General features: G+C 34.8%; 3 protein-coding genes across 4 annotated transcripts; 2 read left to right on the forward strand and 1 right to left on the reverse strand.

The window, feature by feature from the left end:
- Positions 1 to 7923: 7923 nt before the first annotated feature.
- On the reverse strand, positions 7924 to 11221 carry LOC140176824 (uncharacterized). Its single transcript, XM_072208377.1, has 4 exons — positions 10635 to 11221; positions 10325 to 10439; positions 10000 to 10062; positions 7924 to 9282 (listed from the first exon to the last, which is right to left on the reverse strand). The coding sequence occupies exons 1-4, from the start codon at positions 11219 to 11221 to the stop codon at positions 7924 to 7926; spliced, it is 2124 nt and encodes a 707-aa protein (XP_072064478.1).
- Positions 11222 to 22609: 11388 nt separating this feature from the next.
- On the forward strand, positions 22610 to 35869 carry LOC112730381 (disease resistance protein RPP2A-like). Its single transcript, XM_072209584.1, is given in 14 exon segments — positions 22610 to 23277; positions 26398 to 26783; positions 26786 to 27289; positions 27292 to 27431; positions 27720 to 28174; positions 29519 to 30617; positions 30917 to 31102; positions 31104 to 31193; positions 32168 to 32347; positions 32350 to 32370; positions 32860 to 33633; positions 34266 to 34907; positions 35004 to 35373; positions 35376 to 35869. Coding segments are annotated over 14 exon segments (5697 nt in total). The 5' UTR covers positions 22610 to 22789; the 3' UTR covers positions 35738 to 35869.
- Positions 35870 to 38435: 2566 nt separating this feature from the next.
- On the forward strand, positions 38436 to 48957 carry LOC112727938 (disease resistance protein RPV1). Of its 2 annotated transcripts, none has more exons than XM_025777889.3 (7): positions 38436 to 39098; positions 44479 to 45577; positions 45701 to 45976; positions 46158 to 46931; positions 47712 to 48173; positions 48392 to 48517; positions 48635 to 48957. In XM_025777889.3, the coding sequence occupies exons 1-6, from the start codon at positions 38629 to 38631 to the stop codon at positions 48503 to 48505; spliced, it is 3195 nt and encodes a 1064-aa protein (XP_025633674.1). In that variant the 5' UTR covers positions 38436 to 38628; the 3' UTR covers positions 48506 to 48517; positions 48635 to 48957. The 2 variants fall into 2 exon arrangements, with proteins under 2 accessions (XP_025633674.1, XP_025633676.1); XM_025777891.3 differs by having other exon boundaries at positions 48697 to 48957.
- Positions 48958 to 72089: the final 23132 nt, after the last annotated feature.

Genomic DNA, 72089 nt, shown 5'->3' on the forward strand with positions numbered 1-72089 from the left:
GTTTTCTTCGAAATTGGTGTCAAAATTCTCGTTTTGATGAGCTCTATCCTAATTTGATATAATATTTGTGTTTCTAATCTTCTTTATTAAAAACTAATTTATTGACTAATTATCTACTAATTTATCGGGGTTTACATCCTACCCACCTAACAAAGAATTTTGCCCTCAAAATTCAAATTCAGTCACCTAAAAAGAGATGTGGGTAGTCCTTTCGCATATCTGATTCGAGTTTCCAAGTGTGTTCCTCGATACTAGCTTGACTCGAAGCTGTTTTAACCAATGATACTTCCTTCCCGCGTAATCGTTTAACACTGGTGTCATTAATTCTCACCGGAATTATTAGAAGTATTAGATCTTCTCTCACTTGGTTCGGTTCCGGTTCCAGAATATGACTTGCGCCAGGAGTATATCTCCGAAGTTGTGATACATGAAACACGTCATGCAAATTCGAAAGATATGACAATAAGGCAATCCTATAAGCTATTGGCCTAATTCTTTTCAGGATCTCAAGCGGTCCAATATAATGGGGATTCAGTTTCTTAGTCTTAATAGCTCTTCTCACTCCAGTGGTTGGTGTAACTTTCAGAAAGACATGTTCCCTTTCTTCAAATCCCAAAGGCTTTCGCCTTTAGTCAGCATAGCTCTTTTGATGGCTTTGGGCTATGAGCATTCGACTACGAATCTTCTTTATCTGTTCAGTAGTTTCAGGTATCATCTCAGGCCCTAACAAACTTCTTTCTCCAGTTTCTTATCAATATAGCGGAGATTGACATTTTCTGCAATACAAAGCCATTCCGATGCTCGCATGGTAGCTATTGTTATAAGCAAACTCCACTAATGGCATATACCGATCCCAGCTCGTCGGCTGGCCCAAAACACAAGCCCTTAGCATATCCTCCAAGGTCTGAATAGTTCTCTCTGATTGACCATTTGTCTGAAGGTGATACGCAGTACCCAAAATTAACTGAGTCCCAAATGCCCGCTGAAAGGTTCCCTAGAATCTTGATGTAAAACAAGGATCTCTGTCAGATATAATGGTAGAAGGCACGCCATGCAATCTAACAATCTCTTTGATATACATTCGGGCTAATTCCTCCATTGTGCAACTTATTCGAATGGGAAGGAAGTGAGCCGATTTTGTCAGTCAGTCCGCAACTATCCAAATACCGTCACAACCAGATTGGGTTCTAGGCAACCCTATCACAAAATCCATTGCGATACTCTCCTATTTCCATTGTGGAATCTCTAAAGGCTGAAGGGTCCCTGATGGTATCTGATGCTCAATCTTAACCTTCTGACACGTTAAACATTTAGAAACATGCATTGCCACATCATTCTTCATCCATGGCCACCAGAACTTCGCCTTCAGATCCTTATACATTTTAGTGCTTCCTGGGCGAATTGAGAATTCGCTCTTATGAGCTTCCTTCAAGATATTTTGTCGCAGGTCTCTGACATCTGGCACAACAATCCGGTTCTTGAACCTCCACAGACCATCTTGACCTTCTGACACTTTCCAATGTTTTCCTTGTTCAACTGCTGGTAATACCTTACGTAATGCTTCACTATCTTGATGAGCCTTCAGAAGTTCTGATTTAAAATCACTTGAAATCTGCAGCTGACTCAAACACATAATTCCAGATTCTTCTTTAACTCCCAAATTCAAACCTTGAAATGTCTTTAGTAACTCTTATTTTCGCAACATCATCCAAGCTGCATATAAAGACTTCTAACTCAAGGCGTCCGCCATAACGTTCGCTTTTCCTGGATGGTAATTCAATTCAAAATCATAATCCTTCAGAAGTTCCATCCACCTCCTCTAATGCATATTCAACTCTTTCTGCTCAAAAAGATACTTCAAACTCTTATGGTATGAGAAAACATGAAACTTAATGCCATAGAGATAGTGGCTCCAGATCTTTAAAGCAAACACAACCACAGCAAGTTCCAAATCATGTGTCGGGTAGATCATCTCATGCGGCCTTAAATGCCGTGAAGCATATGCTACAACATTCTGGTGCTGCATCAGAACGCACCCTAAACCCTTCAGTAATGCATCACAATATACTTCAAACAGTTCATTTGGTTCAGGTAATACCAACACGGGTGCTGTAGTCAACCTGTGCTTCAATACTTGAAAGCTCTCTTCACATTCCGGAGACCAGACAAAAGGCGTATCCTTCCTAGTCAACTTAGTTAAAGGCAAGGCAAGCTGTGAAAATCCCTTAATGAATCTGCGATAATACCCTGCCAGACCTAGGAAACTCCTGATCTCGGTCACCGAAGTTGGTAGCTCCCAGTTCATCATTGCTTCCACTTTAGCAGGATCCACATCTATTCCCTGCTTACTCACCACGTGACCAAGAAACTTCACCTCACTCTTCCAGAAATTGCATTTAGACAACTTAGCGTACAACTTCCTGTCTCTCAGAATTTGCGGCATAGTTCGCCAGTGATTAGCATGCTCCTTTCCAGGTTTAGAGTAAATAAGAATATCATCAATGAAGACAATAACATACTTGTCTAGGTACGGCCGGAAAATTCTGTTCATATAATCCATGAATACTGCTGGAGCATTAGTTAATCCGAAAGACATCTCTGTATACTCATATTGTCCATAACGTATCCTGAAAATAGTTTTCGGAATATCTTTATCTCTAACCCTTATCTATTTTAAACCTAACATCACTCCAAACCGATCCACCCTTCTATGTTAACTAAATATTACTCCGTCTTAACAACTAATAGCCTTCGACCAATCATCGACTTGGGCTTTACAATTATCATTGTGCATCATATATTAATAATGAATATCACATATTAATGATATGCAAGGAAGTTTGAAATTCAACTACCAATTTATGATTACCTTGGGTCTGAGAATTGGATTCGGCTGCATCCTGGCGTTCCCTGCGTGGACAATCCCGAGCTATATGCCCTGGCTTCCCACACTTGTAGCATACACCTAGCCTGGCTCTGCATGGTCTATTCGGATGGTACTTCTTGCATCTTGGGCATCTTAAGTCTTCCGGGCGAGTACTAGTTTGCCCTTCTGAATTTAGATCTGGACGGTTGTCGTTCCTTCGGTCATTGTTCTGGCATTGAGAGCGTGAAGTAACAGAACGACCCCTCTTGAAATTTTGGCTCCTAAGTGTAATCTTTGTCTCCTTTTCCTTTTTCTCTGTAAAATATTCCCGGCGATTATTCCTTGCCAACACAGTTCTGCTTGAGCTTTCTCCCATTGCTTGACCAATGTTAGTTAACTCTGGATAACCCGTTATCTCCATTGGTATCATTGCACTTGGGGTATTATTCCTGCCTTCACATTCACTTCCACCATCATTGCCAATTCTAGCTTGTGGCTCCATCCAATCTATCGCTCGACTGGTCGCAACAGCAACAGCACCAATGACAGCAGCAACATTCGTCAGTGCGGTCACAAAAGTGGTCAAACTATCCGTCGGTATAGTTATCTCATTACCTCTCCGTCTTCGACCTCGATTACACCCACGACCACGCCCACGAGATGCCATTTGGTTTCGGTTCACACCAAACAAGTGATATTAAGGTGATCAGTCTCAATATCTCAAGTTTAATGCTTTAAAGTCCCAAATGCATGCTCACGAACACGTATGCTACACATACCAGTCTGATATTCTAAGTAGCACATAATCACACACAGAGTATGCTTAGAAGCATAATTATTTCGTCTCTCAGGCTCTACAGGAACGAACTACTCTGATACCATAATGTAACACCCTACCACCCAGAGCTTTACACCTAGGATGTAAAACAAGGTGGCGAGGTATTACGACCTTTAAAATTAAAATTCATACATATAATAGCAGAAAGAATATAATAGACTAGGAGCCTTGAAAAATGGGTAAAACAAAATCGCGAAATGAAAAGCGCCTCGCTCCGGAAATGGAACAACTTGCGTGTGAAGGAAACTATAACTATCAAACGTATGATAACAAAAGTATGAATAGAAAACCAAAGGTACAAAATAACAAGCTCCTAACTCAGCCCGGGAAGTCAAGGCTGGCCAGAGAATATATATATATCCAAAACCCAAATGTACATAAACAAAATCCTGCCTCTCCATAAACCTCTAAGAGGGTCAAAAAGAATAAGTTATGTAGAGAGAAAGCTAAGTACATACATATACATCACTGTGTAACAAAATAACCCAGTAACCATTTTGCTTCAGGAGCTCAAACGCCTAACAAGACGCCTCTCGACCTGCATATGAAAAACAACAACATAGTATGGAATGAAAACCGGAGGTTCTCAGTAAGGTAAAGGTGCTACACACATAATAGATAAGGTCCTGGGAATGCCAGAGGCAATTTTAGAATGCCGACACTCAGATTAGAGAGCTTAAAGTATTAAACAGAAGCCATAAAAGGTGGTTTTCTAGGAGTATCTAAACCTAACTTAACTTAATCTTAAATCTAAGTCTCATACTGACATTCCTCCATACCTCCAACTCCATCATGCATTTCACAGAAATAAACAGATAGGGGCAAGCACAAGAAGGTTACAAATACTGCAGGTAACACATATACATTTAACATGGCAAGTACATTTAGGCACACCCAATTAAAGCATAAGCAAGTAATTCAAGTAATATGCATATGATGCATGCCTGTCCTATGGCTGATGAGGCTCATCTGTCAGTTATCCAGCCAATCCGACAAGTTCGAAAACCTTAGACTGTCCCCCGACGTGCATCCCCAAGAGTCTATGCATAGCTTTTTCTCAAATAATCAATATTGCTCAATGGGGGATTACATTCCCGGGAATTTGTAGTGCCCGGTCACACTTTCGTCGTAGGGTCAACAGAGTATCGAGCTTTCAACCTGGTACACGTGGTGGCAAGTCACGGTACTTTACCAAGGGAATCTCGTATCTTAGATCATTTAATCATCCAAGCCAAGTATCATACATAATCATTCATTTGAATATCCAGCCATGTATCATTTACGATTACTGGTAACATGCCATAATCAACTCATTGTTTCTCAACTCTACTTCACCTTCAAGTTATTTCCACCTCCAAACTTCATCTGACTTATCAGGTTTAATATTGTTATTTGTGACTATAGGAATGAAAATAGAGGTTTAGAGGTTTGAAATGTAGTTTAAAACATTAAAAATCATGTTTGCTAAAAAAGGGTCCACGCATGTGCGTGGCTCACATGTACGCGTGGAAATGCACAAATGCAGCTCGCACACGCGCGTCCCCTTGTCACGCGTATGCGTAGATTGATACCTCATGTCATGCATACGTTTGGGTCATGCATACGCGTGGGCATGCTTGCTGGTCCATCATGCGTACGCGTGGACATACGTCTTTTTTAAAAACAGCATCAGATCACTAGAGAGCTGCAAACCTTGCAAATTTTCAGCAGCATAACCACATATTTTTCATCCAAACTTTCGACGGACATAACTCAATCATTTTAAATCGTTTTCCTTCCATTCTTCGAACGGCATAAACATCACGAATCCTATTTTCATTTTTAAACAAATTAGGAACAAATTGAAGGTCCGGAAGCCAAATTATGCCTCGCCAAAATTCGGCCAAAACCAACCTTTACAAAAATATTCAAACCTCAATTTTCAATTAAAACTCCATTTCATTCCTTGTTACATATGCCAAATCTAACACCACATACCAATAACAAAACTCAACACAACTTTACACCATTTATCAACCGTCAACCATCAATATATATATATATATATACTCATCTCTCATTGGAATGTCCACATAATAATAATCTCTACTATACAATCAAACCACATCATAGACATCAAGTATACTAAGCATTGTACCATTCCATGCAATCCAATTTATCCTATGGTCATCTAACCTAAGTTTTTACGGAATATTATATATTAAATGCAAGAAACTAAACCATACCTTGGCCGATTTTCCATGTAACGACCAAAGCAATTTATTCAAAATCAAGGCAGCCCCTCAAAATTCAACAAACTCTAAGCTCAGCTTCCTCCAAGTTCTAATATTCATGATTTCAAGCTCCAATTATTTATTTTCAACCTAATACACATTTATAACACTTATATATCCAATTTAATACTCAAAGCTCAAATTAAATGAAATTAAAATAGAATTATCGAATCCACACCTTACCCAAGCTTCACATAAGCAAGAGTGAACATTTTCCTCAAGCTAATTGGATCCTAAAACATCAAAAATCAAAGAAATTCAACTTCCTACTCAATAGTTCAAGAATTGGGGGAAGAGGAGGCTGAGGGTGAAATAACAAGTTACCTATAAAATTGTTTCGATAGAAACGTAGAGCTCGACGCGGTGAACGTGTGACCGCGAGCGGTGCGGCGATTGGAGCTCGGACGGAGGAGCTACGGCGAATTGAAATTTTCCGCAAGGGTTTCGACGTTTTTCTTCTCCCTGTACGCAGCCTTCAGCGCTTTGCTGAAAATGAAGAAGAAGAGGACGTGGGTTCATTTTAAAAGGCTGGCCCGGTTGAGCCCACAGCCCAGTTTGGACCCAGTTTAACTGGTTCGGCCCGTTCGGTCCAATCTTAGACCGTTTTCTTCGAAATTGGTGTCAAAATTCTCGTTTCGATGAGCTCTATCCTAATTTGATATAATATTTGCGTTTCTTATCTTCTTTATTAAAAATTAATTTATTGACTAATTATCTACTAATTTATCGGGGTTTACAGAATACACAGACTATTTGATTGTCATAGCAAAGCATAGTGATTTGGATATTGCCTCCTTTTTAAGACAAATGGCCATTTAGATTCTGAAGGAGACAATGTAATTCTTAGAATTAGGACTTTTTCTCCCACACTTGAACCAGTCAAAATTTCTCCTTCAATAAACCATTTTCCAAGCTAAGTGATTTTTAGTCTCGTGCCATTGCATAATCCAGAGCCTTGGTTTAGATTTTTAAGAAGCCTTATTGCAGCGCCTTTTTTCAACCTTAGTGTGTGTGGTGGAAATCCTGGAAATTTAAGTGTGTTAAGAAACTCTGTTGGATAAAGTAGGTCTTGATCTTCAACATGAAAATCCGCTTTACAAATTGAATCAGAAGAGAAATAGATGCTTTCTTCAGTTGGTATCCTTTCCAATATATGGTCATTTATTAGATCAACCGTCTCATTTGTTGGAGTTAAGATTGCTCTAGGCACTAAGAAATTTGATTCTCCAACATGACCCTCCAAATCTTGATATATGTTGTCGACAATAGAGCGAACACCACTATCTGGGCAATGTTTTCCATTTCCAATGTCAAGAATCCAATTCGCAAAGTGTCTCATCTGTTCTTTTGATGCAGAATCTAAATTATCTGCCTTTAACCTCATATTTTGTTGTAGTGAATGAACCTCACAAACTTGCCAAAGATAAGAAGTCTTAATACATGCTTGAATGATGTCTTGTCTATCACCCTTGGGAATAACTGGCAAAATTTTCCAGAAATCACCTCCTAACACAGTAGTTATCCCTCCAAAAGGCTTTGCTGACAATTCTTCTCGGACACTTTTCATAATATCACGAAGGCTTCTGTCTACAGCTTCAAAGTAATATTTATTTGTCATTGGCGCCTCATCCCAAATGATTAAAGATGTTTGCATGATCAACTCAGCAAGTTGTCTACCTTTTTTATGTCACATGTTGCTTCTTCTGTTGGGTTCAAAGGTATTTTAAATCTTGAATGCGCAGTTCGACCACCCGGTAAAAGTAAAGCCACAATACCAGAAGTAGCAACAGCAATTGCTATTTTTCCTTTGGACCTGACTTTTGCTAGGAGTGTTCTCCAGAGATCTGTTTTCCCTGTTCCTCCTGAACCACTTACAAAGAACAACATGCCCAAACTGAAATCAATAGATTTAAGTACAATATCATGAATTCCTTTTTGGTCTGAGTTTAAACCACATAATAGTTGAACATATTCATGGTGCATATCTTGTCGTAGTTTAACTCTTGAAAAATAAGACGGCTGTTCATTTGGCTCATTAATGTGTCATTAGGAATTGGCATTCCTGAAAAATCTTCTAATGATTTTTCCATCTTTCTCAGAATTTGCTCAATCTCTAGGAGAGAATAGTTTTGCAATTGTTCATCTGTCAACTGTAAGTTTGGGAGATCTAATAAGCGACGCTGCTTGTATAAAATATCCTCTGAAAGTAACTTCCAATTTGATTCCCAAAGGTGACATGGATCAACCACTTCACAGTGCACTAATATGGTGGAAAATAATTGGCAAAGCTGGTTTTCTGTACCCCACATCGAAGCTTCTTTAAGGCAATCATCCCATTCTTTATCATCCTCTAATAATCCAAGTGCATAGCATGTATCTTTGAAAGTGTCGTATACAATACCATCTATTGTTCTTATTTGTTCATAAGAGCAACTTCCTCGAACCATGTTGAGCAGCATACGCAAATAGTATTTTTCTCCAGCAGTAGGAGGCATATAGTACATTCTGCCAATACATCTGCATCTACGTCTTCTTGTCCACAACTTTTCTTTCTTATTCCAGACATACTTCGTAGGGAATTCAGAGTATGTTAGTTGTCTGGCCTCAATGTCCTCAGAATTTACTTTCATCAACTCAGTAAACATTGTTGTCTCAATTCTTGAACGACTCATAATGTTGTCAAGTGTCATATGCCCTTGAAAATAAATTGGTTGTTGATCAGGAAGGTGGAATGATAAATGCTCTACAATTGGTTCTCGATAGAACATATCAAATTGGTAAATTCTCCAAGCAGCTTCAGCTGTAGAAATATATCTACAATCCAAGTATGCCTTTATCTCATCATGTTCCTGAATTCTAGTTTCAGATGTGGAGGCAAAATTCTGTTCATCTAAGATAAGTGCAGTAGCACAATCAGGTCCTTTATTGATATATTTGAATAAATATTTAACCGATCTAGATCGATTACAAAGCTCAACATTAAGATGGGCATCGTACTTGACCAAAAGATTCCTATTATATGGAACGACATGACGATTGTCAAGTTGGAGACCATTCTTTAATATATATCTGCCATTACCCCTCCTCATGTATATAGGGAATCCATCATTATCAAATGATGTGCTATCATGAAATTTTTTTGGATATTGCTTTGAGCATTTGCCATTAATCATGCATGGAGAATTATGGTTTAAAATCCCACAAGGTCCATGAACCATGAATCTATCAACTACACTATAATCAACAGGATCATTTTCTTTATCTGGTATTTTAGCAGAAATAATTTCATCAACCTGAGTTGCTAGCTGTATCTTGTCATCCGGATGTTAGAAAACTAATATATGGGCATGTGGTAGTCCTCTCTTTTGAAATTTTATCGTGTATACAACTATTTAAATAAAAAAAAGTTAGAACATCTAATTGCTGATTTTGATGAAATGAATTATACAGAATAAGTAAAAAAATGACTTAAACAGAAAAAATAAATAGCAAAGGGATTTAATGTAAATCCCGTAAGAAAGGATTTTTAATCCAATAAGAATTGTGTTATAAGATTTAAATATTCTCAATTTTATAAATGATTGTAAAACTGAAAGAATTTATCAAATAGATAAGAATTGTGAAAGGCAATTATTGAAAGAAAAAATGTATTTGTATAAAGAAGCTCAATATTTGCCGATTAAAGAAGTTAGAGAATGTTGCGTAACATTTAATTATGGATTTTTGAAATAAAATTTAAATTTTATTTATGGAAAAAAGCCTTTATAAATATTTGCTCCTAAATTGCACATTCAATACATTTATGGAGGATTAAAATTTTGTTTATGTGGTAACAAATTCATTTGCAAGAATGGGTAAATATTATATCCGGGTATTGTATTCCAAAAAGTAGATGTAAATAACATGAGTAAAATATTAGAGTAGTAAATAGATACATTACCGGCAGTGACTCTCTCAAATATATGTCAGCGTTTAATATCATTGATGAGCTCCATTAACTTTATAGAAAAAACACGACTGACAATGTCAAGTCTATCATCGCTTTTTTGCCCTTCAATATCTTCCAGCATATAATCATTTTCAGACTACTTTGGATTACAAGTAAAAGTTAGAAATAAGTCTGGATATCCAACATAGCGACATATTGCCATTGCATCCTGTACATAAATGAAATATTTTTTTAATTAACCATAATATTAGCAACCAATATCTTTAAAATGGGGAAAATGCAATAATTGTACACTATCAATATTTGATTTTGAAAGTATTGCTCAAAGAATAATTATTTAATTTTTAAATTGCTTTAAAACTTCTCAAAAATAATTATGGCATAAGTCAATTATTTACCTGATAGTTTTGTACTCGATATCGAGGTCCACCCGTGTAACTTGAAGCTAGTATTATCATTTTGCCTACATTATCTGCCATTACATCTCCTTGATTGATTGCATCGCTTAATCCACTATACAATTCAACTCGCAATTGTTTTTGATTATTTCTAATCCAATGAGGTCTCCCTTGTTCAATACAAGCATAAGCATCAACCATGAATTGTTATAATAAATGTCCACCTCGCAACAAAGTTTGGCATTCTCCAATTCTTTGATGAAGACGAAAAGCATAGTATTGTCTCATAGTGATTGTTTGTTGTTTGTACCTTCTACCTATTCGTCTATTAAAATGACTTATCCCTGTCCTGAAGCCATCTTCTCCATACGAAAACAGCAAAGGATATTGTAGGGCCATAAAGCTTGGATGTATTTCAGTTATTCTTTGAAGACCAGTTTTTTTATGTTCAATAACTATATCACGGTGGCATTCCTCCTCATTAGTGTACTGATCAACTAAAAGTGTTGCAACTTCTGAAGAAGAAGGTAGGTTATATTGTCTTCCATCAGTTACCTTTTTACTTATCAATCGAAGTTTGAAATCACGAATTCCATCTTCTTGATGTTTGTCTCTAGCCATTCTAAAAGATTGAACCAAGACATTATGTTCATCAAACATACGAATTAGATCTCTGACAACTTCCTCTTCAAGGGGGCTACTTCCATCATCATTGTTGAACATTCCTAATATATTTGATATCTCATTAGGTGTGTCATGGATATAAAGTTGTGCAAATTTAGCTTTTCTCCCATCTAAAGGAACCAAAGATCCAAGGAAATGGTAATTTTGACCATTAATGCGAAAAGTATATGGGCCACCATATTTATTAATTTCATGATCAATTTTTCCACCCATAGACGTAAAAGCAAAGGTAGCATTATAGATGCGAATATGATTCCTAAAATTTTTTGCAATGTTGCTTTCATGGTAATCCAATAAATTATGTAGCAAAGGAAGAGGGGGTTTTAACAATGGCAATTGGACTCTTCCTTCCAAGCAGAAAATGAAGAATTTCGGATGAGCTGTATTTATAATTTTGTGGGTCCTTTCTTCGTACCAAAGTATTACGCCACAATACTCACAGACGCATGTTGGTCTTCCAAAATTCCATACTTCATTTGTGAAATCTGTAAAAATTGAAATAAAGAACATAATTTAAATGATATATTTGCAATCAAATTAAATTAGTACCTAAAGAATCAGTTTAATAAAACATTATTTGTAATAAAAGAGTTCACTCAAACATTTAGTTGCCTTAATTTTGAACTATAATGTTAAGGGAAAATAAATAAAAACTTGGCCACTTACTTGGGTGTTGATTTGCTCGATTAGAAACAGCCCTCGTTGAGGAAGTAGTTGGTTGAATTTTTAGATTGCGTGCTACAGTGTTTAAAAAAGGAAAAGAATTAATTATGAGTAATGAAATTTAAAATTTACTTTTGGAGAAAAAGGGGAGAAACTATTGTTGAAAGTAAGTATACTTGAATTTTGAGTAGATCGAACACATCTCTTTTGATTTAATAATTGCCTTCTTTTGCGTCTTGCCTCTCGAAACACATCATATATTTCCATCTCATTATTTGTATTATCTGCGGTGTGAAGATATACAATAAAGCCTTAGTAAATAAATAAATATTATTATGTTTTGCAAGATTTACATTATACTTTAATCTCACCAATATAATTATGCACCATGGCAACCACAATACGTCTTGAAAGTGAGCTATGAATATACGATGATTGTCCACCTGTAAACAAAAAACTTAGATGAAATGCAGTTTTAAGCAAAAAATATACAATGAAGAAGTATTAAAAATACAAATAGGCTTCTCAAATTTCTTTCTCAATAATTGGATTTAACTAATGAATTGGACAATCTTATTACACAACAAACACTATTAATTAGCTATGAGCAACAACAATTAGAACGAAACATGTTACAAAATAATTTGTACTCACCTAAAGTGAAAGCTTACTTAGCAATACTACTTAACTTAAACATTGCTTTCTCTTCAAGGGTTGCAAAATAATTATTGAAGTAATTTTTTTAAAAAAATTATCCTTTTTTCATGCATCGTTAAAAGTAATGTGGGTAAACTTATTTACGGATTGCAAAATTAATATTGATGTGATTTTATTTTTAAAAAATTATCCCTTTTTTCACAGATTTTTATGATTTTAAATATAATGCAAAAGATTTTATTTTCATCCTACATAGCAAACAACTACAACAAACCATACGGATTTTTTCCTATTAATTAGCTATGAGTAGAAACAATTAGAATAAAATATGTTATAAAATAATTTGTACTCACCTAAAGTGAAAGCTGAATTGGCAATACTTTTTAACTTAAGACATAGCTTTCTCTTCAAGGGTTGCAAAATTATTATTGAAATAATTTTTTTTAAAAAAAATTATCCTTTTTTCACGCATCAATAGAAGTAATGTGGGTAAATTTATTTACAGATTACAAAATTAATATTGATGTGATTTTATTTTTAAAAAATGATCCTTTTTTTCACATATTTTTATGATTTTAAATATAATGCAAAACATTTCTTTTTCATCCTACATAGGAAACAATTACAACAATCTATACTGATTTTTCCTATTAATTAGCTATGAGTAGCAACAATTAGAACAAAAAACATGTTATAAAATAATTTGTACTCACCTAAAGTGAAAGCTGAATTGGCAATACTTCTTAACTTAAGACATAGTTTTTTCTTCAAAGATTGCGAAATTATTATTGAAGTATTTTTTTTTTAAAATTATCCCTTTTTCACACATCGATAGAATTTTAAATATAATACAAAATATTTTATTTAAATCCTACGTAATGATTCGTAAACAATTACAAAAGTATTTTTTTTCTATCCGTACCAAAAATCAATACAAAAAATAGAACAGAGTATGTTATAAGACTCTTTTGTACTAACTTGAAGTGGAAGCTAAATTGACACTCCTCTTTGACCGAAGATATTGTTTTCTCCTCATCCTTGCTTGTCTAAATTGGATAGATATAAGTGTTTCAAATAATTGTGTTTCTACATTTTTAAAATAGGCATCAAAATCACCTTATGAATCAATTTACAATAAAATAAGGAAGGTGCAATAAAAATTATGTTAAACAAACTAAGCTGCATAATCATATGTTGGAGGCACATATCTTCTTGTCTTCCTTTGTTTTGAAAGGATTGATCAACATAACAAAATATGTTATAAGACTCTTTTTGTACTAACCTGAAGTGGAAACTAAATTGGCACTCCTCTTTGACCGAAGATATTGCTTTCTCCTCATCCTTGCTTGTCTAAATTGGATAGATCTAAGTGTTTCAAATAATTGTGTTTCTACATTTTCAAAATAGGCATCAAAATCACCTTATAAATCAATTTACAATCAAATAAGGAAGGTGCAATAAAAATTATGTTAAACAAACCAAGTTGCATAATCATATGTTGGAGGCACATATCTTGTTGTCTTCCTTTTTTTGAAATGATTGCTCTCTGCCTCTTTAATCTAGCAATCTTGGGTATTAACTCTTCCACTCTGTCATTATCACTGCAAATCCTTTTACAACAAAGAGAATAAGACATGGTCAAAGAATGATAATCCATTCCAAGAAAATTGTGGAAGCAATACTGCACATGTGGAATAACAATTTGAAAATGAGGAATACATAAACGTAAATTGTGGAAGCAGTACTCCACATGTAAAATAACAATTTATAATTTGATGTTGAAATAATTTTAAATGCACATTAATTTTGGTTCTGACTGTTGGACAGAACCCGTTTAAAAAAGAGGAATACATAAACTTGTGCTACTTACAATGATTTCACAATTAAAATGTTATTATTTATAACAAATAAATCGGGCTAGTGAAAATGATATTGAACAACAGAATGAAAAAAGTAAATGGCAAAGTTTAAAATCTTTAGGAAAATACCTGGGACGAAGTTTCTACGTTGGCGGCGCCGAATGGTGACGTTGGCCTGAGATCCAGAATCGAGCTCCAGCAGGAAAACCGCATCAGGAGGAATGGAGTTCGGCCTGGGTTCTTCAATTTATGCAATGCGACTCCGCCAGAGATGGACATCGCGATGGTCAATTTGTTTCGAGGAAAATACAATGACTCATGGGACTGGAAGAGGATGCAGGAAATAGGATCTTGGTACGGAGAGGTGCCAAGAGGAAGAGGGTTTCGAGAAGTATGAGAAAGGTAATAGGCTCTTTGGTTTTCAGGGGTTTTTATGGATAAATGTTAATTTGTGTTTTTGTTGTTTTAGAAATAAGGATTGATTTGGAAAAAGTGTTGGTGGCGCCGAATGGTGACGTTGGCCTGAGATCCAGAATCGAGCTCCGGCAGGAAAATCGCAACAGGAGGAATGGAGTTCGGCCTGGTTTCTGCAATTTATGCAATGCGACTCTGCCAGAGATGGACATCGCGATGGACAATTTGTTTCGAGGAAAACACAATGACTCATGGGACCGAAAGAGGATGCAGGAAATAGGATCTTAGTACGGAGAAGTGCCAAGAGGAAGAGAGTTTCGAGAAGTATGAGAAAGGTAATAAGCTCTTTGGTTTTCAGGGGTTTTTTTGGGTAAATGTTAATTTATGTTTTTGTTGTTTTAGAAATAAGTATTGATTTGGAAAAAGTTAAGTTGTTGGTTTTTATTGTGTCTTTTAGTGTTTTTTTTTGTATTTTTTTATTTGAAAATAAAAGTTGACTTGGCAAGATTTGAGTGGTTGATTCTAAAATTTTTCCAAGTAAGCAATGTTGCTGACATGGCGTTAGTAGAAGAAGAGAAATAGCTTAAAAGTAATGTGGATAAACTTATGTATCTACTTTTATATATTAAGAATAGATAGATAGATAAATTCAACTAAATAAGATTCTAATATAGTACAAACATGTTCATTGAGGGATGAACGCGGATCGGATCGGATCTGGTATGGCCAAAATTTTGATCCAATCCGCACTAAAATCATCGGATCGGATCCAATATTCGCAGTTTTTAAGCTTGGATCCGATCCGCACATTTGCAGATCGGATAGCGGATATATCCGCAAAACACAAAAATATTTTTAAAAACTTATTTTTATTAAAAAATCAATAAAATTTATTTTTTTCTATTCTTTTAAGTATTTTTACTCGTAAAATAATATTAAACATATTTTTCTTAAATAATACAACATATATGATAATTATTAATTGAAATAAAATATAAAAAGAATATTTACTTATTTATTTTTTTATTTTTGTGGATACGAGGATATGCGGATACCTATACAAAATCCGCGATTCGATCCTATTAGTGTGCGCATCTGATCCGATCCGATCCGATAGCCTTGCAGATCGGATCCATATCAGCAATTTTCATATCGGATTCGGATAAATACCGCGGATATGCGGATTGGATCCGATCCATGAACACCCCTCCTTCATTCGAGTAATTTGAGTGTTATCTTGTGATCTTTTAGTATGTAATTTACCTTTTACATTCATTCAATTAAATAAGATTGTAATATATGTTCATTCAAGTCTAATATGAGAAGCAATACTCCTAAAAAAATGTAAGAATAACAATTCAAAACTACTACTTCTCCTGCTCCTCCTTATCTTATTTTTCGTTATCTTGATTATCATAATTACTTAGCAAGATTAGAACATCAAATTAGAATATTCATTCTCATTGTCTTTAGGTAGTAAGTAGAAAAAGAAAAGAAGCTCTCATTGAAACATAAGAAGACATTTATGTCTTTGTAGTAAAATTTTGGTGTCAAAATTAAGAAGTTTTTATATTTTTGTAGTAACATTTCGATGTCAAAATTAAAAAATTTCAGTATTTTTTTTGTTTCTGGTAAGAATTCAATCCAACAAGTGTAAACCTATCTCTATTTAACTAAATAAAATTGTAATATAGTACAAACATGTTCACCAAGTAATTTTGGTACTATCTTGTGATATTTTAGTATGTAATTTACTTTTTACATTTATTCAATTAAATAAGATTGTAATACATGTTTATTCAAGTCTAATATGAGAAGTAATACTCTTTTTTTAAGAATAACACTTTAAAATTCATCCTCCTCCACTTTTCCATCATCATCATCATAAAAAGCAAAAAAAAAAATTGCAGCATTAAAGAAGTTGTGTTTTGTAGTTAAATTTCAGTGTCAAAATTAAAAAGTTTTGGTGTTATTGTTAAGAAATTTCAGTGTTAGTTTCTAATAAATTTTGCATAATTCAAAATTCTTCATCTTTTTCTTCGTTGTCATCATCATTATCTTTTTTTTTTGTCTCACATTGTCATAATAAAGAAAAAAAACATACATAATGCTACAAAAAATCACCAGAAAGATAAAAGGGAAAAAAAATGCAGCAACTGCATGTAGAGTGTAAAAAAGAAAAAAGAATGGGAAGAAAAAAATGCGTGATATCATTGGGAGTTGAAATTAAAATGTGTCTACACGCTCTCACTAATAAAACTGATTTTTGTTATGACTATTATTTCTTTTCCAATTGTTCATTTGTTACTTTGTTATTGTTGTAAATCCTAATAACAATAATTCCCTACATTTTGTTTAACATATATGTATATAATGTTTTCGAGCCTATTATTTGATCGTTTTCTTTGGTTTGTGAGCTTAGAGATTTTTTTTTGGACGGTTACTCTTGCTTCCTTTCTGATTTCGGCGCCATTCTGCTTGGTCTTGCCATGCTGTTTTGTTGCTGCCATAAACAAAAAGTGAAAAACATCTTTTGTTTTTATGTTTTGATATGTTTTTTTCTGCTGTGAGTTTTTACTTTTACAAATATTCAGATATTTAATTAATGAAGTTTGCTGTGACGCCAAAAGGAAAAAAAGAATTTGTTACGACTTATCCAGACTTGTAGAAGACTAGAAGTGTTGATGTGTCTTGCATTCTTCAATAAATTCAAGTGTCCATAAGAAGGTATGGATACTTAGATAGCAATAAAACCCAACATTTGATTTGAGATGTAAGACTCTTGGTATAGTATAACACTTTACCCTTTAAAACCTTATGCTTAAGTCATAATTCAATGAGAATTTGGTGTTAGACATAAAGTTGAGATATAAATACTTATGTATAGAAGGAGATATTAAACTAAAAACTTGTAAAGGAATTTAAACTCGGGATATAAAAATAATTCGTCAATCGTTGATACTCAATAACATACATAAGCGCATCAGAAAAGTAGATAATTAAGAGTTTGAAGAAAGAATAAGGATAAAGAGACATATATAAGTATATATAAATATCTATTAGTCTTGGCCTCCGAAAATTAGGCTGACTAGAGTTACAACAGTAAAACAATTTGATATACATAACCTATCTTTCCACATATACATCAAAAGCCTCTAAAAGCAAGTTTTCAAAATGAATACATCATATGATATTTTCCAAAAGAAATAGAAAATCTAAATTAAAACAAAAACAAAAGTCTTCTTCGCCATCTTCCAAATAAAACTCCTACTCACTGAGGAGCGTTGGGACCTGCATCTAAAAATAGAAATAATATATGGGTGAGAACCCAAACCATCAGGTTCCCAATAGGGTAAAAGTGCCGAATTGATACAATATAAGGTAGTAGGAACTCTCTAAGCAATCTTAATCTTCAAAGTTTCATTGATCCAAGTCTAGAGTTCTCACTAAACCAGAAAATGGCAACTTACCTATGGGATTCTAATCTATCTATTTATTCTCAGTTTTCTACAAACCTCTAATCACCACATCAGGAACAACCCTGAACGTCATCATTGCCAGCATAAAGGATCTCTCAGCTATTCAAACACATACAAAGTAATACAAGGAATACATAAATAGAAAGAACAGATAAAACAATTAGATCAAATAGCATATAGATACAATTATTCAACAAGACAAATTTTATTGGCTGTTGGACATGATGTTAACCACCATATATATGTCATTGCATGGGCAATTGTAAAAGTGGAGAACAAAGACAACTAGAAGTGGTTCCTAGAGTTGCTACATGAAGATCTTGGTGACTATAAGACACTGATAGAGTTTCATTTTCGATATGTAGAAGGTACTCCTCTAACTTCACTTCACTTCACTTTAATCTAGACATGATTGGTATAAACTGTTATATTGTTTGATGTACTTTATTCTAGACATGATTGGTATAAACTTTTACATTGTTTGATGTTGGGACTAATTTAGATACACGATGGTGAATGAGAAAGACCATTGTGGTAATGAGTAGTATACTTAGGGACTGTTATAGTGAATGAGTATTAAACTTAGAGACTGTTATAGTGAATAAGTAGTAAACTGGTGCACTGTTATGGTGAATAATTATTAAACTATTTAGACTTAGATACTGATCTGTGTTGTTTTTAGGGCTTAATACCTACCATGAAAGAGATGCTGTCTCACGTGCATCACTGTTGTTGTGTGTGGCATTTATGGTAAAATTTTAACAAGCAGTAAAAAGACTTAGAGTTAAGGGGTTTACTATGGGATTGCGCATGAGCCACTACTTTTCAAGAGTTCAAGGAATACATGGATAAGATAAAGAGGCTGAATGAGGATGCATGGGCGTATCTGGACAAGTGACCTAGAGAGGCATGGACAAGGTCACAGTTCAGTCACAAACCGAAGCTGGACTCTATTTACGATAATGCTTGTGAGGTGTTCAGTTCAAAAATAAAGGAAGTAAGGAAGAAGCCAATAATTACTCTTCTAGAAGATGCGAGGATGTTCGTCATGAGGACTATGGCTAAGAACAAGGTCAAATTAAAAAATTATTTGAGATTATTACCATCGGTAATTAATTAAAAGTAGACTTGAGAAGATAAGAAAGGGGTTCAGAAACTAGCATGCTATTTAGGCTGGAGATACAGGCTATGAGAAGTTTGATAGTTGTTTATTTGCTTGGTAGTTCGTTTATTTGTTTGGGTTTTCTTTCTTTGTATGTGTTTGGTGTAGTTAACTGAAGCAAGTACTAAACCAGCCACAAGACCTGCAAAATTAACACCTAGAAGAAGATCACTACCTCCAACACCCTCAACAACATGTATCCAATGAAAGAGCGAGTTTGGCCACTGCCTCACGCTTAGCAAATTTTTTGAAATTTGTACCCACTCCTAGATTCGAGCACTAACGGAAGAAGTAAATTTTAAGACTAAGATGTTAGTTTTGCGAGCTAGTACTGTTGATTTTTTGTTTAAAAATTGTGACATTGCTCACTTTAAGCTACTTTGTTCATGTTGTTAAGTTTAGTTAAATATGTTATGTTATTTGGTTTTGTCAAACACCTATGATTGCATTGTGCAAAACTATAAATGCTCTCTGGTATTTTGATTAAGTAATGCTATGTATAGTTTAAATCAATCTTGCTATTAATTATTAACATGTATTGTGTGTTCATTTTATATTACATTACATTATATAAATATACCATCAATAGCAGAACCAAGGAGCCCAAGAAGCCACAAGAAATAAAATAGACCTAAAACCCTCTCATTCACTGTTATGCATATTACATTGACATGTTTTTAACTCTTTCACAGCATTATTCCTACAAAAACAACCATTACCAAGAACCCAAAACCCAGAACTTGAATCATGAATTTCAGATTTTTAAAGTCTGTTTTCAATTTGGCAAGCCGTCATGCAAAGTTCATTTTCATTTCACCATCATCATCTCTTGGAACAGCTTTTCCAATCATCTCTTCTTGCACAGAATCTGCTCAAACGAATAACCTACACTATTTTTTTTACTTGTCTACAAATGAACTTCGAGATTACAAATTATCAATCAATCATAAAAAATTTAAAATAAATCTTGTTATTGTGACTCACATTATCGTTGAGACAACTAAAGAAAAATTTATTAGGATGTGTCTCTGTTCCTGACCACCTATGTACAGGGTGATAACTACAGCCGCACCACTCTGGAACTCACCAATGCCTACTTCACGTCGTGCTTCTTGTCCAATTTTTTATTGATGATGACCGGTTCGAGCTTCTTACAATGTGGTTTCCAGTCTCTATCATGGGCGATGATTATTTTTGTAGATAGAAAAGGAAGACAGGACGTTGACAGAAAGAATCAAAATAAAAGGGAAAAAAAAGGAAATTTTAGGGTTGGAAATGTGTCACTACAAGATAAATTTTCAAGACTATTTGTGGTTTCAAATCAGAAGAAGAACACTATATATGATTGTGGGCGTGGATCGGTTCATCATGGGTGTGGAGTCTCCAATGGCGAAAGAATTTGTTTGAGAGGGAGAGAGCACAAATAGAAGAGTTAAATAACATTTTAGATAGTGTATTCTTATTTGCAGGTAACAGGGACAATGTCACATGGAGATTTAGCTCGGATGGAAGATACAATGTGAAATCATTCACCAATGTAGCCGAAGAAAAGATATATGGAGAGACAACTATGAAGCATATTTTTTATGATTTATGGAGAGGGCTGGTACGACTTAGAATTGAAATGCTCGTGTGGTTTATAATAACAGATGGGTTGAATACAAAGGACAAACTAATAAAGAAGGAAATCATAAGCCAAGGTGAAGGGACATGTGTTTTGTGTAAGAAGAAGCAGGAGTCGGTAAGCCACCTTTTCCTTCATTGCTCTTTCTGCTCCAAATTGTGGTTTATGGCCTTGAATGCGGGTCGTGTGTGTTGGATAGAAATAAATGATATTAGAACTTGGTTTGAGGGTTGGATCAATTGTGATGTGTGCAATATGCCAAAAAAAAGGATTATGTTATTTTTTGCTATTTTGTGGACGGTTTGGAATTGTAAGAATAGTAAAATTTTTTTAAATAAAGCTGTCTTATGGAGAAGTGAGTGGGAAAACTTAAAAATAATAGTAAACCAATGGTATGAGAAAAAAAAGTGAGAAGTTGTGTATACATGAGAGAGGTGCAATTTGAAGAAGACAGAAAATGGATATCGTGGGATTGTAGTTTGTATAAACTGGATAGAAATGTATTTTGTGTTGTAGTCAATGGGAGAAGCATTACTGAGTGTGTTGCAAATGTCCTTGCAATTTGGCCTGAAAGAGGTAGGAGTAAAAGAAGAAGATGTAAAAATGATGGCTAATAATAAATATACTGTAAAGTGGCTACATGAAATATGAACACAAATTAGGAGTTGAAATTTTTAAAAAACAAGAGAAGCAGCATAAAACATGTATTTTAGAACACGAATGCGGAGTTTAAATGAGAAAGTGAATACAAGTCAAGAAAAGAGTAGAAATTAAGGACAATAATTGAAACTATAGATGGATAAAGTGGGAGAAGTGAATATATTGGCTTCTTATGGAGTACAGGTGATGAAAGAACACAACAAAAAAGATTCAATTTAACGTATTGCATTTGAAGAATGATTTGGTTCTCTGTGTATTGTGTACTTGTTTATTAGTTTTACGCTTATAGTTTGATCTGTTCGTTGTAGTTGATTTGGTCCTTTGATGACAATGTAGAGAGAGATTAAATTTAATTACTTGACATTAGAACTCTGTATTCCCTAAAAAGGTAGAATTTTTTATTACTAATCTAAAAAAAATTTTAAGGTTTATAAAAAAGACAGGAATTCATTGAAAAATTGTAAAATTCTATTCACATCATCTAGCCGTTATACTCATCTTAGGTAGCAGTGATTATGCCACATCAGCAACCAAACTTACTCACGTTAGAATTGACGTGAAGGACTAGTACGTAGTTGAAAGCACAATTTTAGGGGTCAAAATGTACGATTAAAATCTCACTATCAAATTAATGTCCAGTCAACGAGATGTTATTTGTAAGACGGATTGTGTGAAAGAATTTAATTTTATTATTAATTACTAAAAAAATTTTGGATTTATTATTCGTTGGCGTTTAAAATAAAAAATATCATGTATTAGAATTGACATGTTGACTTTTATTTAATTATAAAAGGTGTAAATAGGATGATACCATAGCAAAAATGACAATAAGTGAAGCTTTTTTTGTTTGAAAAAAATTTAAAAATAATTTTAAATGAAACTGTCCTTTTATTTGATAGTTTCTTTATTTTTCTTATTTTTTTATTTAATTTATTTAAATAAAAAAAATAATGCACGGTCCAAATCTGGAGACCACGTTGAGAATTTAGTCGGAATATTCACCATCAAATCGTCATCAGTATCACTCATCACTGTGTACTCTTCCATGCTGAGCGACAATAATGTCAATTTCACAGGAATAGTCTCACAAGAGAACAAGTCAAAGAACGTCTCCTCCTTCTTCTTACTTATTTGCGCTTCCCACTTGGGTGAAGATGGCATGCAGTTGCAAGGGAAAGGTTGTCTTTTGTCTTACCATCATCCCAGCTTGTTCTACCCGAATTCCTTTTCAAGTTTCAACTTCCTAACAAATCCACGGACGCGATGTTCAAACCGGGGCCTGAAAAGCCACCAAACCGATACGATGTTCAAAACCCCAACTTGGTTTACGATATTTTCTTAAGCTCCGGAAACGGAACTGCCGAGTCAATAATCGCATACACTTCATGCCTCTATGCCTCTCTTCAAAGGGCAGGGTTCTCTGTTTTCTTGGATTATGGTCACAGCATCTTCTCCTCACCACTGCAAGCCATGCAAAGGGCGAGAGTTTCTGTTGTTGCTCTTTCGACTGGCTATGCTGGTTCCCCGAGGAATCTGGAGCTGCTGGAGCTGATGCTTGAATGTCGCAGAAACTCTGGTCAGTTCATTCTGCCGGTGTTTTTGGGAGTGACTCCGAGAGATATGCGAAAAGCTTTTGCTGATTTCACAAAGAGCGTATCGGAGAAAGATAAGGTAGAGTGTTGGAAGGTAGCTTTGGAACGAATCTGTCAAATCCAATCCTACCAGTGGGTTTACCTAAACAATTATAAATGGTATTTTTATTTATAATTTTAATAACAATTTTTTTTTTTTGCCTTGCCTTGCCTTTCAATCTTCCCATGGATGAGTGTCTTTCATTTTTTGTGGTTTTCTTAGACTATATGACTTTGGTTTTCAAAAGATTTATCTCCCTATTGGTTAGTTGTTAGAGAAGACATTCGATTAGGAAATACTGTTTCAGCAGGTATTTTTTTCAAAAATACTATTAGTACACCAAAATCAATCACTAATGTATTTATGTATAAATATATGTGGTTTAATTTATTTTTAATGTGTATTTGTATTCCAATATGTATTTTATAATGATAGCCGACTTTGATGGTTGATTTGCATAGTCGATTTTTTCTTTTGAAAGTTGAACGGCAACTTTGCATACTTAAAAGTGACAGGCAGATAAAAAATCAGTAGATTATGACCTTAACTGTTCTTGTTGTTGTTGATGCTTTTTTTTTTTAAATATTCCGTGACATTAATTTAACTTTTAATGGAATGTTTTATTTTTTTCATTTTAATTTTAGTCTAAAATGTAAATTGAAAAAGTATATGGAACCAAAAAGTTATCAACAAAAAATTAAACAAAATCATATTAATTTATATTAATAATTAATTTTAAATTTTTTAAATTCAAAATTAAAAAAATTTAAAATTGATTAAGTAAACCTAATTAAAACCTATAAAAATCTTTTTCTTCTTCCTCACATTAACCTACCCACTTTCAACAATCACACACACCTCTTCCATTCTCCCCTCCTACCTCGGATCTCGCTTCCGCAAGCTTAAGTCTTTTCCGGCCACCACCCACCGCGCTGCTGCCGGAAAATCAACAGGGGTGTGTCTCTTCACCTTTCGATTCTTCGTATGGGAGAAATGGGTTGAAGTCAAAATCCAAATTTGGCTCCCTTTCATCTGGTTCTGGTTCTTCCAATGGGTTTGAAGAGAGTTTATTGTCTTCAATGTTCAAACCAGCGAAAAAGGGTAACAATAATAATAACAAGAACAAAGTAAAAGTGAAGAATTCTGGTTCGGCGTCTTCACCTTCTCCTTTGCCACCTCGAAGAGCGGGGTGTTTTGGTGCTCTCCGAATAAGGATTCGAGGAAGAAGAGCAAGGAGATTGATTGGAGTGTTCTTGGTTGGGACAAGGATGATGAGTTGCTTTCGGATTTGGGAAGCTTCTCGAGCAAGAAGCAGCAGAAGATTCTTAAGAAGGCATTGAAGGAGGAATAGAAGATTAGCGGCATCATCATTACATATTAGGTGCCGTTTTAATGATTAAAAAGACCGCAAATTACACAATTACAGAAATATAAAAAAAACATTCATTTAGTATGAAAAAAAACATTCTAATACTTAACAAAATCAAAATCCAGTTATATTTTCGTAAAGATAATTAAATATTTATAAAATTTAAAAAAAAAAGTATAAAATTCTTAAAGAAATAGAGACATTCATATTTGCAATACAAAAAATTCGAAAAATATATAAAAGAACATTCATTTAGTATGAAAAAGAAACATTCTGATATTTAGCAGAAGAAACATCTATATATATTAATTCGTAGAGATTTATGATTCACCCAAAGGTATTTGGTTGGTTTTTGGCTAATACCTTTTGGTTCCTAGCATTGTTCATGTAAATTTAGTTTTCATATGGAAAGACAAACCAATATTTTGTTACAATGGATTAAAAGGAACATGAAGGGTTCCGATTATTTATTTCACTCTGGATTATGGTGGGTATGGCGTGACAGAAATAATGATATTTTCAAACCGTTTTGAGGATATTTTTGACATCTACCTTGATTATAAATTGGGTATCCGTCCCCCAAATTCAGTTACAGTAAATTGTGTTGCCAGTGTTTATTAAAGGAAAGAGCTCTCTAGTTTTGGTTGTGTACTGAGAGATGCATGTGGAGCTTGGGGTGAAGGGATGTTCATGATCTCTTCGTTTTTCAAATGTACTATGTTTTGAACTCTTTGCTTTATGGAGAGGTATTATTCTAGCGTGGGAGTGTGGCTTCAAGATAGTGATATGCTAAACAGACAGCATTGACTCCTGTTTCACTTAGCACAGGTGGGACATTTATCAACACAAGTAGCAAATAGAGTTTTATTAAATAAGATTCATGAAGTGCTTCAAAGGAATTGAGATGTGGAAATCAAGTTGATACAACACACAGCAAACACTGGGTAGGGGATTCATCTTTTAAGTTTCGTTTCTCGTCTTTATCACCTATCTACCTACCTGACATAACTGCCTCACTCAAAACTTCTTCTCTATTGGGGAAGAGTCAAAACTACCAATGCTTGGAACTTTCACTTTTCTAGAAACCCAAATGAGAGGCATCGGAATTAGCAGTCCTTGTGAGTAGGATACAATTATGGTGTCCTCTAATCTAGGTAAAAGAGTGTGGTCTATTGATCCTTTGATTCCTTTCAGGTTCATTCACTTGTAAATCTTATTTTCATTTTTTTTAACTCACTCCTTTGCTACATCATTTACCTAAACAAGCCTATTTGGAAATCCAAAGCTCCCTATAAATAACTCCTTTTTTTGAACAGCTGTGCTCAACATAGTTGATACTGATGATGTTTTTGCTAGTCTAGAGGGATAACAAGGGTATTTATCCTGTGTATTACCTGCAAATCTAATTGAAATCAGTATCACATTTGTTTTCACATTGTCCAAAGACGGCCTTCTAGGGACAAATTCATTTCGCATCATTGGTGATTGTTGCTTGTGTCCGATAAAATTTGATAAGTTCCTGTTGATAGACTTTGTTGGTTGAAAGGAGGAAGGAGACTAAAACTTGGTGGCAATGTGCTTTATATGCCATTATAAGGTTTATTTTATTGGAGCATAACTCTGGCATTTTTAATGATAGACAATCCACTAATCCAGTGGGTATTCTCTCTTAGATATGCAGAGAGATTTTCAGTCTTTGCTTATTTTATGTAATTATTTTGCCTTTCTTTCTCTTTTGTATCAAGGATCTGTTATACTCACCATTTTTTGTATTTTATCCCCTTTATTAATAATATCTCTTCTTTTATTAAAGAAAAAAATGCTTATGTAATTTATTATGCAGCTCAGTCTTAGTATATATGTTTTGTAGGAGTGACAATGATATGCATATCAAGAATGTTGTCGGATACGTTGGAGGCTTGTTGGGCACAAGAAAATTGTTTATTGCTGAGTATGAAGTGGAAGTAGGATACCGAATACAAGATGCCACTAAACTGTTGGTCCACTCAAAATCAAAGGAGGTTCTTCTCCTTGGGATATGGGGAATGGTGGGTATTGGAAAAACAGCAATTGCCAAAGCCATTTATAATGAAAATTGTGGTAAATTTGAGGGTAGAAGCTTCTTGGCAAATATTAGGGAAGTATGGGAGCAAAACACAAGTCATGTTTATTTACAAGAACGTATTCTTTTAGATATCCTCAACTTACCAAAAATAAGAATAGATAACATCGAAATTGGAAAAAAGATGTTAAAGAAAAACTTTCTAATAAAAAAGTTCTTCTTGTACTTGATAATGTGAATAAAAAGGAGCAGTTGAATGCTTTGTGTGGAAGTACGGAATGGTTTGGTCCTGGGAGTATAATAATAATCACGACAAGAGATAGAAGTCTACTTCAGGATCATAGAGTTGACCATGTGTATAGAATGAAAGAAATGAATGAAAATAAATCTCTTGAGCTTTTTAATCGGTATGCATTCAAAAAAGCATCTAATAGGCAATATCTTGATGAACTTTCTAAAAATGTAGTTGCTTATGCTGGAGGATTGCCACTAGCTTTGGAAGTCCTTGGCTCCAATCTTCTTGGAAGCTTGGAGAGTATCCCTGATGGACTCATAGACTCTCCTCATCCTGTGCTACAGAAGGTTCTGAAAAAATGCGTGGAAGATTTAAATGATACGGAGAAAGCCATATTCCTTGATATAGCTTGTTTCTTAATTGGGATGGATCAAGAAGAGGTGATCCAAGCATTAAATGCCTTTGGAACTTGGCCAAAGATGGAATAAAAGCCCTTGAGGATCGATGCTTTATAACATTTGATGAGATGAACAAACTTAGAATGCATGTTTTGCTACGAGATATGGGAAGAGAAATCATTTATGAGCAAAGGGGAGGAGATCCTGCGGTGAGTAAATTTTGGCTTCTTTAGGATACATGTTTGATGTATTATCAATTAATTATGATGTGAATTTATTTACTGAAACATCTTATTACATTAAGGAGCAAACTTAACACCCATTTTGCTTCTTAGTAATTTCATAACTTTGTAAAGTTTGGTCGTGCTTCCTGCATCCTGATTGGTAACAAATTAACAAGTTTCAAATGTGATAGTTTTTATTTGTAACATTACTAGAAATAAAAATTGATAGTCTCTTGTATCTAAGCTATGCATTTTTATTGTTTCTCGTTTCAGTCATGGATCTATGATGTGTTCTTGAGTTTTAGAGGAGAAGAAACTCGTGCAACATTCACCTCACATCTCTACACTTCTCTTGCAAATGCTGGAATTTATGTCTTTAGGGATGATGACGAGATCCGGAGGGGAGATCGAATCTCCATTTCACTACTGCAAGCAATCAGAGCATCTAGAATTTCTGTAGTTGTGTTGTCAAGGCATTATGCAAATTCAAGGTGGTGTCTGCAAGAGCTGGAGAACATAATGGAGTGTCGCAGGGCCATAGGTCAGGTGGTTGTGCCTGTTTTTTATGGTGTAGATCCCTCTAATGTAAGGAATCAAACAGGTCTATTTGGAGAAGCTTTTCAAGATCTTTTAAAAAGATTTTCAGTGGATAGAGACAAGGAGAAGAGGTGGAGAAAAGCGCTTCATCAAATTGGTTCCATTGCAGGAATTGTGATCATAGATTCCAGGTAATTTGATCTCTTCTTAAAATTAAATATTCATTGATATTTGTGCTTGATAGTCTAATATTTGAACTAATGATGTTACTTTCTTTAGGTATATTTTTTTAGTATAATCTCTTAACTCATTTTTATTAAAAACTGTGTAAATGAAATCTGCTGAGAATAAATTTTTAACAGTGATGTCACGTAACCAAGAGGTGTGCAATATATTTCATATTTTGATGTTTTCATCATATAGTGAAAATAGAGGAAAAATTTTGCTGCTTCCTTGCAAATTTTGAAATTAAGAAACTTAAAGGAAACAAAATAACATTTCTTTTCTAATTAAAATTGTAATATGAAATAACATATTTTTCTTACAGTGAACCTTTTTCACACATGTTGTGTAATAAGACCCCCCCCCCCTTTTTTTTTCTCTCTTGTTCTCCTCCCTTTTTTTCACCTTTGGACCATATATCGTCAAGCCAGAGGATTGCTACAAAAAATTGAAGAATGGAGATAACATTTAGAAAGGTATGGCTGTCGTCATTCTCAAGGAACATGATGGTGTCATTAGCAAATTCTGAGTGATAAACCACAATCCTTCTGGATGTCCCACTTTCAGACCTGTAACTAATTCATTCTCCACTATCTTAGAGGTCAAGTATCTAAGAACGTCTACCACTAAAGTGAATAGCAGAGAGGAGCAAAAGTCTCCCTCCCTAACACTCCTTTTACCTCAAAACCATGATTTTGGCTATTCATTCACCATCACCTAAAAGCTAAGGTACTCATTCTTAGATACCCTGAGATTGAACTTCTCCACATATATAGACCAAAACCTTTTTTTCTAAAGCACTTTGTCCATAAAGCTCAAGCTAACCCTTTCATAGACTTTCCCAAAATCTAAGTGTAAGAAAAAACATTTTTTGATTTTCAGTAGCATCCACCACTTGATTGGCTACAAGGCAGCATTGAAGATTTGCCTACTAGCCAAGGAAGGGCACTTTGGTTCTCCAATATAGAGTTCCCTAAATAACGTTTGGCATATTCAATTAATTAGTTACATGTACATGATTTTAAAAGGAGCTATAAAGAAAGTCATAATTAATTATAGTTTGGTTGAAAGGGTTTTATAGTTTTCTATTCACACATCCAAGAGGGCTGTGTGACTTTAGGCTTTGTTTAACTAACATTTCTCTTGCCTAGACTCTTACATGAATGAATGCAAGAACAAGATTTATTTCTTTTTCCTTTATTCCACATACATGCTCAATTACTCAAATATTGGGTGAATATCAGTTTTTTCCTGTACAAAATTTTTCTTCTTTTGATAACCTCTTGTACATTATTGATTCGTCGTTTTTGTAGGAATGAAAGTGAGGATATCAGTTTGATTGTTGAAGATATCTCTGCTTTGCTAGATGATACACTCTTATTTGTTGCACAACATCCCGTGGGTGTAAAATCTCGTGTGCAGCATGTGATTAAACTACTAAACCACCAATATGCAAAAGATGTTCAACTGTTTGGAATATTGGGAATTGGAGGAATCGGAAAAACAACCATTGCCAAAGCCATTTACAATCAAATTCATCGTGATTTTGAGGGTTCTTCCTTCCTCGAGAATATTAGGGAATTCTGGGAACTAATAACTGCTCGAGTTAATTTACAAGAACACCTTCTTTCTGACATCTACAAAACAACGAAAATAAGGATACATAGCATTGAATTTGGAAAAACTATATTGCAGCAAAAGCTTCGTCATAGAAGGGTGCTTGTTATACTTGATGATGTTGATGAACTAGACCAACTAAAAGCTTTGTGCTGGAGCCGTGAATGGTTTGGTCCAGGGAGTAGAATAATCATCACAACAAGAGATGAAAGTCTACTTAGAGTGCTTAATGTTGACCACATATCTAGAATGTCAGAAATGGACAATGATGAATCTGTTGAGCATTTTTGTTGGCATGCATTCAAACAATCAAGTCCCAAAGAGGATTTTGCTGAGCTTTCCATAGATGTAGTTGCATACTGTGGAGGATTGCCACTAGCTCTTGAGGTTATTGGATCTGTTTTGTTTGATAAGAATGTAAAAGAGTGGGAAAGCCTATTGGAAAAACTAAAAAAAATTCCAAATGATAAAGTACAGAAAAAGCTAAGAATAAGTTTTGACAGTTTAAACGATGATACAGTAAAAGAAATATTCCTTGACATAGCTTTTTTCTTTATCAGCATGGATCGGAATGATGTAGTGCATATCTTGGATGAATATGATGCTGAAATTGGAATAAGTGTTCTTGTTGATCGAAACCTAGTGACTGTTGATAGCAATAATCGGCTTGGAATGCATGCCTTGTTGCGTGATATGGGAAGAGAAATAGTCCGTGAGAAATCACCCAAAGAGCTTGAGAGGCGAAGCAGATTATGGTTGCAAAAAGAAGTATTTGAAGTATTACAAACACATACCGTAAGACCTGTAAATCTCTTAATTTTTTATTTTTTCTGTGGCCACTTGTTAAGGTTCCCAAAATAGTAAAGTTTTTATAGAAGTAAATTTTTGAAGTTTTCAGTGTATTAAAAACTTGAAAATTAACAATTTTTTGGAAATCTTGCAAGTCTTTTTCTGGCACTTACTAGTAAAAGTCTCTATTTAAAATGGCAACAAAGGAAACCAAAAGAAGTTAATGAACCTATTTCTTACACTTAGCTTTTAAATTACCTAAGGTACCTCATTTATTTTTATTCTCTATTCATCTTATCTTGAAGGGTACCAAAGCTATTGAGGGAGTGACTTTAAAGTTGCCAAGAAGCAATGCATTTTGTTTGGAGACAAAAGCATTTAATAAGATGAAGAGACTGAGGTTGCTGCAACTTGCTAGTGTACAACTTGATGGAGATTTTGAACATATGTCAAAAAATATAAGATGGATTTGTTGGCATGGATTTCCTTACAAAATACATACCTTCCAAATTTTATCAAGCAAGTTTAGTTGCCATGGAGTTAGAATCCAGTAGTCTTAGATTCATGTGGAAGAAGACCCAGGTAAAAATTAAGAGTGATAATTTCACACCTAATTTTTTCCATCATACCTTTTGACACTGATTTTATACAACTTTCTAACTGACCATGTGTATGTTATATATGGTTACCCCAATAGAATTTAGTTCTTCAGTCATCAAAGTTTTATTCTTCTGCGGTTCACATGCATGTTATGGTTTCCACAGCTATTAATTGGCAAAATTGATTTGCATTAACCACCAAATGCTTATAATTCAACAAAGCATAAAATTAATGCATGTTTGTGTATGGGAATATTATTGTTGCCATTTTCCATCAGTTGTTTTAAATTAATCGATTATGTAATGCATGAATTTGATTAAGGTTCTTATCTATTTAAGAGTAAAATATACATTTTGTTCTAAATGTTTGGTTGGTTTCATATTTATTCCTAAGGTTTTCACTCAACTTTTCAAAACATTGTTAGTTTCACCGTTCTTTTCAAATGATTTTTTTATTCTCATTATACCCCCTCCCACTCTCACCCTTACCTTTTTCTCCAACCTTCCTCCATGTGCCCCATCATTACCACCGCCACCAGCACTACCACTATTGCATTGTTTATAGGTGAGATACGGAATACCTAGCCTCAGTTCTTAGGCTACATGACAAAGTCATCATTTACCCTCTTGATCCAAGATGGTTGTCCCCGATCCGTGGAATGTACTTGCAAAGACTCCAGTGGTCAGCTAAGCATGGGTCTTAAGAAACACTAGGAATAGAGAACATACTTGATATAGGAGTTTATGCAGTTATTTATAGTGGTACTTGATTGAAAGCAATAGAAGGACCAATTGTAGTAATTTCGAAGACTTTTAGAGTAATAAAAATTTGTTGTGGACCAAAATGTCTGATATAAAATTTGTTGGGGACCAATTTAGGTGGTTACTAAAAAAAAAGAAGGTTGTTTGCTAATGATTCAACTGAAATTTTTAGTCTCGGTTTTGTTCATTGACTAGTTATTTCATGTAGGGGTTGTGATAGTGGGGGTGCTGATTGTGCTGAGGTGGATAGGAAGGGAGAGGGGAAAGGAAAGGAAAACAAGAAGAGGAAAGGGTGACGGTGGTCGTGGTGCTTGTGGTGGTGATGGTGATGATGGATATGGATATGGAAGAAGGTTGGAGAAGAGAGTGAAAGTGATGAACTGATGATGAGAGGAAGGGTATAATGTGAATGAAAACATTATACACAAAAGGGTAAAATTTATAATATTTTGAAATGTTGAGCATAAAATTGGAAGAAAAATTTAAGGAATAAATTTATAAATTTAATTTTGATGCACTGTCAGTGTAAAGTAGTTTTACACATGCATCTAATTACATAATATTAGATGCAAAAATAATTACTTTTTACATTGATTATGGTCATCCAAAATAGAGATGTTATTGCACGACTGACGATTGTGCAAAACATTTTACACTCTCAGTGCATCAATTATAAATTTGAAACTAATTTCAAATGTTAGGTTTAAAAGTATACTTTAATTCCTATTTTAATATGCCTTTTTCTTTCATTTAGAAAAGAACAACAATGCTTGGTCCTTTTGAATTTTGATAAGCTAATTAGTTTTGAACGTTGCCAAGTGTTTTCACAAAGTAAATTCTCTCAATTGATCACTTTTTATGTTTATTTATTTATTTTTCCTTTTCAGTTCTTGGGGATGCTAAAGGTTCTCAATCTTAGTCATTCTTATCACTTGACTCAAACTCCAGATTTTTCATACTTGCCTAATCTTGAGAAGCTATTACTCAAAGGTTGTTCAAGTTTGTCTATGATTTCAGATACAATTGGACATCTCAGAAAAATTCTTCTCATAGATTTGGAAGATTGCACAAGCCTTCCTAACCTTCCTAGAAGTTTTTATGAGTTGAACTCTTTGATAACACTCGTCATTTCTGGATGTTCATTAATCGATAAATTGGAAGAGGACTTGGCACAAATGAAATCCTTGAAAAAATTGATTGCGGATAAGACTGGAATAACACAAGTGCCATTTTCAATAGTAAGATCAAAAAGCATTGGATATATTTCCTTGTGTGGCTACGAAGGTTTCACACGTGATGTGTTTCCTTCTCTCATTTGGTCTTGGATGTCACCAACAAATAATCTTTCATCATTAGTACAATCATTTGCTGGTTCGGGAATTGTCTCTTTAGATGTACTAAATCTCCGAAGTTTTTGGGTTGAGTGTGGCACGGATCTTCAACTAAGTGGAGGTGTAGCAAAAATTCTGGATACTTTGTATGCCACATACTACAAGGAATTAGAAGTAACACCAACTACATCACAAGCCTCACAAATTAGTAGTTCATCCTTGATTGGCTTTCATAGTCAATTTCACACTTTTGGATCACCCAAGTCTCTTTTAATTGAAGTGGGAAAGAAGACTACAGTCAGCAATATTCTTAGGGAGATAATTTTGCAGGTTTGTCTTTTAAAATCTCTTTTCATTGATTTTTGCTGGAAGAAATATTTTTTAAAATATATAATATAATTTTAATATGTTATTGTTATTATTATAACATTATATTAGTGATAATTCAGAATAGAAAACTTTAAAGTTAATTGATTCAAAAATCTAAATTTAGTATAATTCTCAACTTGGCCAGGTGCCAAATAGGGTTGGAAAATTTAATATAATAAATATTCAATTTATTTTGAATTTGATATAGGTTTTACCAACATATAGTAACTTAACTTTAGGTACTAAATATATAATTTTATTATATAAAGATAATTGAAAACAATAAAGCAACATATTTTATGATATTTTTTTCATTATAGTTTACAGTAGGAAATAGAAAATTTCTAGCACATAGAAGAGAAAGTATTTTATGTTATTTATGCTTTAAAAACTTTATCGAAGCAACACCTTTTTCCTTAAAAAAATGATATAAGTAGGTAAAGTTTTTCGAAATAAACTATAACTAAAATATTTAAATAATAAACAGTTTTTACCTTTAATTTATAGAAAATAAAAATTATTGTTCTTATTATTATTTTAGTATTTTGTTAGATTTTATAATTTGTCTTTTTTTTTTTCTTTTGGTGTTACAGAAATTGATCACTGTTGAATTTCATGATTATTTGTTGCCTAGTGACAATTATCCATATTGGTTAACCTTCAATAGTGAAGGTTCTTCCATAATTTTTGAAGTCCCTCGCGTGCATAGCCGGGAGCTGAAGACAATAATGTTGTGTATCATGTATCCTTCTTCTCCATATACCATCACATTTGAATCTCTCAAAAATGTGTTGATCATAAATTATACTAAGTCCACCATTCAGGTCTATAAGCAAGACACACTAGCCTCTTTCGAAGATGAAGAATGGCAAAACATAATTTCAAGTATGGAACCTGGTGATAGAGTGGAGGTTCATATTGTGCTCTTTGGGTATGGATTCAGTGTGAAGAAAACAACGGTTTTTCTCATATATGATGGCCCGATCGACCAAAAAATGGAGCACCAGTATGCAGATGTTATTGTTTCCTGTGATAATGATACTATTTCCGGTTTTGGTGATGTGACATCAAATGAGAATGTCTGCGTTTCTGACGGTGATATTGTTGCATTAGTTAAGAATGAAAAAACTTTTCCCATCGTGGTTCCAAGTGCTTCCTTAAACTCTCAAGAGGAATCAGGAAACTTAGGATACAAAAACACAACTCAAAATCAAGAATATCAGCAGCTTCAAGAGGTAAACTCTCACTTAAAGAACTTTCAAATCTAGAGCCATTTACTAAACATGACATCTTTTTTTATTCCTGTTCTCTAAATTATTTGCCGTGTACAGAGTCCCTTTGTTCCCAAGACTGATGATGCAGAGCCAGACAGAGTCGAAGAAACAAATGAAAGTGAGCGTCTTGTCGATCTTCCTGAAGATGTTGATTTACTGGCAGAGTTAGATAAGATCTTATCAGAGAGTTATATTTCTAAATTCAAATCTCAAAGTCTCTCGGTGATTCATATCCTTCACAAGATACAACAACTTTTTGATAATCAATTAGAAGTATTGGTGGCTGATGGTGGCATTAGAAGACAGTTTCTCGACCTTTTGGCTCAGCTAAAACAAATGAAGTCACAAGTCCCTACAAATCTTAAGCCTTTGGTTAGTGATATTAAGAAATTCTATGAAGATGTCCTCAATTATTTCCCGTCTATTCAAGATCCAAGAATCGACTTCAAGACAAGTTAGAAACATCTAAATCCAGGCAGGCTCACTTTTATGCTTCAATTTCTAAAGGGAAAGAAAGGATCAATGAGATGTCAAAGGAAATCAATGACTTGGAGCTGAAACTGAAAGCCCTGAATGTGAAGAAGGACAAGTTAGAATCCACTGTGAAACTTTGTGAGGTTGAAACTCGCAACATCAATATGAAGGCTGCCACTTGGGTGACAGAAAGCGACGAGGTCGAGAGAACTCTCCAAGCTTCAGAGTCTGCCTTCAGAAATGCTGAATCATCGAAACAGAATTATGAGAGGAAGCTAATTGAATTGAAAAGAGCTCTTGGCAACATTAAACATTAGAATTTTCTTCATTTTGTAATTATTCCTTTTTCCGTTTGTTCGTTTGTTAACTTCTGCGATTGTTTAAGTAGAATTTAACAACTGTGGCAAATCCAAATAATAATTTCCTATTATTTTTCCTTTGGACCGTTAGTCGTGCTTCCTTTATGATTTGGACTTGCTGCTTTTCTCTGATTTGGAAACGATGTCAATCTACAAGATAGCATCATTTCAAGAAACAAACCTATACCCGTTTGAGAAATGAGAAGTCAGTTTTGTAGTAATATTATAGAAATAGAAATGAACCCTGAACCAAACGAAAGTAAATCCTATAATTAGCCCGTGTCAATTGTCTCAATAATAGAGTGATTTACTTTGCACATAGTGTGAACAATTTGAAAATTTTCTTTTTACTTATTAATTGTCAAACTAGTTTTGGTAGTTGAAAATGAAAGCCACTAGCAAGTGCTCACAAATGAAACGTGGCTAGGCTGAGTGCCTGAGACTTGACCAGATTTACGATCTCTTCACTTTCGCTTTCTCCAGTTCATCAGCACAAGCAATCCTCGCTTTCTACTTGTGCAATTTTCTAAGATTTGTTACGATTTTTGGACTTTTCACTCTTTCTAGCCACTTTCTTGTCCTATAAAAGGAAACCCAGTCTTATTGTAAAAGCATGTCATTTTCCCCTTATCTGAAAATGTTACACCTACTGGGCAAATTTTATTATATATATACAATTTTTTTGGCAACAAACCCTTATTACATCATTTCAGGGCTCAATTTTTTCGATATAGAAGGTGTGTACGTGTCTTTCCCAAATATGGAGTCATGGGGTACCAGACCAATTTGTGGGGCAGATTTTTTATTAATGTCAGATCCTAGAACTCGGACCGTGCGAGTTCATTGAATTTCAAATTTGACTCCACAAATTGGAGTGTCCGATTTGGAGCTGGTGAAATTTTGAATTTTCTAAAGGTGGTAATCGGACCCTCCGTGTTGTTAGTAGTGTGTAAATTTTTTACTGTACTGTACTCTGACTTGCAATTCAGTCTCAACTTTTAACAAACATAAATAGAGAATTCATTATATGGATACATGTATTTTTTTAAAAATGATATTATAAAATAATAAATTAAATTTTTTATTTATAATATTATTTAATTGATATATATCTAACTTTTTCTTCTTCATTCTTTTTACTATTTCAACTCTTAGAATTTAAAATTATTTTTTACTCTTTTTATTCTTCCATAATTAGTTATTGACTATCTTGATGTTTATACTTATTTTTACATAATATTTTATGTACATGTTGATTCACATAAGATTTTTGAATTAAAGTATTAAATTGGTCTCTTATGTTTGGGCGTAATTCTGTTTTGGTTCTTAAGGTTTAAAGTGTTTTATTTGAATTCAAAAAAGTTTCATTTAGCATCAATTTAGTCCCACAGTGAGGTCAAAGTTAAATAATTAACAGAATGTCCTACATAACAACAGTACAAGAACAAAATCGATAATTTGGAGAACAATACAGACGAGGCACGAAATCAACCATGGATACATCAATACATTTATTTATTATTTTTCTTACAATATAAATAAAATATTTTCTATAAAACTAAAGAGAATGATAAATAAATGTATTGGTGCATCAATGGTTGATTTTGTGCCTCTGGAGCTTGTACTTGTTCTCCAAATTATCGATTTTGTTCTTGTACTGTTGTTATGTGGGACATTCCGTTAATTATTTAACTTTGACCTCACTGTGGGACTAAATTGATGCTAAATGAAACTTTTTTAGATTCAAATAGAACACTTTAAACCTTAAGGACTAAAATAGAATTACGCCCAAACATAAGGGACCAATTTAGTACTTTATCCTTTTTTTTAGTTATTTTTAAAGTATTATTCATTTTTAAGTGTAATTAAAATTAATAATTTAATATAGCCGATACATGCGAGCTTCGTCCTCCATGGCTCTACCACTCAAATGTCACAAAAACCTTCAAACCTTCAAACCTCTCCCTCAAACTCTCTCAACCACCAAGGTGCAACAATTTTAGTTTGGCACAAATGCTATCCGTGATAACTATCTATAGATTATGTATTTATACTTCTCTATGCATAAACTGTGGTAGGCAGGGGGTTATGTTCAGAACTTTTTTCTTCATAAACCGCAATGACCAAGTACGATTTATGTTTATGACTACCTATTTTCCTTCATAATCCGTGGTGAGCAGCCATAGTTTATGCTCAAAGTTTTTCAGCTGAGTCCAAAGCTTCCACGGTTTATGAACATATTAAAACCATGGTTAACTCCAACGGTTTACATAGTAAACAAAACAAGACATTCACGTAAAAAAATTTCAAATATTACAATCGGGTAAAGAATTATCTCATTTTATTTATTTAAGTAAATTGTCCTAAAATCAATCTAAATTAATATTTTTTTATAAAAAATAACTACAATAATTTTATTATAAAAAATAATTAAAATATTCTTATAATAGAAATATTATAATTATTTTTTATAAAAAAATATTAATTTAAATCAATATAAGATATAATTTATTAATTTTTTAACCAAATTAATTTATCTGATATTATTTTAATAAAAATAATATAATTTAATAAATTATATGTATTGAATTTTATATAATTAAAAATATTTTAAAAAAGAACACGTTTTGAGCGTCTAAGTGGCTACCTTAAAAGTTAAAACATTACTTTACTAAAAAGAAACTGACCTTTTGGACTTTACGGTCCTACTGAGTAGATGTGCAAATTTTCCGAAAAAAAATAAAAAATAGAAAAAGGTGATCTTCGGGACTTGAGCTTACAGCGTTTCTCTTTTGCCTCCTCTCTGCAGCAATCAATTGCTTTCTTTCTTGATCTACATTCCAACATCCATGTCTTCTTCGGAACCGAAAAGATGGATATACGACGTGTTCTTGAGCTTCCAAGGCGAAGACTCTCGCAGCACAACCGCCTCACATCTCTACAATTCTCTTACTCAAGCCGGCCTCTACGTTTTCCGCGACGATGAAGAGCTTCAGAAAGGAGACCAGATCTCGCCCTCACTGATTCGAGCAATAGAAGCTTCTAGAATCTCTCTGGTCATTCTGTCGGAACATTACGCTGCCTCAACATGGTGCCTGGAAGAGTTGGAGAAGATAATGGAGTGCCGGAGAAGCATAGGTCAGTGGGTTATTCCGGTGTTCTGTGATGCAAGTCCTTCAAAAATACGCCGTCAGGAAGGTCCTATCGGAGAAGCTTTCCGGCAGCATCTGCAAACGTTCTCAGAGGACAAAGTCAATCTTTGGAGGGCAGTCCTCCGCCAAGTTTGTAGCTTTTCAGGGGTGGATCTCCGATGTTCCAGGTATTTCAATTTCAATACTACTCCTATGTTATAAGCAGACAAGTCTAACTCTAAACTGATATTATAGCAACAGCATTTTTATATGACAATTTTTATTTATAATTGTGGTTGATGGAAGGTGTCTTTATAGATGTGTCTGGTAAAAATATTTTTTTATAATGATATCTAATAAAAATATCTTTACAAATATATTTTTTAAATTTTTATATATATATTTAAAATATAATAATTAATTATTATTGATAATAAATTGACAAATAATAAATTGGTATCTCATATTTTTCTTTTAGTATAGACATGAAAAAGTACAATAATTAGTCGAAAGTAAAAATTCTAGCTCAGAAATCAGAATTTTAAATTGTGTTTTTTTATGGTGTTTTTTTTTGTTTTCTTTCTAACGAGTCCTAAATTAAAACTAGCTGTCATTGTAAATACATCAAAAGAAGATCTCTCTACTTAATTATCACTAGTTTTAAAATTAATTACATGAATATAATTATTTTAAAGAATTACCAATATGCCACTTAATTTACACTACAATAAAAAAATTGTAGCAGTTTCATTTATATTTGTGTGAGACTTAAACAGCAAATTTTAACTTTTCATTTTGTTATATTTATATTTTATATAAATGATAGAAATTTAAAATCTAACCCACTGATCGGGTAAATCATATTTTTTAATTTTTAAACGAATACATATATTTTTCTTAAACATCGAATTGAACATATTATCTAATTGATTTTGAGTTGGTAAAGCTAGAAATTTAAATATTTAGAAATTTGACTAAATTTTAACTAAATATAATTATTATATCTGCTTTTTTTTTTTCAGATACTTTTATTTTATTGCTAAAACAAAAGGATCTTTACGGCTGTTTCGATTAACACAACGAAGGAGGTTTTCCAAAAGAAAAACTATTAAAAATAAAAATAAAAATAAAATGACAATTAAGTTTTAAAAATTTTAATTTTGGATTAATTAATCACAGAAAAAAACATATTAACTTGATTTTCTACTATAACAAATAATAGATATGTGATTAGAGGCGGAGCTAGAATTTTCGTTTGAAGAGGACTAACATAAAAAAATATAACTAAATAAGAGGCCAAAAAATATACTAACTCTCCTCTTTCTTTCTCCTCAACATCATTTTCAGTTACTATCATTATTAACATCCACTATCATTCTCTATTCTTTGCTACATTAATTTAGTGTCACTTTCTCCTCCTCTTTCTTACTAACCCGCTGTCACTTCTTTTTAATTGAATAATTTTATTTGTTTAAATACTTAAATTTAATTTGGGATATGGTCTTATGAGTTGTCCTTTTCTAAATTTTGATGATTGAATATAGATATTTATTTAAAGTATCAATTTTTATGTGAAAGAGTGATTTAGTGATTATGGAGTACATCGGTGTTTAATTTGTTCGATGTAGAATTTTCTACTTGAGATGCAAATTTGAGATTTAGTGTGAAACCAAATAAAGACAAGAACAAGCTAGTGAGAGAGGGATTGTGAGAATAAGGAGAAAAAAGAGAGAGAGAGAGGGTAGTCCTAGCGACGCTGGAATTGCCGATGGTGATAAGTGAAGTAGGGGGAGAGATATGGCTTCATGGTTTTGGTTCGGTCAAAAAGAAGAAGAATGACGGCAGTGAAGTGGTGTAGCAAAAACATAGAATGGTAATGGATGTTGGTAATGATGGTGGACAAAAATGATGGAGAGGAGAAAGAGAGAATGCAGAGAATGGTAGTAGATATTGGTGATGATTAGGGACTAGGTTGGAGTTATACTCCTCTTATTGACGGAAACTTTGATGGAAGGGCCAGAATGTAATGGATAGGCATTGTGATGGGATTATGCTTTTGTTAAGGGACGGAGAGGAGTTTCGTGAAATTGTTAAAGACCGGGTGAGGTTCACTCTAAAATTATTAAAGGGCGGAAGGGAGGGAGGAGGAAGATTTATGATAAATAGAGAGTAGTTGATAAAAATTATCAAAACTTAAAAGATAATAAATATTATATTGTCTAAATTATATGGTTTTATGCTTATGTGACAGCAATAAAACATATCACTGTAGATAACGAAATATTTTCGTTTCGTTTCATACTATTTATTAATAAAAGGACATACATATCTATTATTTATTATTTTAAAGGACTTATCTAGTATTTTTTTTCAAAGACTAATTAATTTTTTCTCAAAATTTTTAAAAATTTAATTGTTACTTGCTCTAAATATAATTACTATACCCTACTTATATATGTCTAAAACTGTAAATTATATTTTTCAAAAAAAATTACTTTTTTAATGACTTTTTACCAATCTTTTAATTGACCAGTTAAATTGACTTTTTAATCAAAACAATCAGGTGACCCATGTTCTATTAAGTATTAACATGATTGAATCTATTTACTACTACTAGTTAGGTTCTACGAACGATATTTTATTGATAACTAAATTTAAATTCGCGCATCATGAGAATTTTTTTATTAAAAATTAAAGCACTCTAAAATAGTTTAGTCAATTTTTTAATAAGATTATTTAGTCCAATTTTAAAAATATATTAATAAATGTTACTCCAGATACAAATATTCTTACATATTTTGTATAAGCCTAAATGATCTTTTTAAATATTAATTTAAAAATTACTGCTCAATAATGGACATAGCTGAATTCTAGGTATTTTAGTATGACAAATAAAGAAAAAATGAAATTTATCTTTTCTTAATGCCACTCATGTATGAATATACACAAAAAGTTTAGTTTTTATATACTTAGTAATTTAGTAGCTTAGCTTGTTATAATTCTTTTATATACTATAATAGATAATAAAACAGATTTTATAAAATGAAGTTTGTTTTCAAAGAGTACATACAATACTAGAATTTAGAGATTTAATATATGAATCAACATTTTTTTATAATATAATTTTTATATAATTGGAAAATTGAAGTGAGAAATTATGAGATTGATGTTAGATTGGTTATATAAATGTTATGTTTTATGAATTTTTTTTTTGTGAAGAGTAAAATTGGATAAAGAGTAAAGACTTTTATAAAATTTATAAAAAAGAAAAAAATATATACATTACACATGACAAAATTTTTTTGTGGAATTTTTCTTTATTAAAAAAAATTAATCTTGGCTCTTCACCAAAACTTCACTCTTCATTATAACATTACCTTTACTATGATATCTTAAAGGTGAACATGTGGATAGAATTTTTGTATGTTGTTGTCACAAAATAATTTTAGTGATGACATAACAAATTCATACAAAAGATAAAAATTCAGGGGGCATTAACTTGCTATAACACTACTTTTATGCATTATTATACTAGAATCTTTTATGTGTGTGGCTTTTATACAAAAGAACTCATACACTATCATGTATTACCTTGCTTCTCATATCAATAAAATTAGAACGCGAGGCGGTAAATTAATGATAATATATAATAAATATTAGAAATTGTTTTATTTTTTAGAATTAAATTAAATATGTGTAAATTAAAATTAAATTTAAAATATATTTTATTTAAAATAATTTGTAGTACAAAAGATTTAGATATTAAAATTGTATAAAGTGATATTTTTATTTGATGGTTTGATTTTTGTATTTGTTTTAGTTGATGGACTTAGTCTTTTTATATGGTATTCGTCTTCCTTTTTTTTATTGGTGGTTGTTAGAGTTGTTGCTTTCTTCTTTCTGTCGTAGGTTCTTGTGAATGCATGTTCTTCTGAATTGTTGAGTTGTATGCACTTCTATTGTGTTGTTTGTTCCATCTTTGCATGTATGTTCTTTTTTTGAAAATGTGTCTTGAATTTGTATGATTTTCTTTCTCCTTAATTTCTTGATGGGTATGTGATCTTCGCCTGATGATATTAGTGTTGGCGAAGTTGGTTCCTATAATCAATGAATAATTTAAATTAGAAATAAAAATGATGTATTGAATAAGTGAATTTTTTTTGGAGTATTACCTGTTTTATTTGTTGTAATATGTGTTGAAATTCAGTGTTTTTTATTGGAATAAATGTCTTGGTAACAGTGAATTGTTGAGAACCTTTTTTGAGATTAAAATAATTTGCTTTGACTTCAAATATAAGTGTGAGGTTGCACAAATTTTTCAATTGGGGTGGTGCTTCAGTGTCATTACTTTTTTGGAGTGTCATTAGATTTGAAGCAATTGTGCCCAACAATTTTTTTTCGTCGCCATCCAATAGTACAAAAATTGTTGTAGCACTTTGATCTGAAATAAGTATTTGGTTAGTAACTAATAATTTGTAGATGAGATTATGAAGAGTATATAGAGTTACCTTATTGTTGGATATTGTGGTGTTTGATTTCATGTGTCACAAATGTAGTTGCCTCCTTTTCATCTAATATAATCATTTCTAAGCAAAGAGGCTCGTCTTCATTTGTGGGTGTTAATGTTTTCCATAGACGAACCACGCAAACTTTGATAAACCAATTGTCTTGTTTTGTGATATTGTCCAAAAAATGATGTTCTATTGAGTAAGTTTGAGATGTTGTGTAGTTCGAAAATAAATTTCTTGTGCTAAACTTATTTGAAGGAATAGTGATAAGAGAGTTATATAAGTAGGTCAAATAGTATGGAATTTGAATATTTATAACGTAAACTTTATTATGATTAATAATATTATTATGACATTTGTAATATGGATGTTTATTATATTTAATGAGTTATTTATAGAAATTAATTATTGGGGTTATAAATTTATTGTATTGTTTATAACGGTAAGATATAATAAATATAGAAATATGGATTCAATATCTTTGTAGATTACAAATTTGGTTAGACACTAAATTTCTAAATTTTTTTTGTATATTTTATTTTTTTTACTGATTTGGAGATATAATAGTTGATTTGGCAAAAATTGAATGGTTGATTCTAAAATTTTGTCAAGCAAGCGATGTTACAGACATGACATTAGTAGGAGCAGAAACATGTCTTAAAAGTAATGTGGGTAAATTTATCTATCTACTTTTATATATTAAGAATAGAAATTTGGTTAGACACTGAATTTCTAGATTTTTTTTTGTATATTTTATTTTTTTTGCTGATTTAGAGATATAATAGTTGATTTGGCAAAAATTAAATGGTTAATTCTAAAATTTTGCCAAGGAAGTGATGTTGCTGACATGGCATTAGTAAGAGAGTCTTAAAAGTAATTTAGATAAACTTATCCATCTACTTTTATATACTAAGAATAGATTCTTCTTTTATAATAAAAAAATACCAAAAGTAATTGCAACATACATAATAAAATTGCTTGTATGATCTATGTTTGAAAATAATAATAACAGTTTTATAATAAGTTGCTCGGAAGCCTTTTGTTCAATTAATTTTTGTAGGAATGAAGCTGAGGAAATCAATACGATTGTTAAAGAAATCACTAGGTTCATAGGCAATACACTCTTGTTTGTTGCTCAATATCCTGTTGGGTTAGAATCTCGTGTGGAACATGTGATCAATCTCTTAAACTTGCAACAATCAGAGAAGGTTTTGATATTAGGAATTTTGGGAATTGGAGGAATTGGAAAAACAACTATTGCCAAAGCCATTTACAATCAAATTCATCGTCGTTTTGAAGGCCATTGCTTCCTTCCAGATATTAGAGAATCTTGGAAGCAAAGCACTAACCGGGTTTATTTACAAGAACGACTTCTTTCTGATATCTACAAAACAACAAAGATAAAGATACATAACATTGAATCAGGAAAGTTTATATTACAGGAAAGGCTTCCTGGGAAAAGGTTACTCCTTATACTTGATGATGTTGATGAATTAGACCAACTAAGAGCTTTATGTGGGAGTCGCGAATGGTTTAGTCCTGGTAGTAGAATAATCATCACAACAAGAAATGAGCACTTACTCAAAGTGTTTCAAGCTGATCACATATCTAGGATGTCAATTATGGACGATGATGAATCTTTTGAGCATTTTACTTGGCATGCATTCAAAGAAAAAAGTCCTCAAAAAGATTTTCTTGAACTTGCTACAAAGGTAGTTGCATATTGTGGAGGATTACCCCTAGCTCATGAAGTTATTGGATCCTTATTGTTCAATAAGAAGAAAAAGTTGTGGGAAAGTGTACTGGAGAAACTTACAAGAATTCCCAATCATGAAATACACAGAAAACTAAGAATAAGTTTTGATAACTTAAGTGATGATACCGAAAAAGAGACTTTTCTTGATATAGCATTCTTCTTTATTGGGATGGATCGAAATGAAGTCATAAATATTTTAGATGAATATGATGCTGAAGTTGGAATAAGCACTCTTGTAGACCGAAGTCTTGTGACGGTTGATAAAAATAACAAACTTGGAATGCATGATTTGCTGCGAGATATGGGAAGAGAAATTGTCCGTGAGAAATATCCGAAGGAGCCAGAGGGGCGTAGCAGGTTATGGTTGCAGAAGGAAGTGCTTGAAGTGCTACAAAAACATATTGTAAGACCTACATGCATTTTATTGTTTATGAAATCACTGAAGAAAGCTAAATGAACATAATATTTGATTTCGTTGTTGTACTTATTTGGTTTCTGATATAATTCTGTCTTGTTTATTTTACAGGGTACAAATGCTATTGAGGGACTAACTTTGAAGTTGACAAGAACTGATACAATTTGTTTGAAGACTGAAGCATTTAAGGAGATGAAGAAACTCAGATTGCTTCAACTTGCAGGTGTACAACTTGGTGGAGATTTTGAATATATTTCAAAAGATCTAAGATGGCTTTACTGGCATGGATTTCCTTTGAAATATATGCCTTCAAACTTTTCTCAAACAAGCTTAGTTTCCATTGAGTTAGAATCTAGCAGTCTCAAATTAGTGTGGAAAGAGCCAAAGGTATAAATTTTGAATATTTCTCAAACTTATTTCAATATATTTATCTTGATTTAAGGTTCTCATGGTAATGCTATTTTAATGTATAGGACTTAAGCTATGCTTTTAGGTTGGTCATGCTTTCACAAACAAACTTCTTTCATAATTTATCTGAGTTCTTTCTTTCTTTCTTTCTTTCTTTCAGTTCCTTGAGAGGTTAAAAATTCTCAATCTTAGCCATTCTCAGCACTTGACACAAACCCCTAACTTCTCATACTTGCCTAATCTTGAAAAGCTGTTACTCAACGACTGTCCACGTTTGACTGCAATTTCAGAAACCATTGAACATCTCAAATACATTCTTTTGATCAATTTGGAAGATTGCACAAGCCTTCATAACCTTCCAAGAAGTTTCTATAAGTTGAAATCTCTGAAAACTCTCATTATTTCGGGATGCTCAATGATTGATAAATTGGAAAATGATTTGGACCAAATGGAATCCTTGGTAACTTTGATTGCAGACAAGACTGCAATAACACAAGTGCCATTTTCAATAGTAAGATCAAAAAGCATTGGATATGTTTCTTTGTGTGGTTATGAAGGATTCTCACGTGATGTGTTTCCTTCTCTCATTTGGTCATGGATGTCACCAACAAATAATTTCTCATCTCAAGTTGAAACATGTATGGATTTGGAACTTGTTTCCTCAGATGTAGGAAAGCTTCGAAGTTTGCAAGTGGAGTGCAACTCAGATTTTCAACTAGCTGAAGGTATTGCAAGAATTTTGGACACTCTATATGCAACATATTACAATGAATTAGAAGCAACACCAACTACATCACAAGTCTCAAACATGGGAAGTTCATCCATAATTAGTATTTGCAATCAATTTCAAATGAATGGATTAGTCAAGTCTCTTCTAATTGAAGTGGGAGTCAAGAACCAAGTCAGCAACATTCTTAGAGAGAGAGTTTTTCAGGTATCTCTCTTGAATTTATTTTAATAACGTTTACAATCCCGCTACGTTACCAACAGCATTTCTGCCATGAAATATTTTTTTAATCAAATCCGTCCTTTAAAGAAATTAAATTAGTCATGTTAGTCTTCCCACCACTTTGTTTGTTGATGGTGTCAAAATTTGCTAATGTGACACGTTAATTGATATCCCAACACACACTTAGAAGTCTTAATTGACTATTAAGATTATTAGTTTATGAAATTAGATAAAATCAACTCCAAATTGAGAGATTTCCATGCCTCAAATTCTCCTCACAATTAGGTTTTGATTTGATCTAATTTCATAAACTTACTATGTTAATAGTCAATTAAGATACCCAGGTGTATGTTAGAGTGTCATTTAATGGGTCACATTAGTAAATTTTGACACCATCAACAAACAAAGCAACAGAAGGACCAACATGATTAATTTAAAATCTTTAAAGGAAAAATTTGATTAAAAAAATCTTTCGGGGACCAATTTAAAGAACGAATGATCTTTCAGGAACTAATTTGACCATTTACCCTTTTATTTTGGTGTATGATTATAGAAATGATAGATATATAGAGGATGTTTCCTCTTATTTAAGATTTCACACGTCTTTCTTACATATAGAGATTTTATCATAAGGTAGATTCTATTTTGGAACCAAATCTAGTGCCTCTCTTTTTAATTAGCAACAAGAATTCAGACATTAGAACATCATTTTTTTAATTATTTAATTAATTATTGATTTAAGATTTTATGAATTTTTCTTTTCAGAAATTGAGCACCAATGAGCATGACAATTATTTGTTGCCGGGTGACAATTATCCTGATTGGTTGACCTTCAATTCTGATGGTGCTTCTATAATTTTCAATGTCCCTCACGGGAATGGACGTGACTTGAAGACAATGACAATGTGCATTGTGTATTCTTCTTCTGCGGACACCATCTCACTAAAATGTCTCAAGAATGTGTTGATAATAAATTACACAAAATCTACCATTCAAGTGTATAAGTGTGACACACTAGCTTCTCTTGAAGATGAGGAGTGGCAAAGCATAATTTCAAGTTTGGAACCCGGAGACAGAGTTGAGATTGTGATTGTTGTTTATGGGACAGAATTTGTTGTGAAGAAGACAACAGTTTATCTCATATATGGTGAGCCAAATAATGAAGATAGGGATGCTACCGATATGCCAGAAGATAAGAATGTTATTAGTTTTGGCAGAGCTAAAAATGTGAGTAGTTCTAACCCTATCATACTCATTCAATAATGTGTTATTTCATGGTTAATGAGAGGAGATGATTTTATACCAATTGGCATTAGTTTTTTAATTTGTAATCCAAAAATAATTTAACAATCCATGAACTAGTGATTCTAGTAGTTAAACATGTTTGACATGCTGAATTGCTTCAACCAGTACAAACCATTTTCTTTACTTCTTTGTGAGCTTAGAGATTTCATGGACCTTTGTCTCTCGCCTCTGTTCTGGTCTCGCCGCTGTTCTGGATTGGTGTTGCTGGTTTTCTAATTTGGAAACATTGCCTATCTGACAAACGAAGAAGGTAACCTCATTTTAAGGTACCAACCTATAACTGCTGCTTCCTCAAATATGTATAGAATCATTTTCTTCATCAACAAAAATATGTTTTGTTTTCCATGTCTTAGAATTTTTGTTTTTACTACATAGCTTTAAAGTTTGCAGACATGGATGCATCAAATTTTCAAATCATGAGAAGACTTTTCCATTTCTATTGTAGTAGACCAGAAGTATCATGAAGAAATTAAAGAGGAAGGTAGCTTGCTATGAAAACACTCAAAATTTGATCTGTTATGTGACCTTTAAAAGGAAAAAAAAAATAGTTGTTGAAAAGAGCTCTTGGCAGCATTAAGCATTAGAATTTTCTTCATTTTGTAATTATTCCTTTTCCTTTTGTTCACTAACACTTCTGCCGTTGTTTAAATAGAATTTAACAACTGTTGCAAATCCAAATAATAATTTCCCTTTTTTAACTTATATCTATGTTATGTTTTTGAGCCTATCTCACAAACGAACAAGATAGCACCATTACACGGTACAAACCTATACCTGTTTGAGAAATGAGAATTCAGTGTTGTTGTTTGTCATCAACAAAAAGTCAAAGCAATATCTTGTTTCTATGTTTTGATTTTGAGTTTTCTGCTATGGGTTTTAACTTTTACAACCCACTTAAATGATGAAGTTCATTCTGACCAAAGAAAAAAAATAGAGAAAAAAAAAAAGAAGATAATCGATGAAGTTTGTTGTGACTTTCTAGATCTCAATGTAGAAGACTAGAAGTATTGGTGTGTCTTGCATTCTTCAAGAAAGACTGAGGCATAAAGTAATTTGTTGGTTTTGGATGTTCGAAATTAAGAATTTTGAATGTCTGAATCAAATTGAGTAATTGATTAGGAGTCTTACTTTTGTAGAAAGAATGAGAATTTAAATGAGAGCTTGGGTGATTATGGGTCTGAGTGAGTGAATGATGTCAGGATTTTTTATGTGTGAGTGGAAACAATTGTGAAAGTTTTGACAGTTGAGAGCAAGAGTGAATGAGCAAGGGTTCGAGGAGGCGCTGGTGTTTGCGGTGATCAAGAATTAGTGAGTATGCCTTTAAAATTTGTCTTGAGCCATTTCTTAACTAACTGTGTTATATATATCAGTTTGCACACTATATGCCAACACAAGTCTATAACTTTTTGATTAATATTAAGTGTTCTAATCTATTCTTCTATTCTTAATATATAAAAGTAGGTACATAGATTTAGGGTCCGTTTGGGAAACTCTAAGAGTAGCTTTTTTTAACTTTTGATTTATGAAAAGTAGTAGTATTAATATCGGGTGCAATTTTCAAAATCAAATTGCAACTTTCTAAGAAGCTATTTTGGAGCTTATAGAGAAGTTAAAAAAAAATGACTTCTCTCATAATATTTCTACTTTTCATTACATTTCTTTAAAATAAGCACTTTTAGATTTAAAAATCCAAACACAAAATAACTTATTTATAAGTTACTTTTAACAGAGTCATTTATTGTTTAAGTTATTTTATCAAAAGGAGCTTAATTAAGTTAGTTACCCAAACTGAGCCTTACCCACATTATTTTTAAGTTATTTCTCTTCTTCTACTAACACCATGTCAGCACCAACACTTACTTGGCAAAATTTTAGAATCCACCACTCAAATCTTGCCAAATCAACTTTTATTTTCACATAAAAAAAACACAAAAAACAAATAAAAAACACAATAAAAACCAACAAATTAACTTTTTCCAAATCAATCCTTATTTCTAAAACAACAAAAACACAAATTAGCATTTACCCCAACAAAAAGCTCTCAAAACTAAAGAGTTTATTACCTTTCTCAAACCTTCACCCTCTTAGCACCTCTCCGTACCAAGATTCTATTTCCTCCATCCTCTTCCGGTCCCATCCTATTTCCTCCATCCTCTTCCGGTCTCATAAGCCATTGTTTTTTCCTCAAAACAAATTGTAGATCGCGATGTCCATTTCCGGCGGAGCCGCATTGCATAAATTGCAGAAACCAGGGCAAACTCTATTCCTCCTCTTGCGGTTCTCCTGCCAGAGCTCGATTCTGGGTCTCAGACCAACGTCACCATTTGGCACCGCCAACGTAGGAAATTTGTCTCAGGTATCTTCCTAAAGATTTCAAACTTTGCCGTTTATTCTCCTCATTGTTCAATATCATTTTCAATAGCCTTATTTATTTGCTATAAATAATAACATTTTAATTGTGAACTCATTACAAGTAGCACAAGTTTATGTATTCCCCTTTTGTAAACGGTTCTCCGGAGCTCGATTCTGGGTCTCAGACCAGCGTAGAAAATTTGTTATCTTTCTAAAGATTTTCAACTTTGCCGTTTACTCTTCTCATTGTTCAATATCATTTTCAATAGCCCTATTTATTTGTTATAAATAATAACATTTTAATTGTGAACTCATTGCAAGTAGCACAAGTTTATGTATTCCTCTTTTGTAAACGGTTCTGTTCAACACTCACAACCAAAATTAATGTGCATTTAAAATTATTGCTCCCTATATACTATCGATTGCAATATTTCATCATCAAATTATAAATTGTTATTTTACATGTAGAGTACTTCTTTCACAATTTACATTACGTGTTTCTCTTTTTCAAATTATTATTCCACATGTGCAGTGTTGATTCCACAATTTACTTAGAATGGATTATCATTCTTTGACCATGTCTTATTCTCTTTGTTGTAGAAGGATTTGCAGTGGTAATGACAGACCGGAAGAGTTAATACCCAAAATTGCTAGATGAAAATCAACCAATCACTATTTAGTAAAATGTTTTAAAAAAATTAAAACAAAAAACTCTTATCTATTATTATTCAATTGAAACATCAAGTACTAATTAAATGCAATAAACATACATTAAAAGTGTCATAATAATAATTATAAAAAATTTCAGTTACAAATATTCAAATTCTACAACTTATACATATTAAGACTCTTACTACTCTTCATTTCTTAATCTCTTATACTAATTGTAAAAAATTCCTTAAATTTAATATAACATTTTTATATGTTTTTCATTCTCATTCATTTATTTTTTCATTATTTACAAACAAAAAAATCGCAAAAAAAGACAAAGTGTAGCCATTAATGCAAATCAAAAAATGAAAAAAAAAATGCAGTTTTGTATAACTCTAATATAAATAACCTATGTCTTTTTTAAAAATAAATAAATTCAAAATCTATTTATAATATGTTCTCTAAAATATTTTTAATATAATATTTATTAAAATATACTATATAGTATAAATAATCTACCTCTCCGTGCATTGTGCGGGTCTCACTCTAGTTATTACAAAATTGAAGAAAATTCTAATGTCTAGTGTTGCCATAAAGAGCTTGCTTCAAGACTGCTAGCTTCCTCTCATAACTCTGCTTTGACAACTCAGCCTTTCTGATTGCAGATTCTGATTCTTTGAGAGTGCTCACAACCTCTTCATTCTCTTTTATCAAAGTTTCCAAATTCTTATTGATGTTTATAGATTCAAACTCACAACGTTTCACATTGAATTGTAACCTATTCCTCTTCTCATGCAAGGCTTTTAGTTTCACCTCCAATTCATTGATTTTTTTTGACATCTCATTGACCTTTTCTTTTCCTTTAGAAATTGAAGCAGAAAAGTGTCCCTGTTTGGCCTCAGCCGCTTTTAACTTCTCTTGAAGTCCATTCTTTGAGTCGATCAATCTTTGATGACTGTCTAACACTTCTTGAACAAGTGGAAAATCATTGTGAAAATCTTCATAGAAATGACTAATCTCATTAACCAAAGAGTGAAGATCTTTAGAAACTTGTGATGACTCTATTATTTGGCCTAATTGAGCCACATAGCCAAGAAGCTGATTCTTGATGTTAACGTCTCCTACCAAGGCTTCTAGTTCATTATCCAAAAGAAGTTGCATTTTTTGAAAGATTGAAATCACAGAGAGACTTTGAAGTTCTAATGATCCAGGACTAGGGTACAGAAAGTAGCTCTCTGACAATGTTTTATCCAACTCTGCAATAAGCAAATCACTATCTTCATGAAGCTCATCTTCTTCTGCAACCATAATAGGTATTATGGTGGTGGCTGATGATGTAGGATCAACATGAAGGTCCGTAGCTGAGTGGGAAATGTTGATTGTTTCATGTTTTTTTTTTCTGTTGTCTCCTTAGTCAAAGTAAGCTCAGAATATATATTAGCATCAAGAGGGATCTGTACAAGAAAATAATTAAATAATTAGAAAAATTAACCAATAAATTTGGGATTTAAGTTTTAAATGAGTGTGTATGTGTTAATGTTTCTAAATAGTTGTTTAAAACAAATCAATATTAAATCATTCAAAAATTTCACATGAAATTAATACTAGTGTGACTACTATTATATATCCTTTCATACCTGAACTAAGGGAATAAGTCCTGTGGACTTTGACTCAAATGTCTTGGTGGTTGACATGGCTTCAACTTGCTGACTTTGTACCACCACAGCGACATAGAGACCTTTTTTTTTTGTTTTTCACGGTATTCTCCAGCCGTCAAGACCAAAGACTAATTCGTCATGGTACTGACCTTCATTTAAGGGTTTGTCGCTGGTCAATAGGTTGCTGCATATACAAGACGGGATTCGAACCCCCACACTTATTTAAACGGACTAGTGAGCTAACCACTAGACCAACCCAATTTGATTACAACATAGAGATCATTACTTACATTTTCATCTCCAATGGCAGCAACATCATCATCAATATTATCATCGACACTTGAAGAACTTTCATTTATATCAGTTGGTCCTACATAATTAGCACCAAAACCATTAGTAATTGGTGGCATGCTATCAGTACTAGAAGTAGAAGCATTTCTGTTCAGATTGGCTATCATATCATCGTGAACACTAGTGATAGAAATGGAGAATACAGAGAAGAGAGAGATCGACAAGAAATTTGAATTGAAAATTGAAATAGAATAATTATTGTGCTATTTTTTAATTTTTTACAACAGAATCCAAACCTTCTATTTATATAGCAGAGTTGGTTAGAGGACCTTATCTCTAGAAAGCTAACAACCTCTAACTAAATCAGTTATAGCTAACTAACAGTTTTACTAACTATTGCTCATATCTCCAATATCCCCCCTCAAACTTGAAGATACTCTTACAATAACTTTAAGTTTGTCTTTACACTTGTTGAAAGGTTCTGCTGACAGGGATTTAGTAAAAATGTCAGTCACTTGATTTACTGCACTAATATGAACAACACTTAACTGATTCTGATTTACTCTTTCTCTAACAAAATGTAAATCTAACTCAAAGTGTTTAGTTTTGCTGTGCAAAATGGGATTAGCTGCCAGCAAAACTGCACTCGTGTTATCGCAATATAGAATGGGAACAATGTCAACTTGGATGTGAAGTTCCTTGAGAAGATTTTGGAGCCAGACCATTTGGGAATCTGCTTCGGCTAGTCTCCTATACTCAACTTTTGTGCTGGATCTGCTGACAGAGGGTTGTTTCCTGCTGCACCAAGATACCAGGTTTGCACCAAGATAAACTCTACAACCATAAGTGAATTTTCTATCATCAACATCCGATCCCCAGTCTGAATCACAAAAAGCATAAATTCTTAAGTCAGTACTGGAATTAAACAAAAGACCTTGTTCTATTGTCCCAGCAATATACCGTAACAATCTCTTCACACATTTCCAATGACTAATCAAGGGTCTTTGCATATATTGACTTAATTTGTTAACACAATAAGATATTTCTGGCCTTGTTAAGGTAGCATACTGTAGAGACCCTATAACAGATCTATATAATGTTGCATCATCAAAGATATCATTTCCTTCTTTAGATAGTTTAACACTTGTGATCATAGGAGCTGGAACTCCTTTCAATTCTGCCATGCCAACTTTCTTCAATAGGTCAGAGATGTATTTTGTTTGGCTAAGATGATAAGTTCCCGAATCAATCTTACATGCGTCTATTCCAAGAAAATAACTAAATTCACCAAGATCTTTTAAGTAGGGTGGCAAAACGGATCGAGCCCGTTGGGCCGATCTGCTAAACCCGCTAAAAAAGGCGGGTCGGGCTAGGATTTGGAGCTCGCCAAATTAAAAAAATCCGCCAAACCCATACCGCCAAATTGGCGGACGGGCCGGTTCGCCGGGCTGAAAATTTTTATTTTTATTTTTTTTATTAAATAAAATAGTGATTACTATTATAAAATTAATAATTATAGAATTTTTAAACACTTTTTTTTTCATTTTTTGTTTTTATTCTTCTTTTAGTTATTAACTTTATTTATTTTATTTTACAATTTCGTATATATGCTCAAATTATGTGACTTATTTTTTAAAATAAAGATGATTCTATTGACAAATATTATTTTGAACAATTTTATTGAAGTTAAAATTTTTTTTAAAAAAATAGTAAAAAAATTATATTATAATTTGACTATTTTTTATTTGTATTTAATTTTTTAATTATTATTTTTTGGTTAATTTTAATGAATTTTTTTTTTTAAAAAAAAGAGTCAAGCGGGCTAGCCCGCCAACTCGCCAATCCGCCATAAAGTAGGGCGGACTAGCATTTTGAACCCATTTTAGTTGGCGGGGCGGGCTAGTCCGCCCTGTTTATAGGGCGGGCCTAAGCGGGACGGGGCAGGTTGGGATGGGCCGGTCCGCTTTGCCACCCCTACTTTTAAGGAAAAAATGTTGTGAAGCTGGTTTATAGTATTTTGAATGGCAATTGTATTATTTCCAGTAATAAGTATATCATCTACATATACTAGAATATATATAGTGATAGTAGGATCATGCTTGACAAATAAAGAGTGATCTGACCTGGTTTTGATGAAACCAAATGAAGCTAAAGTTGAAGAAAGTTTAACAAACTATGCTCTTAGGGCTTGTTTTAAGCCATACAAGGATTTTTTTCAATCTACAAACCTATCCAACATCACCTTGAGAAAATTCTGGAGGTTGTTTCATAAAAACCACTTCATTCAAATTCCCATTCAAAAATGCGTTATTGAAATCGAACTGCCGAATCTGCCAATGATACTTTAAAGCAATGGTGAGAACAATTCTTATGGATGAAGGTTTGATTATAGGGGCAAAAACCTGTTCATAATCAACCCCTTCAACTTGGTGGTTACCCTTTGCAACCAATCTAGTTTTATACTTAGCAATATCTCCATTTGGTTTTCTTTTAATAGCATAAATATCCACCTGCTACCGATCACCTTGGCAATAGGGGGAGGAGTTTCTAAACTCCATGTTTGATTCTTATATAAAGCTTGCAGCTCCTCCAACATGACTTGATGCCAATGAGGTGACTGTAAAGCCTGTGTAGTGGTGGTAGAAACATTATTATAAAGATCAAGATTGGAAGAAGTAGTAGTTAAGAATAGTTTTGGTTTTACAATACCAGACTTGGATCTGGTTTGCATTAAGTGAGTATTAGTTGAAATTTTTTATTTTGGAGAATTTTCAAATTGTATTTCTAAACCTGATATAAGGACACTATCTGAGTGGTGTTGAGCTATATTGGCTTTAGAAAGAGGAATTGGCTCATTTGGTTTTTGGTTAGAGACTTGCTTAGGTGATGATGCATCTAAGGAAGAGTGAGAAAGATGGTCTGAATTAGAAATAGATCGAACTGGTTGGTAGGAGGAATGAAGAGCAGAACTGGACACATTGTTAAGATGTGAATTTGAAGAAGTATGAGTTATAATAGGCAGTACCAAAAATGTATGAGGAAATTATTGCTTAGGCAAAGCAGGAGGTGAGGATAGAAAAAGAATAGAATATAAAAATTTAGATTCATCAAATATAGCATGACGAGTAATGACGATTTTTCCAGTTTTAGTGAGACACTTATATTCCTTATGATTAGGAGCATAACCTAAGAAGATGGATAATTGAGATTTGTAGTCAAATTTATTGGTAGAATATGGTTTAAGACATGGATAGCAAGCACACCCAAAGGTTCTAAGGAAAGAATAGTCTGGTTTATGATGGTGAAGGAGTTCATAAGGAGTGATATTTTAAGTATTTGGAGAGGGTAGTCTATTGATGATGTAGGTTACCAAAAGGAAGGCATCGTCCCAATGTATCAAAGGAAGAGAATCTCTTGCAAGCATTGCAAGACCAGTTTCAACAATGTGACGATGCTTCCTTTCGGCCTGTCCATTTTGTTGATGAGTGTATGGACAAGAGAAGCGATGAGTAATACCGTGAGTAGCAAAAAATTTAGTGAATTATGTAGATAGGTATTCACGGCCATGGTCAGTTTGTAAAGATTTAATCTTTAGACCCGTGTGAGTTTCAAGATTAGCTTTGAATTGTAAAAAAAGCATGAAATGCCTGAGATTTAGAATGGAGAAGATAAACACATGTATACCTAGTAAAAGCATCAACAAATGAGATATAATAATTGAATCCATGATATGAAGTAATAGGGGCAGGTCCCCATAAATCTGAATACACAATTTCAAGAGGAGCATTAAAGTTAAATTTATCTAGAGAGAAAGGAAGAAAGTGCATTTTTGCAGCAGAATTCACAAACATGAGAAGTGGCTTTATTTGATTGAACAATCAAATTACAATGTCTCATTATATTTAGAACAGTATTTGTGGCATAGTGGCCAAGTCTATCATGCCACAATTCATATGAGTTCAAATTAGTATGAAAAACCTTAGGATAAAAGTTGTCAATTTGCACTAAATTCTTATCAGCATTGTCAGATTTAGTTTGAGTAATAGCCACTCTATCAAAATGATAAATGCCATTCCTAGGAATTCCTTGAAGAAGAATCTCCTTTGTAATCTGGGATTTAACACAACAATAGTTAGCATGAAACTAAAAGAAACACTTGTTATCAACAGCAAATTTATGCACACTTATAAGGTTCTGAGTTATTTCAGGAGAATGTAATAATTTGCCAAGTAGAAACTTTTGTTTTGTATCAAGATTAACAAGATATGAGTGACTATATTGAGTAATACTACTACCTGTACCATTACCTAGCATAATCTGTTCAAAACTGTTGTAATCAGATGAGCAAACCAGATTGTTTAGATCAGATGTAACATGATGACTAGTACCTGTATCAGGAAATCAGGAAGAGTCTGACAAGGCGGAAGGAGTTGCAAGATAAGCACGAGGAGCATGAAATGATGATGGAGGTGGAAGAGACAAAGGTGTATTTGTTTGCTAATTTGTGAAATTTTGAGAAGAAGGGTGAAAGTTGTGATCAAAGCGATGGAAGCAAGAAAAAGCCACATGTCCAAGTCTCCCACATACTTGACACTGAAGCCTATAGTCCAAAGAAGAGTATCTGTCACCGCGAGAAAATCTACCACCCCTTCCACGACGTCCATAGAAATTTGCTCTTGAAGGTGGTCTTGCATATGGTGGAGTTGTTTGTGTGTAATTGGCAGAAATTGATCCAAAATCAGGTTTTCGAAAACAATCGAACATATGTTCATGAGCCAGAAGGAGGGATTCGGCTTCCATTAGAGAAATTGACTCAATGTTTACCATTACATCAAAGATATACAATGCATAATCCTCAGACAAGCCTTCAGTAATGGCGGTAATATGATCATCAAGGGAGAGGGTATAACCACTTGCTGCTAGAGAATCCACAATATTTCATATCTTGGCGAGATATTCAATAGCAAAAGTTCCACCTTTTCTAGTCGACTTGAGTTCAAATTTTAATTATTGAATCTTAATTTTTGAAGTTTTAGAGAAATAATCTTGAATTTTTGCCCAAAACTTGGTGTGCAAAAAGCGCAATCCAACATTCTGTTCTTGAAACTATCATCAATTGATGAAAGAAGCCAGGTCGTGAGGTAGTGATCTTTAGTCTTCCATTTCTTGTAGGATTCTGATTCTGTTCCTGCAATTCGAGCTGCTTCATTATCAAATTTGGTTGGAATTTTCTCTGGATTAAGATGATCCACCAATTCATTAGCATTGATGACATGAAGAGCCAAGTGCTGCCAGGTCTTGAAAGAGCTTTCATTGAGTTTATCTATCATAGGTGCAGAAAAAGTAGTTGAATTTGTAGAAAAAAGAAAAGCAGAAGAGTGTGGGATAATTGCTGCCATGGATCTTGGACCTGAGCTCATAATACCATGATAGAAATGGAAGAATACAGAGAAGAGAGAGATTGACAAGAAATTTGAATTAAAAATTGAAATAAAATAACTATTGTGCTATTTTTTAGTTCTTTACAACAGAATTATAACCTCCTATTTATACAGCAGAGTTGGTTAGAGGACCTTATCTCTAGAAAGCTAACAACCTCTAACTAAATCAGTTATAGCTATGTAACAATTTTACTGACTGTTGCTCATATCTCCAATAACTAGAAAGAGTAGTAACATCCTCATCTTCTGCAATAGGATCAGCATCAGAAATAATTTCATTCACACCAGCTACGGCATTACGAACACTGAGAATAGTAACATCATCATCATCTATTGCAATGACATCAACACCAAAGAATTTCCATTCACATCAGCAACAACAACATCACCAATAGAAAAAACAATATCAACCTCATTGTAGTACTGTCAGTTTTCCTCAATTAGTTGTTCATCATCATATATGAGATAAACTATGGTCTCCTTGTCTTCATCTTCGAATGAAGCTAACTTATCTCCCTCATATAAGTTAAACGTGTTCTTTCTTTAATTTATGATACCCACATTTTCAAGTTACGCTCATTCATTTGAGGAACTTGAAATTTCACAAAGGAAGTAAGGAACCTTCACCACTGAATGCTAACAAACTTGGATTATCATTGTCATAAGGGATTAAGTAATCTCCAAGCTCATTATTCTGCGATTTCAGTGCACAACTATGATTCACAGTTGATTTACTAAAATACTATAACTGTATTAAGACCCGTGCGCCATGGGCGAAAAACTAAACTAATTATATTATATAATATAAATTTAACATAATATATATATATATATATATATATCCCATTTCAGCGAAAGATTGAGCATTGGATCAAGAGAGTGCATTAGCCTTGATAGGCTAAGTCGAAGCGTATCAATCCCAAGGTCGGCCTACAGATATCACTTTTAGGTCTACTTCTTTCCACGCTCCCTGAGAAGTTATTCTGGTTTGTTATTCTTTAGTAATGCATTGGTGCCTGACCCTTGCAATCCACTTTCATACTTTTACGCATCTCTGAACAAGCAAATCTCAATGCTTCTACTGCTCCCACCTGCCACCCGGTCGTTCTTATAGTCTCTGGAATCGCTTTTAAAGCGGATTTTTTCTTCCTTTTTGCTTTCCATTGAGTGTAAAGTTATGGGTAAGAACCTGTGCGGGATTGATTTAGCTCAGAAGCGCCATTAGATCATGATTTTTTTATTTTTATAAATAAAATAAATGTACAATTTACGAAAATAAATAGTTTTTAGAGAAATTACCGAAATAAATTTCTCTGCCATATTTCGTTTACAGTGTAAACGAGATGGCATTGAACGTATCTCGTTTACAGTTACATATCTCGTTTACAGTGTAAACGAGATATGGCCCATACACCCCTATATATAGAAGTCATTTACAGCTGACTTCCGGGCCCCAGTTTCACTTTCTCGACATCTTTCTCCTCTCTTTTAACCCTTTCTGACTATACTTTTGACCCGAGCGGTGATGGCGCGCCAAGTGAGGAATGACTGGGACATAAACAGGCTGAATTAGACGACACATTACGCCGGGGCAGCCGACTTCGAGGTTAGTTTCGTTATGGTTGTTAAATTTAATGATTTTGGCATTGTTAGGGTAGTCATGTAGATTTGGAACATTGGTATATGAGTTAGGAGTTAGGCCTGTAGGCCTAATTTAGAACTCTATCCGCTTGTGCTAGGTTTGTATGACGTAAATGTTATCAGTTTGAAACTCTGTTATTCATGTGCTATGTTGTTAGTGTTTATAAATATAATGTCGTTATAGTATAACACTGTTTATATTATTAAGGTTTTCTATTATTATTTTATAAGAAATTTAGGACTTTATTTTGTTGTATTATGTTATTTAATTTGTAATAAAATTAATAATAAAAATAATTGATCTTGAGACTTTTGGGAGATAAATATTATCGAAGGTAAAATTAAATTTTGAAAATGTTAAAAAAAATTTATAAGTTATAATTGATTGTATATAATTTAAATATTATTTTTGTTTGTCATTAATTAGAGGCCTCGCCTCCTATTGCCCCGGCGAGTGAGCCATAATTTACCTCCACCGGACGCCATCGTCTCGTATTTGGCCGAGGCCAGATTCGGTGACACCGTGCCACTTAGGAATTTTACTTTTGACAACTCCCTGATTTCGGCACTGGTGGAGCGATGGCATCCAGAGACGCACACGTTTCATCTCCCGTGGGGTGAGGTCACTATCACCCTGTAGGACGTGGCGTACCACCTAGGCCTACGCGCCCACGGTAACCCCGTGGGGGGGGGCGCCTCCTTGACTTTGGTAGGTGGTACCATACGGAGATGTGGGCGTTTGTGGAGCAGCTGCTCGGTGCCAGGCCTCCCGTGGTAGCACAACAGGCGGCTCAGAGGAAGGAGTCGTTCACGTTGAAGCTTGTGTGGCTTCGGGATTGTGTTTGCCAGATGCCCCCAGACAGACGATCCCGAGACCCTCCGACAGTACGCCAGGTGTTATATCATGTTAGTGATCGGAGGGTATCTGATGACCGACAAGTCCAACAATCTGGTGCACCTTCATTGGCTACCTCTGCTCCGGGACTTTATGGAGTGTAGAGCATTTTCATGGGCTCGGCTGTGCTGGCCTGGACGTATCAGTCCCTATCTTTGGTGGCTCAGCGGGGCGTCAGGGACATTGCTGGCTGCACTCCGTTATTGATGTCCTGGATCTATTAGAGATTCCCCTAGTGTTGTCTACCAGATAGAGGCTTTTACCAGTACCCGCTGGCTGCGAGGTGAGAACTGTCTTTGTATCTATTTGAGTTAAATAATTTTGTCAGAACTTTTGGTATGTTACTTAACGAACCGTATATGCTCAGCTTCGATGTGTTAGGTTGGTTGGATTGCTGCAGCAGAGCAGGGATCAGCATGATGCCAGGGTCCTGCATTGGAGGGTTTTCCTTGATCGGCTACATTTCGGTGAGGTTAGTTGTAAAATACGCACATTTTTAATTTTGGATAATTACATAGAAATCGTCTGCTTTAGTATGATTGTTATATGGATAATTAGAAAATTGTCGTCTAATAATTGTGTTTGTGTTACACTGTATACTTTCTTTCTTCAGTTTGCATGGAAAGTCTATGATGACCCTACCCTACAGGCTCTGTGTCCGCCATGGTTTCATGAGGAGGAGGAGTGGGGGACATGGTTGTTAGCCGTCCCCCTATTGTGCTTCAATATTGTCCGTTTTCATCACGTTGATCGGGTGAAACGGCAGTTCAATGGAGAGCAGCAGGTACCAGGCACCCCGATAAATCTTGATAGGTGAGATTGATGCTATATTTCTATTTACTTATCCGTTAAAAGATTTCAGTTATTATGACTTAAGGAAGTATCTAATACACCATCTTCATTGACAGGTACCTTACTACTACTGGTCGAGGTGAGGATGTGTGGTGGCCGCTCAAGCTGAAGGAGTGGTACGATATGTGGCACCAGAGGTTTGAGCCCGGTCGCCAGATCATTGTGCAGAACACGTTTGACACGAGGCCGACCCTGGAGTACTATGACTTGTGGCGTGGGGCTTGCCGGGTTAGACATCTATCGGGGCAGGAAGTACTGGAGGACTCGAGGTTGGTGGAGTTGCCCGCTGACGTACAGCTCACTGCCAGCCAGCCCAGGGACGATCTCGCCCTTCCTCGCGGCGTGCTGGATCGACGTCGACGTGCGAGAGAGGGTATGGATGATACTCGACGACCTGCTCGGAGAGAGAGGGGCCACAGAGAGTGTCAGCCAGGCGAGCCGGTCAGGAGGGAGAGGGCCCGCCCAAGACGGGTGGGGTCGGAGTTGAGTCTGATGAGGAGGCCGAGTACGCCCACCAGGAGGAACATGGAGACATCCCACAGGACAAAGAGGCCTCACCTCCACCATCAGCCCCTCAGACGTCACATGGAGCTTGGCATTCATCTGGGAGTGGCGGTGCGCAACCTCTGGGAGATTGGGATATACTACCTCCTGGTTGGCATGAGGGTGGGCCTTCCAGTACCTATCAGGAGGAGGATGACATACTTGATAAGATCCTCCTTGACGATGCCTTCCATCTTCACACCCCTGCCCCACCGGCTATGGATCGTTTAGCCGAGCATTTCCGCACAGTTCGGGAGGTCGGGATCGAGGATTACCAGCATGCATCAGGTACCGCACAGACGTCCACCTGAATTCCTCAGATCTCACTGGCTTCTGCGTCGTCGTTCGGGGCAGGTGTGCAGCCTGGTAGCCAGTATGCGACGCCGCCCTCGTATGACTACAGTATGTACCTGACATCATCCCAGCCGCTAGTCACCCCTCCATCAGGGTCACCTTCGCATCCTTACCTACACTTCCATCAGTACGCCACATGTCCACCATTAGGGGTGGCCAGCCATACCATGACCCACCGATCCAGCAGCCGGCTGCATCGGCGCTGCTAGCCGTCGATCCTAGGCCATCTCGACCTCAGCGACAGACTCAACCTCCACCATGTGGCACCGATCACAGGCGCCACTATTAGGATCCCACCACAGATTATGGTTACAGGATGCCATTTTGTGTGTTTTTTCTATAATTTAGTTGTTTTGTATTTGTGTATGTAGTTATGAGTTATATATTTATGTATTGGATTGATGTTATCTTTAGTATGAGTTATGTATTTATTTATTGGTTGGATTGATGTTATCTCTAGCTTTATTGGATTAATGTCATGTTATCTTTATTTTCATAGTAACTGATAATTTAGATATATGACGAACAAATTATTTAACAATAAAGATATAAATCGTAACGATGACAATAACAACTACAACATGGAATGTAACATTTTCAAAATGAAACTGAAAAAGCAATAAAGAACATCCAAACTAAAATGGTCTATGCATCTCCAGTGGGTTGGTTAGGGCAACCCCGTCTAGTGTGGCCGACTTGCCTACACAAGTAACACCGCTTCTCTTGACGCTCGACGTCATCCATGTCGTTCCGGAATCTGGTGGACACTGGTCTTCCCGTGGCGTTTCGTTGCATAGCTGGATTAGGACACATCATCGTCCCATGCCACTCCGACCACATCAACTCGTCGGGAATGGGTGGGAACTCCATCTCGTACACCTTGAACACAGCTTCCTGCCGGTAGACTGGATGCACATACGGGGCCCACTCAACGCTAGCGGCGGCGCACCCGGCAAGTGCGTGCCAGCACAGATAGTGGAGAGACTGGAATAAACCGCAATCACATGTCCCTTTCGAAAGCCAAACCCGAAATGAGCCCTGACCCCACCCCTCGAACGGCTCTAGTTCCTCCACGACAAACACGGAGGCCCGCCTATCGCATTGGGTCACACGCATCTTTGGAATGCCTTCCCTATTCTTCTCAATGGCCGCTAAGAGTCTCTGTGAGAAGCGGTTTTCGGCCGCCAACTGGCTCTGCACTTCCCTACCCTTCGTAACAAACAACTTCTGCAGTCTCTCGTATGTGATACGTACAATGGCCAAAATGGACAAGTAGCGTGTCCCCTTTAAAATAGCATTGATGCACTCGGACAAATTGGTGGTCATGTGTCCAAACCTCTGACCACTGTCGCAATGCTGAAGCCAGATCTCCTTTCTGAAGTGACGAAAGCTGGGGGTAAAGGGGTTTTTCTTCCATAACCGGCCATTCCCCTGTTTTCCATCTTTTTGTTTTTTTTGGCTATGGGATGAGCTAAGAACCTTGCATATAAGGTGCTGTGGGCCTATCGCCCTCGCGGAGTTCCCCGCAGCCGCTCATCATACCCACAAGAGAACGAGTAGGATGACAGAACTTACAACCAGTCCGCTATCGCCGGGGAGACGCCCCTTAATGCATCCATGTACAACTCAAACCCGGCCTGACTTAGACTGTAAGCAGCGTTTATGAGGTATCACTTGCCCTCGGCTGACTTGAACCGGCTCATGAGATTCACAACCATATGTCCGATACAGTAAGCATGGAAGGCCCTAGGGGGATGCCACCCACTATCATCAGCTCCAAGGGTGGCCTTGATGGTTTGAGATCTGTCCGAGATAACCAGCAAGCCATCTTGTGGGGGTGACGCGGCACCTCAAATTAGTAAGAAAGAATGACCATGACTCGGTTCTCTCAGACTCAACAATGGCAAAAGCAATTGGCAGTATGTTACTGTTCCCGTCTTGCGCCACCGCTATAAGCAACACTCCACCGTACTTGCTATACAGATGCGTACCGTCTACAGAGACAAATGGCTTACAATGCTTGAAGGCCTCGACACATGACGGAAAAACCCAAAATGCTTTGTCGAACATGCAGCAGTTGCGCACCATGAGGTGACCTTCACAGTACGGTTTGACGCGCGCATATGGTTGGTGCCGGGGAAACAGCTCTGCAGTGCCTGAAGTAGTTTCGGCACCTTGTTGTACGACTCATCCCAATCACCGTAGATCCGTGCAATGGCCTTCTGCTTTGACATCCACACCTTTCTGTATGAGGGTTTGAAGTGATAGCTTGCGTGGACCGCGCCTTGCAAGACCAGGATACTGACAGACGGGTTGGATTGAATCATGGGCAATATCACTCTGCAGATGAGACTGCTATCTAACTGATGATAGTCTTGAGACATGGTGGGTGCCAGATAGGTGTGTGATCCACCAAATCTCCAAACCTCCCTAATCACAACAACAAAATATATTCTTACACAACATGTCTAACCAAAATAACGTATCATACAAAACTACTAAAATTCACAATTAAACTTGAACTTACCAGTATCCGAGATTCTGACGAAGGGCCACACGGAGGCTCCATTGACACCCATTGTCGGCTTAAAAAAACTGAACATGGTACTTTAAATGGTCGGACTCGATCACTCGGCACTCAGCACTCCTGCGAATACTGTAGTTCTTCACACCTTGAAGCACCGCCTCTCGGCTTCTGAACCTGTGTCTGACCCGAAACTCCACACCGCCGTCTAGGTTGTAATCCACTCCATAGGTGTTAGAAACCGGGATCTTCTCATGCATGGCGTCCAAATCTAGACTGTGATAATAACTTGGCACAGCCGATAGTGCCGGGATTGGGTGAGGTGGAGGCAGCACATGGCGAGGCACAGCCCTGCAGGTGTCTCCGGCACAAACTCATCCTCATCGCCGCCATCGAAAGACTCACTGTCTCCACTGTCTGCCACATAGTCCTCGTCCGACTCTTCCTCACCCTCCTCTGCCTCATTCTCCGGAATCGCGACATGAATGGACGGTGGTACGAGAAGTCGGTCATCCTGCACATACGTGTCCTGTGCAGAACTCCCATTACCATCGTGACCCACCTCGGCGGCCAGCTCCATTACCTGTTCACACATGATCCTCCCGTGAATGTCAAACATCAGTCGCACATGCTCGTCCTCGTGAAGTCGAAATAGCCGAAATCGGAAGACTCCATTTTCCATGGGTGCCAACAACCTATATGCCACCCTTCCAATTTTCCTCGTTTGTGTCCCCCCAAGCTTTCTCAATATCAAAGTCTTCAAATTCGACAACATTTTCACATGCTGAGTGCGAAACAATATTGGATCCTGACACTCGAATTCACCGCATTGTCGCTATTTCTCATACGACAATTTGGATAAAGCTCCACAACTATGAATGGATTGTTACTGGCCATTCAGCTTTGTTTTTTAGAGAAACGAGATAGAGAAATGATATGAAATGTGTGTGAAGAATACCAAGGGTTACACATCCTTTTATAGATGCTGATTAAAGTTTTATATATATATCTCGTTTACAGTGTAAACGAGATAAATATATCTCGTTTACATTGTAAACGAGATATACACGTCCTATCCATACTAGCCATATCTCGTTTTTGTTTACACGGTAAACGAGATATGTGGAAAATAATCTCGTTCACAGTGTAAACGAGATATGATGGGATTATTTAAAACGGTAAATACTCATAAAAATATTTATTTTAGTAAATTTGATATTTATTTTATTTATAAAAATAAAAAATCCATTAGATCATATATAAATTAATATTAAATTTAAAAATTAATTTATAAAATATATTATTTAATTTAACAATTTATATATGATTTAATAATATTCAAAAAAGAAATATAAAAAATATATTATTTTAATATAGATAACAATTATACTTAATCATTACTTTGTAATTCAATTGAATAATAATATAAATTAAATTTAATTGATTAAAAAATTTTAAATTTTATTTAGTAATATCAAAATTAATTTAAATTTTATAACAATAGATGATAAATGACAATTTAAAATAAAAAAAACTAATTCAAAATTTAATAATTATAAAAAAAATAAAATTATACATAAATTAAACTATAAGTAATACAAACATTCAAATTGTTTTGAAAATAAAGATTAGGGTTTGAGAAGGGAAGAAAGATGAAAGAAAATAGAGAGAATAAGAGATGGTTTTATTAATGATTGATGTGTACACAGAATTCAAAAAGGAGATTCTTTATAGCCAAGGATCTAACTCCTAGCTGACTTAGCTAGGTTAACTGATTCTATCTGTTTGAAATTTAAAATACAGTTACAGTCTAGGACATCCATAACAGATATATTTATAACACTTCCCTTGGGATGTCCCTAGTGGTAATACGTTAGGTAGCTGCCTCATTAAAAATCTTACCAGAAAAAATCCAGTAAAATAAAAACCATGGTTAAGAAAAAGAGTACAGCCCGTATTACTCCCCCTAATAATTACATCACTTGATATCTCTTAGTTGGCACATCCCAATCTTATATACTAGCTTCTCAAATGTTGAAGTAGGTATTACTTTAGTGACTAAATTATCATTGGAATGAATTTGTTGAACGTTTATATCACCACTTTGTTAAAGATCATGAGAGTAGAAGAGCTTTGGTGAGATATGTTTCGTTCTATCTCCTTTGATGTATCCCTCCTTTAGTTGATATATGCAAGCAGAGTTATCTTTATATATGATTGTAGGTATTTTCTTCATCGAAAACCACATATATCTTGAACATGTTGGGTGATTGACCTAAGCCAAGCACATTCTTGAGTTGCTTCATGAATTGCCAATATTTCTATATGATTTGAGGAGGCTGCAGCTATAGTTTGCTTTGTTGAGCGCTAAGATATAGTTGTTCCTCCACTTGTGAATAAATAACATGTTTGTGACCTGCCTTTATGTGAATCAGAAAGAAAACCTGCATACGCATATCCAACTAATTAAAATGTTGTTTCATAAGAGTAAAATATGTAAACCCTGTTACCCTAAGCCTTACCTTTAGCCGTAAAGCAAAGGATACAAGGCGTCACGACCGTTCTAAAGCTCAAACATAAATAAATATAGAAGGAAATAGTAATACTAGGAGCCCGATGAAAGGATAAAGTTCAAAATCGCATAAGCGAATTTACAAAGCGCGAAGCGTTCACACACGATAACTAAGAGCGTAAAGGCACAAGATACAACATGAGACTTAATATAATAATAGTCAAGATAGAACCTAAAAACTCCGGTTCTTACATCCTCCCCTCCTAAAAAAAAGATTTTCGCCCTCAAAAATGCTAATCAGCACGCTTTCGCTGTGCTACTCTGATCGTTCGTCGTCACGAATCCGAATTCCTCGGCTACATCCACTAGAATCTTCCTTTCCCATGGTTTACTCCAACAAAACCCTAATCACTTGCGGTCCTAACGATGACTTTCCCAAAAGATAGAACTAAGCTACCCTCAGGTCCAAGCAACATACTATATCCAAAGCATACGCTTACCTTTCATCGGAGGATCCGACCCCGTCGCATCACGTGAATCTATAGTAAACACTCGACCTGGTTGCTGATTCCGGCCAGCATCTTGATTCTTTCCTTTACGACAATCCTTGGCAATATGCCCAGGTAGTTTACAGTTAAAGCATACACATCTTCCTCTTGTATGACAGAACTTGTCATAGTTAGCTCCCCTGAAGTTGCACTGAGTCTGATGACGCTAAGGTGCATGCCCATCCCTTTTGAAGTTTTATCCCTTCGGTTGAAAGAATTCCCCAGGGCGTCGGTCGTTGTTGCTTCCACGAGCATCCTTCGCCAAAGCCACCTTCCTAGCACATTCTTCCACAACTCTTGCTTTGTTGACTAACTCCAAGAATCTCCTAATCTCCAACGGAGCCACAATGGTCATGACGTCATCCTTGAGTCCTCCTTGGTACTTGATACATTTCCATTCTTCGTAGGATTCAGGAGCTCCTTGACATACCCTAGAAAATCTGCAAAGTTCTTCTAACTTGCTGGTGTACTGTGCCACTGTCATGGATTTTCGCTTTAGCTGCATGAGTTCTAATTTCCTTGCTTCCCTCATTGATTTCAGAAAGTACTTCTTATAGAGCAGAGCCTGAAACAGTTCCCAGGGGATGTCCCCATTTTGTAGTTGCATCAGTCGGCACTCCCCTTGCCACCAGTGTTGTGCCTCACCCAACAACTGATAAGCTGCAAACTCCACAAACTGATTCTCTGAAACATGTTGAGCTTGCAACGCATGCTCCATGGCTTAAAACCAGTTATCTACTTCAATAGGATCCGTCGATCCCTTAAAACTTAGAGGGTGAACCTTCAAAAAGGTCGCTAATGTCATCAGAACACCACCTCCCAGACCGTTTCCCGCACCTTCTCCATTCCCATTGCCATTACTATTCCTATTGTCGTTACCATTCCCATGTCCCATCCTTTCCATAGCCTGAGCGGTCGCAGCAGCATTCGCTTGCATAGTATTTGCTAGGTAGGTCATAGCCGCCATAAACTCAGCGTGGTTACCGGTCGATTGGTCATCCTCACTGCCTCTCTGTGTACAGGAACGACCTCGTCCACGAGTAGCCATTCAGATTTCTGTTCACACCAAACAATCGATATCAAGGTGATCAGTCTTAATATCTCAAGTCTAGTGCTTCAATTATCCAAAAAGGCACTCACAAACAAGCATGCTATGCATATCCAGTAGATAACTTAAATAGCATGAAAGAAAAATTGACCCAAAGTATGCAATGAAACACAATCGGTCCATCCCTCAGGCTCACTCTGATACCATAAATGTAACACCCCGTTACCTAAGCCTTACCGGCTATAAGGTGTCACGACAGTTCTAAATCTCATACATTAACAAATATAGAAGGAAATATTAATACTAGGAGCCTGATGAAAGGATAAAGTTCAAAATCGCATAAGCGGATTTACAAAGCGCGAAGCGTTCACACACGATAACAAAGAGCGTAAAGGCATAAGATACAACATGAGACTTAATATAATAATAGTCAATATATATATATATATATATAAGTATATATGATAAACAAAAGAACTCTAGTCGTAGTCCGCAGAGTTTAGGCCGACTAGTTACAAACAGAGAATACAGAATGTTTGAATTAAAATAGCTTATACAACTTATCCCTCAAAGTAAGCCTCTAAGGCAACAGAGTATCAGGATAAAAGTGAGAGAACTACAATATAATAACCAAAATACAAGATAATAAAAGATCCTCCGATCTGTCACCATCCGCAAACTCACTGAGGTGGTTGCGACCTGCATCTGAAAAACAACAACAACCTATGGTATGAGAACTGGAGGTTCTCAGTATGGTAACAGTGCCTAATATATAAGATATAAGGTTTGGGACGCCAAAGGCAATCCTAGAACTTTGTATCAACAGATGTTCAAGCTTAACAAAATAAATAACATAAACCATAAGCCATAAATAGGGTCATCTAAACTTAGGGAATTTCTAACTAATACTAATCACACCGTTGTATCACACATCCTTTGCTAACCTAACCCCCGTGCGATCCCATCGCCACCGCCTCCCGATCCTCCTCAATGCCAGTAAAACACATTTAATGCAAACAAGTAAAGCACAATTAATATTCATGTATAACAGGTAAGTCAAATAGCATTTAGATAGAAGATGCATATGATAAATGTCTATCTTATTTGGTGCGTGATATCACTTGTCGGTTCAAAATACCAATCCGACACATTCCCGGGATGTCGCCTTTCTGTCACAACTAGGGATATAGTGCCCTGCTCACTATTTCTAGTGCCCAGCACTTTTTTTCTTGCTACCCGTGAGTTATAGTGCCCGGCACACTCTTTCGAGTTATAGTGCTCGAGTTCACTCTGGCGGCAGAAAGGTTATGTGAGCGGGAGACTACCACAGTCCTCACATCTCAACGTAGACGGGAGACTGCCTCGACCCCTATGCTGGTACCGCTACCTCGACAAGCGGAAGACTGCCACAACCCTTGCCTGACACGCACGGCGACCTACCAAACATAACACTTCAGTAATACAGCATGGCTCATAGCGCAATTCCATTTGTATACATTCCATTAACCATAATCCTTCATTTTCAAGTTCCAATCTCATCATCCATCATCAATATCTCAAGTTCACCACCAGCCCAGCTTCCCATTAATTCACAAGATAAATTCGTCCAACTGACATACCAAGCCTAAGTCACCGTCTTCTAAAGCCCGTAAAAAATTCCACTAATTTCAAATCATAACCCATCTATACTAGTCTTAGTGCCTAGTTACTAGCCACAAGTCTTAATGAGAAGTTAAGAAAGTTTAGAAAACTAGAAAAACCTTGAAAATAAAGAAAAAAAATTATTTTTCATCAAAACAGGGCCTGTGCATACGCACGCCCATGTGTGCGTACGCACGCCAAGTAAAACAGAGCCTGTGCATACGCACGCCCCTATGTGTGTACGCACACGCCAAAATTTGGACCATACCGGGTACGCATCCATGCTCCACGTACACGGAAAGGCCAGGCAGAGAGGAATGCCTGCGTACGCACCCTGGTGCCATGTACGCAGGTGTTGCAGAAATCAGAAAAATTTAAGTTGTAGAAATTTCATTTTTAAACACCAAACTTTAAACATTCATAACTTCCTCTACAAAACTTCATTTTCAACAACTTTATATCATTTTAAAGCTCTTGAAATTATCTTTAATTTAAAATAAAAATTATTCAATTTCGATATCTGAGGCTCAAGTTATGATCCTCCAAAGTTCACCAAAAATATATTTTTACCAAAGTGACAATTCTCTAACTTTTTCAAAACTTTCAAAACCAAACCAATATAAAACCTACTCAATTTCAGCATGAACCACTACCATACGCTACCTTTACCATTCTATTGTACTTCTATCACTTTCTCACCTATTTCACTCAATCTTTTCACCATATCTCAACACAAACCTATAATTCCAATTCAATATTTCAATACCAACAATTTACACAATCTAATTCCTCATATATACCCTTTTTCAATTTACAACATCAATCAATTCATTCAATCTCCTCAATCATTTATTTTCAAGATGAACCACAATAACCAATAATTCAAT

This window comes from Arachis hypogaea, chromosome 12 (genome assembly GCF_003086295.3).
Source record: "Arachis hypogaea cultivar Tifrunner chromosome 12, arahy.Tifrunner.gnm2.J5K5, whole genome shotgun sequence".
Taxonomy (NCBI): Eukaryota; Viridiplantae; Streptophyta; class Magnoliopsida; order Fabales; family Fabaceae; genus Arachis; species Arachis hypogaea.

Excerpts from the sequence above, each read along its gene's own strand:
- LOC140176824 (XM_072208377.1), bottom strand. The coding sequence starts at position 11,221 with ATGGGTGGAAAAATTGATCATGAAATTAATAAATATGGTGGCCCATAT. Across the intron at positions 10,440-10,634 it reads AATAGACGAATAGGTAGAAG|TGGATTAAGCGATGCAATCA; the intron begins GTACAAACAACA and ends TGAATTGTATAG. Across the intron at positions 10,063-10,324 it reads ATCGAGTACAAAACTATCAG|TCTGAAAATGATTATATGCT; the intron begins GTAAATAATTGA and ends AATCCAAAGTAG.
- LOC112727938 (XM_025777889.3), top strand. The coding sequence starts at position 38,629 with ATGTCTTCTTCGGAACCGAAAAGATGGATATACGACGTGTTCTTGAGC. Across the intron at positions 39,099-44,478 it reads GTGGATCTCCGATGTTCCAG|GAATGAAGCTGAGGAAATCA; the intron begins GTATTTCAATTT and ends TAATTTTTGTAG. Across the intron at positions 45,578-45,700 it reads AAGTGCTACAAAAACATATT|GGTACAAATGCTATTGAGGG; the intron begins GTAAGACCTACA and ends TTTATTTTACAG.